Raw genomic sequence first — 72,089 nt, 5'->3', positions numbered from 1 at the left:
CTTTAGTTAGAGGATTTTGTTCTTCCTGAGGTAGAGGTATCTGGTTTCCAAATGTGAACAGTTGTATATCTCTGCTAGATTCCTTCACTGCCAACTCCCCCTGGTTTGCCTCTACATTCTGAATTACTTCTGGTAAGGCTTTGATTTCTTTGCCCTGGGTAAACCTTTGCAGTTCATCCAATGCTGTTTCTGTGAATACTTTATTTCGTATTATAAATCGGCATTGATCTGCTAGTCTCTGTTCTGTTATTTCTGATTCTGGATGTTGTTTTCCAGAACTGGTGCATTCATTTTAGATATCCTCTTCTTGTTGGACTTGATGTGTAGTAACAGATCATTATTTCTTTGTTTTCAATCACTGTGTATCTGTGACGAGTAAACACCTTTTCTTCCAGTAGTTCTGCAGCTGCTGGCCCTGGTTGCTCAGCCAACAGTCCTGAGTCCTGTAACCCATTTTTCACCAGATATCCAGGAACTCCAATATCTAGTGTGGACCTTGTTAACCCGGGCGACATCCGAGCCAGTATGACATTCTGTAATTTATGTCTCACCATATTTTTTATGAGAGAGACACTCTTTATCTGATTCCTCTGATGAGACCTGTCCAGTATGGTTGAACCTCTGGCATAGCTCTCATCTTCCTTGGAGTACACAAGCCCCACAACCTTGTCAAGGTAGTGCCTCACTGGGGGATTATTATTATTATTTTAAATTAAGTAAGAATTGGAGAGCTTGGTTTGAAAGTGCATAAATACACCTTTACATATATTGCCTCTGTCAAACTTGAACCTTGAGCCTTTCATTAGTGTGAGTTGGCTTCGACAACGTTATTCCTTGAGTGTCTTTTCTCTGAAATTAAGCTAACTGTTCAAGTGCAATACAAAACAAACTCCAACATTATTTTCACCTTGAATAATGCTTCATCTTTTTTAAAAAAAATAGGAATATAGCAAGAATAGACTTAGTTATCCACTGCTCTCCAGAGCTTGGTGTCATTTCATGCTGGTATGTATGAATGCAAGTCATACGGTGACCTGACATCCCATAACAAGCCAGAAGCATCTTTCTCTTTCTGTTCCTCTCACCATGGACTCATCTGTCCGTCACTCTCACCTACTCTCTCTGAAATACAATAGCTGCCTTTTAATTTTTTTCTTTAAAGATAGCTTTCATAAAATAAAGTTTAACTAAATGTATATAAAGGAACCACTACACAAAGCATCAAAGAAACAATAACATATAAATATAGTAATAGTATATTATTTTTACTTTGCATACAGTTATATGTAAGCATGGTAGATTTTTTTCCCTTGAAATAATGAATAAAGTGAAACAAGTCTATCAAATATATTTGAAACAAAATAGTAAAATCTTAAATCTTAAAACAAATAAGATGTGTTTCTCTCTCCCCCCCCTCTCTGAAACATGAGTTAAACATATCAAATGTAAAAGAAAGAGGAGAATTGGGTTTGAAATTGTAGACCAAAAGAATAATGTATATGGCTGAGGAAAATTCTGTTTGGATCATTCTGGTTTTAGTTCTGGACCTCAATTATGTGTACATCAGTTACAGATTAATAAAAAATATCTACGGTACATACAGGTTAAATGCACTGCCTTCAGAGATTTCTGATTCAATACTCTTCTTAAAAGAATCTAAGCAAAGATACTTACTTGTTCCTCGTCTTTTAAACCTTTATATTAATTCCATCATTGAGATTGTATCTAAAAATGAGTTTCTCCAACAAAGCTTGCCCAAAAATCCATATCCACTCTCTCAGTATTATAGTTACAATCATTTTATCTCTGATAAAGCTGGGCCTAAGACAGAACATAATAACTTTAGCAGCATTTTTGTTCAGAGGAGAAAAATTGTCCATCAAAGAATGCTTTATTTATGAAGAAGAGTGTTACTGGTACTTATCAGAATTACATACTCTCTTGATATATCTTAAATAGTCTTCTGCATTGCAAAACTGCCCTTTCCTTTATGGAGGCTCATATGAATTTTGACCATTAAAATATTAGCTAAAATCAATAGAAAGAGTTTGGACTAGTTAGATTTAACTGATAACTTTGTTCTCTTTTGTCTTGGAAGAAAGGCATATTGTAGTCTCTTATTCCATAGTACTTAGGTTTGAAAGATCCACCTTAAAAAAAAAAGCTACAGAGTTTTGACCTGGACTACAGAGAAATAGGAATAAAAGTTTTCATTATAGCAGACTCTTTGTGGTAGATCTTTCATACTAGCTCATTATCTCCTTTTCATCCCACAAAGATGAGTATTTCCACTGTCTAGACCTGTCAAACTCACAACATCACGTGATGTTTCGTGATATAAGAAAAGATAAGATAAGATAAGATAACCTTTATTGTCATTTTTTTTTTTACTGTGACTTCTTTTCCATTGCTGGCAATGGGCTGGGCACAGTTTTGGCATGACACATCTGGCTCGTGGGCCGGCAGTTTGATACTCCTGGTCTAGACTTAAAGAGTTCTGTCATTCATTGTTTGGAGAGAAAGTGTAATAGCATTCCATTCCAAGGTCACCTGTGCCAAATGGACCAGAGCAATCAAGACATGTGTTACTGCACTTCTGCATCAGACCTAGACCTGTAATAATACCTTTGTGTAGTCTTTAGATCAGCTAGGAATCACAAATGTTTTCTTCTGGTCTTCAGATGATGATACCATAATCAGTCTCCAGAAATGTCTAGAAGGAGGCATTTGCTGTGAGAGGATTCTGGGTTTAAGACTGGAAAGATTTATTAGATGTTTATCTGGATATATTATTCATTTTATTAACCTTAATTCTTTATTTTAGCTTTATGTGATGGTGTTGTATCACTTTAGTCTTTGTTCGCAAATAAACTACTACTAAATGCTTAACACATACATACATGCATACAGAGTTACATATCAAGTTGTAACTATCCTCCAACTGTGTTTAATTGTATACAAATAGAGTAAATTAGACTGTGGTTTAGGTCAACTCTCGTATGATTTCCCCCATGTTGTGTAGATATGCTGAAGATGCAGTGCAAATGTTTAATTTGATTAACAAACTAGTATTGAACAGTCAGGTTTCCCATTGTGCAAAACAGTGTAAACCACTTGATAAAACATTATTGTGCAGTCATGGCCTGGTCAATGTGGAGAGGACAAGGTGAAGGGGCAGATTAGAATATATAATCACCCTTGATTTTTATCATTTTGCAATGTGAGAAGCATCTAATACATCTCCTGCAGATGGAACCATCAGTGTGCATAACAGTATGCACATTTTTTTTTGTCTCTGTGTTAATTTGTTTTGAAATCTGTCCTTGAGTATTTATTCTATATTGGTAAAGGAACACTGCCCCATCAGTGAAATTGCTTCCATTTGTTTTAAAATGCATTATATCAGTGTCAGAATAAGCTGCAGCTGACAGTTTATTTACTCAAATGCATTGCGGAGATTGTCCTCTGCAAGCTCTTTGACCTCTAAAAACTTACAGCATATGTTTCTCCTCCTTTTGGAAAAAGGGTTAATACCTGTAGGTGAGAACTGCAGCTGTCAGGAGCTGACAAGCTAATCTAGTGACCTCCTAGGCATGTGATTGACACTCAGTGATGATCTTGTCTACACTTCTGGGACAGGGGTTAGTTTGCACATATCAGGCCAATCCATGCTACATTACTGCTGCAAGAAAACTTGCTGTTTTCTATTGTAAGTGCATAAAGTGAAAAAGCAAACCATGCATGCCCACATATATTAGAGATACGAAGTTGTGCATATTTTGGTTCCATGTGTCCATCTTTTTTTTTTAGTTTTATATTTTTCTTGAATAGCCCTTTCAAATAAGGGAGGCAGTTTACAGATTATTGGCTATTCATTCTGGATTCAAAGTTCTCCTGCAATTTATTTATTTATCACCTTTATTATTTTTATAAATAACTCAAGACAGCGAACATATCCAACACACTTTCCTCCTCCTATTTTCCCCACAACAGTGACTTTGTGAAGGAAGATGGGCTGAGAGAAAATGACTGGCCCAAGGTCACCTTGCTGGCTTTCATGTTGTGGAAGTCAGCACCCACCCACCCTTTCTAGAGAAGAAAATATTTTGGGGGATATTTAAAAAGGCAGAATATTATATTTCCCCAAAGGAATAATGGAAAAAAAATCTTAGATAGAAACCAGCCCCCAGTCTCCTTCCCCCAAGCAGGCCAGCTTTTAGAAATGCAGATTTGGGACCATCTATTCATAAACAAAATGCCTTCAGCCACAGCCCCAGAGAAGCAGGACTTGACCTTTAGGACATAATAGGATTAACCCACCAATACCATTAGAAAACCAATACTCAAGCTCAAGTCAAAGTACATGCCATAGGAACAGGAAGAACCTCAAATATAAAGCCCAAAGAAGATATAAACCCACCACTCCCAGCTCCATTTGGTCAATTTTTCCAGAACTACATGCTCTTGATTCTGTTCTTTGATAAACAGAACCTTCTTTCCTAACCAGTCTCCATTTTGTTTATTCCCAGCTTGGACTGGACCTGATGATTTTTCTTTCAACAGTGTCTAAGGCAGGACTAGAATTCATGGTCTCTTGCTTTCAACCTGGTGCCTTAATCACTAGATCCAATTGCCTATAAATAATGAGCTCATAACTTTGACAGTGAGGGAAGAATGACAAAATAAGTGAGGGAAAGGAGTGGTCTCAGACCCAAGCATTTTTGGCTCTACTGCTTTGCTGCTTGCATACAACCTAATCAATTTTGGTCCCCAGAGGGGAAAAATTTTTTTCCTACTGCCTATCCTGTTGAATAATCTCTTTTTCTCTCATCCATCTTAATCTCTCTCCCTCCCCCCTCTAATCTCTACATGTCTTTTAACCTCATTCATATGTTCCCAGCTATCACAAAACCATATGTCCCAAATAAGAAACAGACATCTAGATCAACCAAAATGGAATCATGGAGTAAGCTGCCAATATCAAGGTAGATGGAGTCTTTACCTAGTCTCAAAGAAAGGGAAAGCTGTTCAAAACAATCAGTCACACCCTTGCCCTTCTTGGAAACATTTTTTTTTAAAAAAAAAAAACTCAATTGGATAGGGACATGAATCTGCAAGTTAATATTTCTTTAGGAATGAAGCACATTCAATCGATTAAAACCCATATGAGTGACTAATATCTATAAAACAATAGACATGTCTTTAATTAGATGGCAATTAGATGTTTGGGTAACCCTGATCCTCAAAATATTTCTTTCAGTTTTTGCTTTTAGGAAAGATTTTCAGCCCCACCACCAATGGATCGCCTCTGAGTTTTGTTCATTTGTAAAAACAACTCTTGTTATAGCCCACTCCACTGAAGGATGCATTTTCGTCTGGGCTTTCAGATGGTCGCAGTAAGATAAATATATATGACAAAAGTACAGGCAAAATATTAGTCCAATCAAAAATACTCTGATACAGTCATTCAGATGAACTTTTGGGGCCTCTTTTCCTTAAATTACAGAGGCAATTTAATGTGGATACATAAAGTTTTACTTTATGGAAATCTTTTGTCAGCCTCCTTGGATTCTTAATACTAAATCTACTGCATAGGACCAGCAAGTTGAAAAATGTATTAGGATTGCACTCAAGTCACATATTAAGAAGGCACTTGGCTTTGAAAAAAATGGGGAAAAGCACTTGTCAGAAAGATAAATATGGCAGCACTTTGGACTAGAGTTTGATCTCCAACTGGTATGATGCACATGACTAAATGTAATGAATGAGCTGCTGCCTGAGAAAGCTATGCTCATCTGTAGCATATTGTCAGTAGTTCATTCACTGCCTCAGGCAGTAATAGAATCATGGCCAAATATATTTGACTGACTTGGCAGATAATGGAATGAAATAGGAGGTTGCAATGGATTCCATAGCTTAGAAGAGCATAATCTATGCAAATCCTTCAAAAGGGGTACAGAAAGGAATACATATCAAGTACTTCTTTTGAATCATTAGCACAGCCACATCTTTTTCTAGGCTCTCATTACTGTTTTAGAAACTGCTGTCAGTTGCCTGACCACACATGTGCTTGCTCATCCACTTCACATCATTTTTGTTATTTATTAAAGAGTTTATAGTCGTAGATCCTTTCCTCCCAAAGTAGAAAACAATGTTAAAATGCAGAATATCAAGGATTAAAAAAAAAGCATATTTCCAGCAGGAGCTAGGCATACTTGTACCCGAGGAGTCCTTGGTATTCTCTGAGCTTGGTTGTTCTCAAACAACCAAGATCAGAGATTACCTAGCACTCCTCAATTCTAATCCTGATCTAAAAATATTCTTTATGCTGGAATCTTGCTGGTTTCTTGTTCAGAGTCAGTGGTTTCTGACTGATATTGCTATGGCAAAGAGTTTAGCTACCTTCCTATAAACCTATGTTGTTTAATAGGAAACATATAACTTGCCTGTTGGGATTGGTCCCACTCATTTTTGATATGAAGAGAGACTAACTGTCCTCCAAGGGTGATAAATAGGGCATTTCAAGAGTACATGTGTAACTGTTTCTATTTCAGTGTCTGAAGATGTACACAAATGCTCTGTTTAGGGGATACTATTGAATTTTCTAATCAATACCATTGAATGAAAAATAGCTTAAGGTGCCATTACTGATACCATCCTATATGAAGGTAGAAATAGATAATAAAATTATTTGGAGGTAATAAAGGGTGGACATGTGTGCTTGTTGTTGTAGGAAAGGAATGAGAAGTTAATATTGTAAGCCTTCCAGAGTTACTCTGTGGTAAGATGGGCAACCAATACATTTTTAAAATTAAACAATCAAACAAACAAATATATTTGTTGCAAATCACAGTCAAAAGTGGTTTCCTTGTTCCTAGCCAGACAAGTGCATTTGTGAAAGAGTGAGGGACTCAAAGCAAAGATCCCAGAAAATTGTACTGAATTCCTCCTTACAAAAGCATATAGTTTTATATGCACAACAAAAGACTTAATTCTTTAACTTTGGAAAGTTTGTTTCCCTTACTTATCCCTAATTCCAGAAAGTAAGAAGTACAGTATGTTTATCTGAACTATTAATAAGAGAGGAAGAGCTTTTATTTATTTTAAAAGGAAATTAATGGAAATAATTTCAGCAAGTAATATCCTGCAATACAATCACATGACCATTAATCTTCTAAACCAGACATGTCAAACTCACGATGTCACGTGACATTACACAATGTATCGGGACTGTTTTGTCATTGCTGGCAATGGGATGGGCATGGCTTCTGGATAACACCCCTGTTCAAAACAGTTCCATTTACCACTAAGATTTGGGCCAGCTCACAAAAGCTATGCTGGATAAGACAAAAGACCTATCTTGTTTTAGATTCTCTTTTCATTGAGGCAAACTAAATGCCTACAGTAAACCAACAAGAAACTTGAGTGGAAGAAGCACTTTCCTGTTATTAAGATACATATTGCCTGTGGCCTAGAAATTGTTGGTAGCCATCATCATGTGTTGAAGTCATTGATATTCTTAATCTCCATGAATTTGTTTAATTCCTTTAAACCTGCTTAACTAATGGGCATCACTATATCTCATGTAACTGAATTTCATTATTTAACCATTATTCTGTGCCAAAGAGCACCTTTTCACTATCTTGACTATCACAACACTCAGTTTCTTTAGATGATTCTAGCATTGTCAGAAAAAGAGGGACATTACTTCAGTCCAATTCATCCACAAATAATTCTATATCAACCAGCAGATAAAACATTGCTAAGCAGAATTTTGCGCAGAGCCTGTAATTTCTATTTATGTGATACTTCTCTCAAGAAGATCAAAGGATCAAAAGATACACATTATCTTTAGTCTTCAGGTACTATAAAGAATAGAAATAAGGTGTGAAGCCCTCATTTCAATTATTCATTTATTTATTAAACTCATATCCCATAATTACCCCAGCAGCATTTGCTCCTACAAGTTTCCTCCATAACAATATTATTGTAGAATAAGTTGGACTGAGAGAGAGAATGATTAGGTCAAGATCACCCAGCAAGTTTGCATGACTAAGGAGAAACTGATCTGGAACTTCCCAGTCCTAATCCAGCATCTTGTCTCTCAAATAGTGAATTATCAGTTTAATCTCCCAACATCCATAGTCATCATGGAAATAAGAAATATTGGGAATTGTATCACCAATAGCCATAGATTCTTAGAATTCTCTCCTTTGATGTATAGGATTACAACATCTGGAATGTTGGTCTTGTCATAACTTCACAATATTTATTTACAGGCAGTGTGGAAAAGTATACATGTCTACATGAGTGACTTTCCAGATATAAAATTACTAATATCAGAAAAAATTTCTGATATTATTTCAAAATAACTCTGGTCTACATTCTTTTGTCTCAATGATTCCCACTTAGTAATCATTTCATGACCACATATTCCCTAAATTAAAAAGTACCTTTCCAACATTAAGCTTGAAGGTGGTATATCATTAGTTTAGCACTTTGATGTTTCTGACACAGAAAAAAAAATAGTCTAGCTCTATGAAAAAAATTGTAAAACTCAAAAAAAATGTTCATTTCTGTAGTGACCTTTTCTTCCTAGAAAAGAGGAAAAATACCTATTATCATGTGTTTTAATGCCATTTGGAGTCTTAGAATTATTTGAACCAAGAATAAGAACATTCTGCTACTCCATGAATAAAATTTGAATGATGCAAACTGTGCTCTATTAATAGTAAAATATACATTTTTTTGTTTACTGAACAGAAATGCTAGATGCAGTAAATAAGAGCTCTACTAACCATGCAGTATATATAGCCTCTCCTAACACTCCATCCAAAAATTAGAATAATGTTTCTTTGAATTTATACTGGGACAGGAGACATTTTTCTAACAGTTTCTTCTGTTGAAGCTCACCATTAGCAGTGGTAATGATTGATCATGATAATTACATGCCATCAAGTTGTTATTGACCCTTAGCAACCACACAGATAGACTTTCTCCAAGATAATCTATCCATCTTGGTCTTTGTTCTATAATCTCTCCATAACCTGATATTTCAGCACTTCCAGTTGTTGCATTCATCATAATTCTGAGTCTATTTATTTTGCTACTGGTCATTTTGCTGATGGTCATCTTCTTGTCTTTCCTTTCACCTTTCCCAGCCTTAAAACCTTCTCCATAAAAGCAGTGGTATTAAATAGTTCCTTTTTCCTTGATGTTTTCTGTTTCTGTTTTCCCTCCACTACATACAATAACAAAATGTCTACTGGGATCACAATGAGAAAAAAACTGCATCAACCATTGAATATCAGAATATTCAAAAAATATATAGGTAAATACTTCTTTATCTTGATTTTAAACAATGAACAGAATTTTTCAATGAATAGAGTCAGCAGCAGAACTGACAGCTCTGTGAAAGTGTTACATCTCACAAGGGCAGGAACATTTAATGTAATATTAAGAAAGTGATATCCAATTCTACTCAGAGATCAGTTAAAAATAATAATCACAAAACATGATGTACACCAAACCTATTAATTGAATGTCTTATTAAACTAATATGTATATAAACCTGGTTTGGGAATGTTGAATTTTTTACTATTGATTCAGTATTTTTTTCATCTACCTGATGTAGATACCATCTTTTTCTCTCTCCCTCTTTCATACAACCCCCCAAACACACTATATATTCTGTGTGTGTGTGTGTGTGTGTGAACAGTGTATATATAGTAAATGTACAGTGTACAGTGTACAGTGTAAATATAGTATTTGTATGTATAGTGTGTATATACACTACACACACACATGCATGTATATATTCATAATCCTACTTATCCTTTTGGGTGGTACGTGTCTTCCTCAATCTCAGGTCCTCTACCAGAGGCCTGGGAATTTGAGAGTTCTGCACAGAATCTTAGCTGCTTCTACACAGAAGCTCTGATATTGTTTCTGGGATTGTTGGAGATACAAGTACTTGCCCACTTGCCCCTCCTATCACCCCTGGGACTGCTTTGACCTTTACTTTCTACATACTCTAGTAGTTCCTTTTTCAGGCCCTCATACTTCTCAAGCTTCTCTTGGCACTGCTAAATATATCACTACTGTGAGGGAATAAAAATCATTTCCAAAGTTGTTGGAAAGTATAACAAGGTTTATTGAACGATTTGCAAAGGCTAGTGTACCTCTGTACAAACAGGCAAGAAGGCACATCCAGATTAGTTTATCCTAAATGTTTATACCTGTCCGATACATCTCGCCACATCCTTCCTTGCCAGACCCAGCTGATGGTCCAGTTTAGTCACATTCTTTCTGACCGCCTAGTAACAAATCCTGCATTTGTATGTTTAATAGCTCTATTGTTTTTGTCTTTTCTTGCCTCCCTCCTTTGTACTTGACATCATACTAACTCAGAATGAGCTTCTCTACCCAACGAGTCTGTTAGTCTAGCTGGATAATTTCAACAGTTGCAAATGATGCATCGCTCACCATTTTCCACACTACCATTATCTTCTAGCCCTTTTCTACTACTCTGATGCATAGTTGATTGGTTAGTACCCACCTGTCTATCTGGATCTGGAAATCCCTCAGGATCTTAGCCCTATTATTATCCATGATCTTCTGTGGCAGCTCCCATCTGGACTTATATGTGTCTCTGTATATGTCTGTATTATTTATTTTATCATAGAGTACAGTATACCTGCCCATGAGGTGAGTAGTATTTTATGTTTCTTACTAATTTACTATTTTCTCCCCATTATTTCTAGCCTTGAGCAGGTTAAAACATATTCCTAAATTTCTCATTAGAACTACTTCAAGGAACAGTAAGAAATAACTTCAAAGTGTTCTGGAAAGGCTGCAGGGTGCATTTGAGGGTTGAAGCCATTTTCTCATTGTTTTGAATGATGAAAGCAGAATGTTATGATCTGGCTGAATGCATACTCTCCTTCTTTAAAAAAAGAGACTTCAAACATTGTACTGAATATTTGAAATGACATGATATGACTAAATTGTATACTGTCACAAAATCTGACCTTTAGAAAAATATGCCCTATTCCAGTTAACAGATTTATAAATATGTATTCACAAGAATAATGAAATGGGCTGAACTAATTTCTTTTGGTAGGAGAGAAACACCACTTTGAAAAAGCAACAAATCTGAACATTTCTTTAAAAAAACATGGACACAGGAAGTGATTTTAAATTCAGAGAACACAAACCTTCTAAGCTTCTAAAAGTGGCACCTGTCATTGCTTGATCTTCTTGTTTTTTCAAGGTCAACTCTACAGAATGCATTTTCCTTGTGGTTGTTGTATTGCTATTTCTTAGCACAGTGTCAGTAAAATGGGACCACTGTCACCTGAATTTTCTTAAACAAATCACGTCTACCTGTCCATATAATCAAAATGCCTGAAGTGTGAATATTTTGAAAGTATTCACTTCTTACTAAAGAGATTATCTATACAGCTTGCTAGGAAAGGATTTCAGTTTTTCATTCCCAGCAGATCCATGGTGGCATGATTGCTAACAGGAATAAATTCATGTTTGTATATATCTTTTTCCCCAAAGAAAATTCAACTTTCTTCTGCAAATTTATGAAATAGTTCTTGTTTTCCCCCCTTTCTTTTTACTCTTAATAAAATAAAATAAACATCTGGAGGTAACTTTACCACAGCTGCTACAAGCAGGTAGAAAAATGAATTTACAAATCCTCTTAACTTGCTTATCTATATAAGCATAACCAAAATGTAAAAAAAAAAGGGGGGGGGGAATAAAATAAAGAACAATTTTGGGAATAAAAGAATTCAGAGACTCTCCCAGGATAATTTTTTATAATAAATGGATAGTCATAAAATAATTATTAGTTCTCCTACAGACATCAGAAATCCATCACTGATAATTAGCCCACTTATAAAAATCCAAAGCCACAACTTTTAAACAAAGTTTTCTTTACTCAAATTTCGTTATTAGGAAATTCACATTTTAATATTTTAGTTTTACCAAAATCAGCAGAAAAATATACTATATGCTTACTTTTGCAGCTAGACAACCTATGACCTGTTGAGTCATCATTTCAGTTATTTCTTTACTTAAACATTAACAGAAAGCAGAGGGAATGGAAGTGATTTCCAATTTCCTGTTGACTTTCCCGTTGAGTCTGGAAGGGAGTGTTGGAAATTTTTTCTTTCTTTCTTTCTTTCTTTCTTTCTTTCTTTCTTTCTTTCTTTCTTTCTTTCTTTCTTTCTTTCTTTCTTTTTCTCCCTTCCTTCCTTCCTTCCTTCCTTCCTTCCTTCCTTCCTTCCTTCCTTCCTTCCTTCCTTCCTTCTTTCCTTCTTTCTTTCCTTCCTTCCTTCCTTCCTTCCTTCCTTCCTTCCTTCCTTCCTTCCTTCCTTCCTTCCTTCCTTCCTTCCTTCCTTCCTTCCCATAACTCATTTTGATGCTTTGGATTGTTGTCAGGATATGCACATTCTGTTTCCATATTGTAATTTTTGGTGGATAGTTTGTAATACAAATTTTTGGTCCTCAAAAAAGGGATATCCTAGAAGACTGTGGTCAGTTTAGAACAGGATTTTATGACTATGGAAACTTCTACATACATAGATTTCAACCAGAATTCCCCGGTAAGCCTGGGGAATTTATTAAGAATTAAACAATGAAGAAACATTGACTCTGACTCTAGGGGTGATGCTCATCTCTGTTTCTTAGCTGAGGGAGACAGGATTATCTCAAGACATTTCCATGTTCATGTGGCCAGCGTGACTATATGCTGAGGTGCATGGATGCTGTTACTTTGAAATCAAAGTGGTACCTATTTATCTATTCACATTGGGATGCTTTTGAACTGCTAAGTGAGCAGTTGCTGGGGCAAGGATGGGAGCTCATCCTGTCATGCAGTGCGTGGGTTGTCAACTTTCCAGCTGACAATCTCAGAGTTTTTAACCGTGAAGCCATTGCGCTCCCTATTACGGTTAAGAAAGGTTAATTATATTTGAAATTTTAGTACACAGCACTGCAAAGTTTGAGTATTTCTCTTTTATTGGTGTTACTGGGTTTTTGTCTTTGCCAACTTTTTCAAACAAGGGAAGGTATGTCCTGTTTATTAATGACTTTATTTTTTTTCTTTTGAAGGGATTTCAGGTAAAGTATTGTTGTAACAGCTGGTTGTCTAATTTAGATAATATGCCTGTTCATAAAGGAAGAAGAGATGGATTATGCAACCCCCAGGCTGCAGCCTGGTAATGGGCAGCCCTTTTGGAGGGCGAGCACATGAGTACTCAGCTCTGCTTGCGTAAGCAGCAAGCAAGTTCATACAAAGCTCCATTTGTGTGAGCGGGATGTGCACCTGCCACTTGTGCAAATGTAGCTGCATACACTCACCTGCCACTTGTGCAAAACAGAGATGCTGGTCTGCAAAACTGGAAAGGTTGGGGACCATTGATTTAACTGATTTTCCTGCACATTAGAAAGGATTAGACTAGCTGGTCACTGGAGTATTTTCCAACTCTATATTCTCCAAGCTTAATTGTTTGCTTGCAGATGTTTCATTATCCAAGTAGGTAACATCATCAGTGCTAGTGAGTGTGGCGTTTGCTCACTAGCACTGATGTTATCTAGTAACAAAATATCTGCAAGGAAACAAACAAGCTCAGAGAGCATCAAGGACCCCACAATTCAACCCTGAGCTATATATATATATTCTCTTCTGGATATGTTCTTAATATGTTTGTTGTCTGTACTAAAATTTTTATTGAACTGAAAAAAAGCATTTTCTTTTAAAATTGCTCATTCTAGTGGAATTGAGGATTATTATTATTATTATTATTATTATAGCTTGTTTATCTGCATATTCCCACTATCATCAAAGCTACATTGGCAGGCAATATGAAAGCACTTTATAAGGGGAAATAATTTGTCAATACTAAGAACAAAAAGAGAAAATAGGCAAAGCACTTTAATGGCAGCAGTATTAATGAACTAACCAGCAACACTCATTATCAGTTTATTTCATGCAGTTTATGCTGCTGCGCCTGAATTTTCTTCATCTTCTTCCCCCTAGTTTCCCTTGCTTAAAGATGTTTTAAGATGTTGCTCTTCTTCTTAGGTGATTGCATAGGATATTCTCTATTCTTTGATGTCTTCCTTACACTGAATTCTATGCTCCGCAAAGGATGGTTTTAGTACTATTTGTGTATTAAAATAAGTTTTTGAGCATTGATACAATTTTCTGGTTCAGGCAAGAAAGAAAAGTGGTGGATCGGGATAATAATTTCCTGTAATAATTACATCTCAGTATATAATCCTATAAAATTTAGTACATTTGATTCCAGGGTAGAAGGTTTGGTATACAGGAGCTATTAATGTACTACATGGCTATAGCCATTTAAAGAAGCTGCATTCCACCCCCCTCCCAGGATCATACAGCAGCCAAGGAGGGTATCAAGTCTGAAACTCTGAATAGCTGTACTATTTTTATCTACCCATGATTACACATAAGTAATTCAAGAAGCTTCAATAAGATTTCTTCACAGCTAAATATGCATAATTTACTTATTTATGTTACTGCATTTGCAGTTTAGCTTTTTCTAAAAAATGGAAGGCAATCTACAATTTATCCTCTTTACAACAAACCCAAGTGGGCTGACATAGAGTAATTGGTCTACTGTTATCCAATGAGGTCTATAATTAAGTAGGGACTTGAATTGTATTTGTCTAATCCCAGTCCAACTTCTGAGCCATCACATCACACTTTATTTTAAATCACTTTCAGATTTCTTTCTATTTTTTTTAAAGGGCACAATAAAATGCTTTAAATAAACCAGGAAATGCATGTATATATAGGCTCTGTCATGCATACTGAGAATTTGTGTAAACCTACCTATGTTATAAATCTTACTTAAGCTTTCTTTAAGAAGGACTTTGTGGTAATTAAACATTGTTAAAAGAGTAATTGGGTTTTCTAATTTAAGTAATAAATTTAATTATGATTTCATTTAATTAATGTACAAAGTTATGAAGTACTTACTGCAAGCACTATTCTTTATTAGCTTGCTTATTTTTATTGGTCTAGATTATTTTAAAAATACTGAAATTCTGATGAGGCACACATGATCTAAAAGCAAATAATATTGCTATTTATTTGCATTGATACAGTTGAAGACTTTTACAAACAAATTTGAGCTTCTTCAGTAGAATATCCAAGGTATCCGTAAAAATATGACTTTATGAAGCAAGACAAATGTGTTTGCTTTAACTGCCTCTGTCTTCCATTTGTTTGCTTGTAAGTATACAGAATAAAGATGATCTAAGATTCTAGATCTGAAGGGAAACCTTTTATCCTTGTCCCTTGAAGATAACAAAAATAGATAAACAATTCCCCATGCCTCTGCAAAGGAACTTTAGAAGGTACTTATAACTGGCTTTCAAATGATAAGATTTTATATGTCTGGAAAGGTAAGTCCCTCACAGCAGTAACTGTTAATTACCCCCAAGATTTGTTTATAATCCTAATTATCCTTTTTCTAGGATGACCTCTGATTGACTAAGGCAATGTTGACCTTCATACTGTTCTTTCCTTTCTCATTTTCTGCTCTTTAATAATAATATTTACAACATGGAATTCATAAAAAGAAAAAGGAAGTCCAAGGTTAAAACCACTGTCAAAATTGATTGAATTAGATTTATATGGCTCTCCCCCTCAACATAGTGACTCTGGACAATGAACATCATTTAAAAAAAAAATTAAGACATACAATTCATCACATATAATGATCTGAGTATCTTGGTGTGATTCTCAAATTGAGTCTTTTACATAACAGAACTGAATGAAAGGAAAAGTAGAAAGCTTTCTTTCTTGCTCATATTTTTAAGGATTTCCCTTACTTAGGTTGATTTCTCACATTTAAAGTTAAACTATTTACATACCCTTAGAAATCAAAATAAAGCAACAAATATAAATAGAATGCCTATTTTAAATAGACCTGTCAACATTGTTAGAAGAATATAACTCCTTTGTGTGGGATAGCCTCTGGGGAGTGTGAAATAAATATTTATTATTCTGTAAGAAGTGTTTATTTCCTTACAGAATAGTAATGGCATAATGATGGTAAGTACAGTTATAGGCTCAGAGTTTCATATTTTATATAAGTTCACACTACTGATAATACATTTATAAATTGAAGTGATTTGGGGGAATTGTTATGCAACAGTATTTAAACAACTTTCCACTATTTTACCACCTAAACAAAATCACTATTATTTGAAACAGACTTAATAAGACCATGATTCAACAATAAACATTCAGAGTCACCATTATTTTAGCCATTGCCTATCCACTGAAGGATGAAGCCCTCTTCCTCAAGTTTCCAACATTCAGAGTAGAATTGTTCATTCATATTTATAGATTTTAATGCAGGGGATGGCAGGTAGAGAGATTTATTTTATGTGGATTAAAGTAGTGCTTTGTTAGAGTACTAAACTTCTCAAGAATATGAATCAAGCAATGGTTGTAAGGATTCCATTTCAATTTTATAAGTATTTGAAAGAAATCATGCTTTCTTTTCAAGTCTCTGTCTGAATTTAGGAAATGATATCTTAGATTTCTTCGGGAATATGTGGGACTCAAATCATGTGCGTTAATCGAACAAGGCTCCACATAAAGGTAGATTCTTTTGGCAGTGCCGTGGTAATTAACAGGATGAAATATAAAATATCAAAATATAAAATATATAAAATGAAATCTGACTTGGCAATAAATGAGTCATCACATGCGGTAATCTTACTTAGGTCTGACAAATTGACATATCATTGTGATTCTGAAAAGTAGGTTTTTTTGATCAAGTAGGATTGGCCCTCTAGTGCTAATCAATGTTTTGGACTACAATTCCATAATGTTTTATCATTATTTGTGCTGAGTATAATTTATAGTGATTACATAGGGAGATACCATGTTTCTAGCCTTTCAAGATAAGATACCCAAAACATTCTTAATCAATGCTTGCTAAGAAAAAGAAAACCCTTTAAAAAGGATGTTTTACTCTACCTTGCTGATTTGATCCAAGTCACATAAACATCCTCATATTGTTCTTGATAAAAGAGCAGAACAGATTTTTAAAGGATTGCGTAAAAAACCCATCAATAAAAATTAAGAAAAAGTTGGATAGCATCTGGAAAAAAATGGTAATCATTGTGACCAATGTAAGCCAGATCCTGTTGTGTAAGATATTAATAAATTATGTCAGGTTAAACAAATGTTTATTATACATCATTATATAAAACTAGCATGGTCCAACTAGGTACATACAGGATTGGGCAAGTGTTTCTATCATTTTAGTCTCATTCTCTGAATTGAAGTACCGGTAGTGTAAAAAAAAATCATGTTAAAATTCTAATGAAAAGGAATGTGCACTGACCACCTTTGTGTTTTTTCCCCTATTCAGTTTCCATCAGGAATCCAGGTCTTTATTAGTGATTTTGACAGGTCCAGAGCTGTTTTATTTTGTGTCCTGAGTAGCAATGCTTTTTGCTTTGAAAATCATCTCAGCTGTTTCATAGACTGCTGCCTGGTAAATTGATAGTTGAATTTAGCCAAATGGCATCTGAATGAACACTACACATTTTGAAATCTGGGCTTTGTATTGCTCTGCAAAATGAAAAGCTGGTAATGAGCAGTTGCATTATTAAAAACAACAAGGGAACTCCTGGGACTTTAAAACAAACTTCTCTAATTACCACAATTTAAATGTGGAGCATTAATACCCAACAAACCCATTATAAATAAAAACTTAAAAGCTTTTAAGCAAGAAAAGAATTAGACTCTTGAATTCCATTAGTGACATCTGATATTGGAACACATTAAGAAAGTGAAACAGCATAGTGCTTACTTAGTTAAATCCATTTATGCTAAAGTGTATCAATTCCACCAGCTGCTGTTCTAAAGCAACCAGGACTTGAGATCTAGCTTTCTGAATGCAGGAATATGAAAAGAAAAACAAAACAGCCTCTGACATATGGATTCATTCATCTAAAATCTTTGTGCTTCTCATTGCAGCAGAAGGAACTAACTAGTGAACTGACCTTTGTACAAAAGCTCCTGGAAGCAAGCTAGGGAAATACATAAAATTTAATAGATACCAAAGAAGCAGTGAATTATTCTATATATTTATTCTTCCAAGATTTCAAGGACATGGAGGATAGTGGATTGACAAATATAGACTAGAGTAACAGAATAACAGAGTTGGAAAGGACCTTGGGGATTTTCTAGCCCAACTCCCTGCTCAGGCAGGAAACACTATACCAATTCAAACAAATGGTTGTCAAATCTCCTCTTAGAAACTTCCACTGTTGGAGCATCCACAACTTCTGGTGGCTAATCATTCCACTGATTAATTGTTGTAACCATCAGGAAATTCCTCCTTAGTTCTAGGTTGCTTCTCTCTTTGATTAGTTTCCATCCGTTGCTTCTTGTCCTGCCTTCAGGCACTTTGGAGAATAGCCTGATGCCCTCTTCTCTCTGGCAACCCCTGAGATACTGGAACACTGCTATCATGTCACCCCTCATCCTTCTCTTCATTAAATTAGTCATACCCAATTCCAGCAACTGTTCTTCATCTGTTTGTTGAATTCAAAGGCAATTTGTTTACTATTTTGCATCATTCCATTCATTTTGCTGAAGTGCTGTTTTGAATTTGAATCATAACATTTAGTCTATTTTGACAAAGTACAGTACCATTGTACCTTGAGAAAATATAGGGGAATCCTCTTTAGACCTGCCAGAGTGCCTTTTAAAACCAAGGTTAGACTTCCTTCAACAAATAATAGCACTGACTGGATGTAAATGTTGATAGAACTGCTGTATGAAATGGTTAAAGTGTTGGACAGGCACTGAGGACACCATGATTTAAATGCCCTCTGAATGCATTGTTAAGTTGGGAGGGGGAATAAAGTCAAGATGATAGTTACAGCCACACAATTAAAGCCCTAGTTAAAAATAAAGGAGCAAAGTTAGATTATGTAAATTTTTAAAATATCTCTTCCTCACCTCCATGAATGCTTCTAGTTCACTGAATGCTTTTAGGCTAGATACTATTTATCAGCCCAGAGACCAGCTCAGAATAGCAGTGGGCTAGGAATGAGGACATTCAGATTCTGTACATCCCTTGGCACAAAATAAAGGTGGGTGCCTTGGGCCAGCCCGTCCCTGTTGGCCCTAATCTAGGACAAGCCTGCTGATAAACACTCACCTGTATCACACATTGATAACTTCTCTATAAGAAGGAAAATGAGTGCAATCCAACGAGAAGCAGATCCTGCAACTATGAAGGAAAAACTCTAAGAAAAACACAACAGCACAATTTCTTAACCAACCTTGCAGTTAGTACCAAAGAAAGATTATTTGTAGCCCAGGGTTGAAATGAGGAGTTCTTGGTTGTTTTCTTGTAGATGTCTGAAAATGACATTACCTAGTTTGGTAATGAAGTTCCTGCAAGAAAACTACGTACCAAGCTTGAAGAGCACTACAGGACTCCTTGCTTACAGTTAATGTTAGGATAAAATGAAGGAGAGCCTTCCCGTTTTTGCTGTTTTGTTCTTCCAGAAAAAAAGTAGGGCACTGATATAAGCATATAGAGCAACCAATGTCTTTTTTTGTTTTGTTTGTAAGCAGAGAAGTCAAAGGAGATCCCTCTCACAGTTACTACTATTGATCAAGGTACCACCTAGACTATACATGTGCATTTGGTTTTTCTTGCCTAAATGTAGAACCTTACTTTTTCCACCATTGCATCTAACAAAATGAAATTCAGTGGTGAAAAAAGTAAGGTTCTACATTTAGGCAAGAAAAACCAAAGGCACAGGTATTGTATAGGTAGTACCTTTCTCAATAGTAGCAACTGTGAGAGGGATCTCGGAGTCCTAGTGGACAATCACTTAAATATGAGCCTGCAGTGTGCTGTAGCTGCCAAAAAAGCCAACACAGTGCTAGGCTGCATTAACAGAGGCATAGAACCAAGATCATGTGAAGTGTTAATACCACTTTACAATGCCTTGGTAAGGCCACACATGGAATACTGCATCCAGCTTTGGTCACCACGATGTAAAAAAGATGTTGAGACTCTAGAAAGAGTACATAGAAGAGCAGCAAAGATGATTAGGGGACTGGAGGCTAAAACAAATAAGGAATGGTTGCTAGAATTTGGTATGTCTAGTTTAATGACGAGAAGGACGAAGGGGGGCATGATAGCTGTGTTCCAATATCTCAGGGTTGCCACAAAGAAGTAATCAAACTGATTACTGCTTGTAATCAGTTTGTGCAATCTTCTTGCAACAGCTTACCAAGTGGTCCACTGTTTCTTCAGCTTCTTTGCATAGGCGGCACTTACTGTCTGTTGCTGTCTTCTCAATTTTGACTTTGTATGCATTTGTCCTTAAGGCTTGGTCTTGTGCAGCCAGAATTAGTCCCTCGGTCTCTTTCTTCAATTTTCCTGCTCTTAGCCATTGCCAGGTTTTATTATTATCTGCTTTCCCAGCTATTTTTTTCATGTATTGGCCATGTAGTGCTTTGTCTTCCCATGCCTCTATTCTGTTCTTCATTTGGTCTTTCTTGTAGGCCAGTTTGGTCTCTCCAGTAGTTAGTAAGCCTTCCTGATATACTAATTTCAGTGCATCTTCATCATTGTTCTTCAGATATTCTTCCAAAGCCATTTTTTCTTCTTCAACCATCTGATGTACTTGTAGCATTCCACGCCCACCTATTTGCCTTGGTAGATAAAGTCTATCAATGTCACTGCGTGGATGAAGGGCATGATTCATTGTCATTATTTTTCTGGTCTGCCTATCCATTGCTTTTAGTTCTGCTTGAGTCCAGTCCACTATTCCAGCTGTGTACCTAATGACTGGGATTGCCCAGGTGTTGATTGCCTTTATGGTATTTCCTCCATTGAGTTTGGACTTTAAGATCTTCTTCACTCTCTTGATGTATTCACCTCTAATCTTTTTCTTGACTTCAGTGTGCTTGATGTTGTCAGCTTGAAGGATACCCAAGTATTTGTAGTACTCTTCCTCATCCAGACTCTTAATGTTATTTTCGTGGGGCATCTTGATTCCTTCAGTTTTCATTATTTTTCCTTGTTTGATAATAAGTGTGGCACATTTGTCCAAGCCAAACTCCATTACAATATCTTGGCTATATATATGGACAGTGTTGAGCAGCGATTCTATTTCAGATGATGTTTTTCCATATAGCTTCAGATCATCCATATAAAGGAGGTGGGGTGGGATAGTCTGGCAGATGTTTTTGATGTTTGATAGCCATGTCCTGAGTTATTCAGTATTGTTGACAGAGGAAACAGTGCAATAACAAATAGTAATGGTGATAATGAATCTCCTTGAAATATTCCTCTCTTGATATTAACCTCTCCCAGCCTCTCACCATTGATCTGCAACTGTGTCTTCCATTGTGCCATCGATCTTTGCACAAATTTTCTGATGTTTCTACTGACTCCTGTTATTTCTAGGCACTTTATTATCCAATCATGTGGCAGAGAGTCAAATGCCTTTTTGTAGTCAATCCATGCCACATTCAGGTTGGTCTTCCTTCTCTTGCAGTTTTCCAAGATCATTTTGTCTATTAGGAGTTGATCTTTTGTTCCTCTGCTATTGGGGCGGTTTCCTTTCTGCTCAGGTGGAAAGAGATTGTTTTCAACTAGATGCTGTTGTACTGCATCAGCTACCACACCAGTTAGTAATTTGAAAGTTGTTGGTAAGCAGGTAATTGGCCTGTAGTTGCCTGGTGTTGCCCCTTTTGCTGGATTTTTCATTATTAGGTAGGTTTTCCCAGTTGTTAGCCACTTTTCAATTTCTCCTCCTTGTAGTATATTGTTGAACTGTTTGGCAATGAGTGGGTGTATAACAGTTAGATGTTTCAACCAAAACCCATGCAGTTCATCTTCACCTGGTGCTGACCAATTTTTGATTTTCTTTGCTCTTTTTTCTACCATTTTTGTTGTTATTACTAGTTCTTTCATTTCAACTTCTGTTTTATTTGCATCCACCTCTTTTAACCAAGCCGCATCCTTGTTGTATTTCTTTGGGTTATCCCATATCTGCTTCCAGAACTGCACTGTTTCTTCCTTGTCAGGTACTGACTGATTCCTTGCAGTTTCTCCATTGATGGATTGGTAGAAACGTTTCTGATTGGATTGAAATTGGAGGTTCTGCCTATAGTTTGCAATTCGAGCTTCATATCTACTGATTTTCCTGGCTATAGCTGTTATTTGTTGCTTTATTATTTCCAGTGCTTCCTTGATCTTCCTTGTTTCTAAGTGGTATTTCTTGATTAGGTATTCTTTGGTCTTCTTGTTCTTCAGCTTCTTTTCTTTCATCTGTTCTAGCTTGCTTGCATGTGATCTTAACTTGCTGATCTTATTTTCTAGTCTAACCTTCCATTTTTCTGGTGCACTGTTTGTTTGTTTTTCTTTTTTGTTGATTTTGCATCCCAGGTATTCTGTTATAACTGCAGCTGTGCTGTACATTAGTTGGTTTGTTTCTTGCAGTGAATTGGTGCTTATACTTGATATTGCAGTATTTGCATCTTTTAATGCTTGTGCTAGCTGTTTCTTTGGAACAAGCTTCAATGCAGGCAGCCTTATTCTGTTGTTTTTGTGCTGTTCTAGATGCTCAGTTATTCTTTGTTTCAATTCTTTTATTTCTTTAGTTAGAGGGTTTTGTTCTTCCTGAGGAAGAGGTGCCTGGTTTCCAAATGAGAACAGTTGTATATCTCTGCTGGATTCCTTCACTGCCAACTCCCCCTGGTTTGCCTCTACATTCTGAATTACTTCTGGTAAGACTTTGATTTCTTTGCCCTGGGTAAACCTTTGCAGTTCGTCCAATTCTGTTTCTGTGAATACTTTATTTATTATTATTATTATTATTATTATTATTATTATTATTATTATTATTATTATTATTATTATTAACATTTCATCCAATGTCTCCAAGGGCTAAATCAATGCCAGAATTTAATTCTCAAATATACTGTATGAAAAAAAAAATAACTGAGAGAAAGAACCCTTGAATAAGAACAGAATGCACATTAATTTGTGTTGGTATTCTTTGTGCTAGACAAGTAAAGGAAATCTGCAGTGAGCAGAACTAGAAAAGTCTATATTCCTGGATTTTGTATTAGCTATTGTCCCAGTCTAATTATCTACTAGGTTGGTATATTGATTGTTACACACAATGATTTTGTACTGTTTGTATAGTGCCTATTTTCATACTCTGTGGGTTAAATTAGCTTCTTAGAGATTACCTTTACTTCCTTAAGACACACTTTATTTATGCTTTTTTAAATTTCTAGCTGATTAATTTTCATTTATTTTTTAGTTTCCTTTTTCAGTTGGTAATCAAATAATGATGTGATTCAATTAGCAAAACTGCTGAATACATTCACATCTAACAGTTGTTCCCCATTTATTTACTTAAGCTTACATTTCACCTTTCTTTTTATACCACACTCAAAGTGCTTTATAACAATATCCAACATAAAAGAGAAAATAATGCAGTTCAAATCAAGCCAAAATTAAAATCAATGTAATTAAAATCAGAATTAACTCAGTTAAAAATTAAAAGCTTGGTGGAAGTAGAGGGTTTTTTGGTGGGCCTAACACATATTCCTGAAGAGTTAAGTTATCTGAAACAGTTAAACTCTGTTGTGATATTTGAGCAAAAAGTAAGTCTCCCAAGTTATTTACTGAGGAGTAACATGGTAAACATATCTAGAAAATGGACAAATCTAAGGGCATGGTATGGAGGAGTCTTTAAAAAAAAAGAGAGAGAAATTCAGCAACAAAAATCTAAGAAGCATATTTTTTTTCTCTAGATATATTTTGTGTCTCCCAATGTAGCAGAACTCATGAAGACATTCAGTAGAAACAGCTGACAAAACCTCTTTTAGATCAACCCCTCTGCCAATGATAAGAGCAAGCTGGAAAGCATGGGAAATGCATAAAAGGCAATTTGATTTAGTGATTAAGGCACCAGACTAGAAACCAGGAGATTGTGAGTTCTAGTCCTGCCTTAGACATGAAAGCTGGCTAGGTGACTTTAGGACAGTCACTCTCATTAAATCCTACCCACCTCACAGCATTGTTGTTGTGGTGGTGGGGGGGGGGGAAGGAAGAGGTAGGAATATTATATATGTTTGCCATCCTGGGTTATTTATATATATATAAAAAGATGAGATAAAAATAAATAAAAATTAAAAATGTATCCCTCTTTGAATATTTGCTCAATTTTCAAAATTAATGGTAAAATATTTTTTCTTATTATCTAAATTAAGGTTATGGGTAATTTCACTTTAATGTTTTTAACATATTCTATTGCAAACCAAATGTCAAAGTAGACTGCCATTCGATGACTGAGTAAAAACATGTATTTGATCCTGCATTGCTTTCCTACAACAATGAATTTTCCCACTGATGGCAGCAACTTAAATCTCACTATGGAACATGGGCAGAGAATTTATCCAGTTCCTTCCTTTCTCTGCAAATCTCTGTGCCACTTTTAATTTAGGCTGGTATCCTTAGGGACTCACAGTCTTAAGGAGCAGAATGTAATTAAGAATATGGTATTGAAAGAAGAAGGAGCAATTGGTATGCTTTATATTTTGCATCACTTTTACAGTATATTGCAGCCAGTTGTGAATGTCTGTTTAAAGAATGTCACTCAAAAAGTATTTTTGCAGTGTTTTTCCCCTGTTTCTTTATTAATATATATCTGTGTTAATGCCTAGATCCTGCATAAAGTATGCATTCATAAGGTATGTATTCATCTTTAATTGTATGAATATATGAATAGACACATACCTTAGATGTGGGCCTCTAGCTATTCGGCAATACTGTACAGCTGAAAAATCATTATTCAGTCATTTGGTGTTTGTTCTTTAATAACTATCTTGAATCTTTCAGTTAAAATATGTGCAAAATAGTTTTTTTTTTTGCATGCTTGGTTTATGATTTGGAAACAGTAGCCCAAATTTGGATGTACATGACAGAATGACAAATCATTTTGAAAAACATTTTGTAGAGTCAGTTCCTTTCTATTGACTATGTTAAGTTTAATTAGTTTGATTATGTCACCATTTGTCTAAAATTTTCTTCCTCTTTCTCTCATTCTATATCTACAGTATGGAATACATTATGACAAGTATCCTCCTAGAATTCAACCTTCACTATTCTATTTTCTCATTTCCTTCTTTATTCCTTGTTTTCTTTCTTTTCTCTTTCATTTACTTTTTGAAAGCAGAGAGAGATTTACCAATGAAAACTATATTAGATATCTGGCAGAAGTTCCCAAAGGCAGAAACCTAGTTGCTGTCAGTCTAGGAAAGGTAATGATTTGCAGTGAAAGAATGACAGAAGAATGGGGTCCTTAACGTATCACTTTTTTTCTGCATAATACTACAGTTTCATATAAAGAAGAAGATCTCCTTTTTGAAGGGCTGTCAGAAGACAAACTCTCTCTGAAAGGCTTCCATGTCCCAGGTCAGTTTTAAAGATTACATGCAAAAGAAAGAGAAGTAAAGACTTGATGTTTTTAATGCTAGGAACCTGAATAGCAAACAGAGGAAGGCCATGGATCATTTGGTCTTAATCATCACCAAAAAGAGTAGGCTAGGAAATGAGTTGTCATGTATTGTAGAAAATGGGTCTGAGTTTGATCTTATACATCGATTAATAACACTGTAACAGCAATCTACTCCTCCTAGAAATTTCAGAGATAGCAATATATAGAACATTTTACAGTATGTGCAATTACAAGCCTAGATTATCTGTTCAGGAAAGATTGTAGCTGGGAAACCAGAAATAATTAAAAGAGGCAGTCCTAGGGCTTGTGATATGTTCAGAGTTACCAGAAATCTGGCAAAAAGAGAATATGATCTCCTCATATCCTCTATCTAGAACAGTGGTTCTCAACCTTTCTAATGCCACGACCCCATAATACAGTTCTCCATGTTGTGGTGACCCCCAACCACTTATACATCACCGGGTGCCAGGGGCGTGGCCAAAGAAAAGGAGAAAAAATGGTGGACAGCCTTGTTTGGCGACCCCCATGAAATGGTCATTTGACCCCAAATGGGGTCCCGACCCACAGGTTGAGAACCACTGATCTAGAAGCATAAATTAAAAATCAAATATTGTCTGAATTTCTGAGTGTCTTTGGGTTCTTGGGGGACTCCCGGTCCTGTCATATTAGATTCCTTCATTGTTGGAACCCACATTCCCTTCCTGCTGGACTTAATGGGACAGATAGATGCGTTTAGGGTAAGGCTGCCCCTCAAACAACCTATCCCATGCTATAGTTACCTGGATTTAACCCTAGATTCCTGGAGATCCCAACCATTTATCAGCCACTGTTTAAAAACTAATGGCATCCTTACAGTATTGGTTTAATCAGTGGTGGGATTCAGCCGGTTCGTACCCAGTTCGGCAGAACCGGTAGCTAATTTTTTGTTAACTTTGGCAAACTGGCTGAAGCCCTAGCCCTCTTTTGCAAGGCCCAGAACAGCCTACCAGAAGTGTGTGGATGCCACTTCCGGAAGTCCGTTCTGTGCCTCGGAAGCCCAGGCCCAGAACAGACTTCTGGAAGCGGTGCCCATGCAGATAACTGGTTGTTCAGATATTAGAATCCCATCCCTGGTTGTAAAATATTTTTGTGCAGGGCAGGTACTTTGTCTTCTTGCAGTTTACTTCCATTCTTTTTGTTTAATATCTTTCATTTCTTCCAGGCTTATTTTTCCCAAGAATTTTTCTTCACACTGTCAAATAATGGACCAAATGATAGTTCACATTCAGAATATTTTACTCTTCAGTAATTCTCTATTTCATTACAAACATTCAGATCAATCATGCTTTTATTCATCCTTTTTTCCAACATAAATGCATGGAAAGATATGTTTGAACTATATATTTGAGACAGACTTTTTCAATCATGTTTTCATTCTACTTCCACTGATATGGACGAAATGACTTGATTAAACTATGTATTTGAATCACAGGCCTTTTGCTAAGCAGATAGACTCATCAGTCACCATTCTCATTTATTCTTATATTTTCTAATGGTCCATCACCTTTGCAGTGCTCTGCCACTCCATTTTCATTCAGATCTATAACATCTTTCCTTTTTCTCCTATGATGTATTCAGACAGCTATTTTAACATGAATTCTTCCTAATTTCAGCAAAAAAAAAAGATAAAATTAAATAAATGTTCATATAAATTGTGCTGCACCCTTGGCAGAGCTTTACTGGACCTTAGTTGCCATTACCATTTTTAATGTACATCAATATATGGTAATAATAATAATAATGATGATGATGATGATGATGATGTTGGAAGAGACTTTGGAGGTCTTCTAGTCCAATCCCCTGATGATTGGTAAGTTCCCTGTTTTCCTTTCCTCTTCATCCAGTGCCACCTATTAGGAGAAAAAGCAACTATCAATGTCTCTACATGGGATATGTAGAGCAACTAGTCCAGTTGTATTTGTTCTTTGCAGTAAGACTGTCACTGTGTTTATAAATTAATAGCATAGTGCTATCTGAAAGAAAGCCAGAGAAATACATAGTGCCACATACACCTGAAATGCCTTGTGTAGAACAGCCAGGGATATAACATCTTTTCATATAACTATTGATCTCCCAGGTTTCTAGGAGATCTCTAGAGAATGAAAGCCAGTGTGGTTTAATAAGTTAAAGTATTGCACTTTCTCCAGGGGAATCCAAATTTGAACCCACTTTTAGTCACAGTAATTAGTGTCTGTAGGCCAGTCATTCTCTCTGAGAGAAATCTACTTCATAAACCTGTTGTAGGAAAATATATGGGGAAACACTATGTACATTGCCTTGAGCACCTGAATGAAAAGAGGACACACACACACACACACACACACATACACACACACACACACACACACAGAAAATGAATATGTGGGAAAAATACTTGAATACTTTCATCGGACCCTTTAAGGTGCAGATATCTGCATGAGGGGTCCTTGGAGCTCTCTGAGCTTATTTTCTTGCAGACGTTTCATTACCCCAATTAGGTAACATCATCATCATCAGATATCTGCATCCCCAGCAGTTATTGCTGCTAGCAGCATGTCCAAAAGGAGGAAAGGGGAAAGGATGCCCCCCCCATCTCAAGCAACCTCCCTTTACATCCTGAGCCCTCCCCCCACTTCTTCACTCCTTTGCTTTGGTGCCTATCTCAGCCACCCCAGACTGACATGCCCTGGCTTTTCTCCTGTATTGCCCTGGTTTTTCTCCTGTATTTTGGTTAAAATACAATCTTTGAACAGATCTGGTTGTAGAGCTTTTGCCATCCTTCTCTCACTCAATGCCTGATCCTTGAAATCAGCTCTGCAAGTCCCCCTTCTTGTGCTAGGTTGTCTTACCCATGTCTCTGGAAGAGGGAGGAAAACAAGGAAAGATAACCCATGTTTCTCCCAAAATAAGGCTGGGTCTTATTTTTTTCCCTCTAAAAGAGGCAATAGGTCTTATTTTCGGAGGATGTCTTACTCCACTCTGACACCGACAGCCTCTCCCAGCAGGTCCACTTCTTCTGAGGCTTAAGGAGCAACTTCATTCCACATCTGCATTCTGGCCTGCATTTTGCAGTCAGGCGCTTCCAGGAGGCCTATGCAGCCAAGTACTGAGCTATGGATTCAATCCATAGCTCAGCCCTCAGCTGCACAGGCCTTCTGGAAAGGCCTGTGACTGAGAAAGCAGGCCTGGCTGCAGAAGATGCCTCAGAAGAAGTGGGCTGGTAAGGAGAGACCTGGCTACAAAGTAAGTAGGTGGGGGCACATGGGGCAGATCCAACCCTCTACCCTAGCTTGATTTTTAAGTGTGTGCCTCGCCCCAAAACTAGGGCTTATTTTTGGAGTAGGGCTTATGTTAGGCCCACCCCCTCAGAATCAAGCTAGGGCTTATTTTCGGGGTAGGCCTTACTTTCTGGGAAACACGGTAGCAGTGAAAGAATGAAGAAGCTTTGATTGTCTGGAATGATTAACCTGACGTTTCCTCCCCTCAAAAAAAAAAAAATCTCTGGGAATACTTCAAATGCTTTAAGGTTTCCCCAGCCGGATTCAAGGCAATCATTTTCTGTTCCATCTAATGAAGCATTTTTATCACATCTCAAATGGGAAAAGAGGAAACATGACCAAAAAGGTTAGGGTTTTTTTTTTTTTGAAGTTGAACTCATTTAATTAGCAAAGATAAACCTGGGATTTATTTCTCTCCCACCTACTCCCCCTTTTATAGGTTCACCAGAAAATTCATGTTAGCTGTCTCCAGTGGATACAATTTTTTCATTACCTTCACTTTCTTGTGCACATTTTTCATCCCTCTAAACGAGACCTGTTGGCTTTCTCTGAGATTTTAGTAGTCTATACAACTAACAGGGAAGTTAATTATGTTGCAAGTGACCCACTGAGCTATATTAGCAAATCTCTCAAGGGAGCAAAGAGACATTTGGTTGGGTGAGAAAGTGTGAATGGATATGGGAAATTCTAAAATAATTTCACACTATCTCTACAAAATCAATTTGTAGGGGGAAATGTGAAAAGTTAAGCAACAAGTAAATCCAAGGAGGGAAAATACCGCTTCTTTCAACTGAAATGCCCCACCTATAGAAGCCTAGGAGGACATAGTGAGCACTAAAATGGAACTCTTTTATCTTTGCAGAATAATATCTCTTTCAAGAATGAAGTTTTCATGGGTATATTGATCCCTTTTCTGAATTGCCAATCCTCATTTATGTTATTTCAACTTGCGAAGGGTGAAGGGATGAGCCTATGGAAGTCTAGTCTTCTCACAGCTAGAATAAGATAGAATAGAGAGGGACCTTGGAGGTCTTCTAGTCCAGCCCCTGCTCAAGCAGGAGAACCTATATCATCTCAGACAAGTGACTGTCTAGTCTCTTCTTAAAAATCTCCAGTGATGAAGCACCCACAATTTCTGGAGGCAAGGCATTCAGAAATTGTCCTCACTGTCCTCACTGTTAGGAACTTTCTCCTTAATTCCAGGTTGCTTCTCTCTTTGGTCACTTTCTAACCATTATTTCTTGTCCTGCCCTCTCATGCTTTGGAGAAAAGTTTGACACCCTCTTCTTTGTGGCAAATACTGGAATACTGCTATCATGTCACTCCTGTTTCTTCTTTTTTTTAGACTAGCCAAACCCAAGTCCTGCAGCTGTTCTCATATGTTTTAGTCTCCAAGCCTTTGATCATCTAAGTTGCTCTTCTCTGAACTTTTTCCAAAGTCTCAACATTTTTTTTTTTTGTAATATGGTGACCAAAATTGGTTGCAATATTCCAGGTGTGGTCTTACCATACTAGAGTTTTATAAAGTGGTACTAATACTTCACATGATCTTGATTCTATGCCTCTGTTTATACAACCCAGGATTGTATTAGCTTTTTTGGCTGTTGCTGCTGCACACTGCTGGCTCATAGTCAAGTGATCGTCCACTAGAACAAGATAGCAATAGAATTGCAGTGTCCTAAAACTGAAAAAGGAAGGAAGAATGCTTGTAGCATTTATTTACCTGGCCAATAGGCACCAAACAAATCACTAATTCAGACCTTGGCATTCCCAGCTTCATCACTGATCATTCCTAGATTGTCTACATGGCAAGATCTGTGCAAGAGAAAAAGGAGAGGTCTATCTCTACAGAGGAACCACTAAAAAGGTTTCTATGGCACCTTTCAAAACACAGTGAGCAAGGGAGTCTCATGCTGCTTTATGAGAGGCAGGAATATATATTTTTAATTTTACAAATGCACATTTTTGTCTTATTTTTATATTTGTTATTTACATTCCAAATTGATTTTTCCACGTATCAGGGTTGTCAACAGATGGACACCATGAATATGCATATCAAGGCTTTCATCTAATGCTTTTTAGAAAAAGAACAAGGAAAATATGCTACCAACCATACTCATTTCTCTGATATATGCAACATTACCTGCTAATACAATTGACAAGGACATAATTTCTGTCAATTTTGACACATTTTGGACAGTGCCAGAAATTCAGCAAAAGGTCAATATCACACCAGGCACACATGTACACTACTCTTTGCAAATTAGGATCTGTATTCTCAAGACTATATTTCAATATTGTTGCTCCCAGCCCACCAACTCAAATAACAAAGCTAGTTAAATATTCATATACAGAGTCGGTCTACTGCAATTAGATCCCATTTAGAAATGTTGTCTATGAAGTCCTATCAATCTGAATAAATATAAACTAAATAAAGTAATAATATACTTCTGACCATTTATTCTACCTTCAGTACACTAAACTAAAATAAAAGTTATTTTTTATTCATTTTGTGAAGGCACAAAATTGAGAAAAGCTGATATAGCTCAAAAATTGAGTATTATTTCAATAAAACATTGAATAGGTAGCAAGAACAAAATTAATTAATAAGAATATATCATTTAATGAACAATTTATATGTAATAATTTAAATTGTAATGTATTTTTGTAATGCTAGGGAATGTAGAAAGGAATCAATTTGAACACACTTTTCAATTTTTAAATTAGCTCATTACTTAAATCCATTACTGATCCAGCTCCAGCCATCACACCCACCAGCAAACTTGGCAATAGAATTTCATTTGCAGACCAGGCAGCTAAACTCTCTATGACATCAAGTATGAAAAGTGCTCTACACATGCTAGACAGCTATTTTTAGCATGATCATCTCATTGCTGAAACATCACATATATTTTAGGCTCTTTTTAATACTCTTTCCCCACCATGAATAATGGATGGATAGTAAAAAGCAACAACATTTTAGAAACAATTCTGTCCTTGAGGGAATGGCGACCATGTAATATGCCCATTCCAATATTCTGGCAATATTAATTGTACCCTTCTGGAGAAATTTTCTGGACAGGAAGTTCAAATATACGCACATCTCCAGCAGCTGAATGAAGTTTTGCACCAGTACTAAGCCTCCTATATCACCAGCAAGACATGAGGTGTTTCAACATTATAAAGGTTATTGACCTTTTTGGTTTTATTTTGACTGCATAATATTCCACCTGATTTATTTCTTAAATGATGCTTACTACACCTACACCTACACACAAACACACACATTCTAAATATATTTTTGTGTTGCTACTGTAATTCAATATTATATTTGATACAGATTACTTTCTTCATCATTCTTCATTTTTATGACATTATAAGAGAACCAACAGCAATGCAAGTTCAATAGAAAATAAATACATTAGTTTAATAAAACATTACTGATACTTCCATTTTCTCTGTGAATATATTTTGTTTAATTGATTTAACTGTACAAATCATTTTAGCTACTATCATTATGCCAATACGTATAAAGTTGAGAATATTCTTTCAAGCACAAACCTTTTTAAAGAATGGTATATCACTATTGTCCATAGGTCAAGAAAATAGATATTTTAAATGAATGTCTTTGTAATTGCTAATCAACAGTAGTATGTGTTAGGCTCATTCTGGCTGTTGTTATTTTCATTATGCAAAATTACTAGAATTACTTTGACAGTATAGTGGGCAGCATATAAAGTGAATAAGTAAATAAATATTGTGAGAAAAAGTTATCATAAATAGACTGACTTTCTCTGAATGGTTCCATTCTTCTTCCATTTCTCAAACACCAATGTACAAAAAAGAATGTATAGTTAAGGTGCTCATGATGCATGAGGGTTGACAGAACCAGCCCAAGCTGCTGGTGATGTAGCTGCCATGGCTGAATTACAATGACAACATTTATACAACATGACTTATTTAAAAAAGGAAAAGAATTCTATGTGAAAACAGAGAAAGCACTCCTGGGAAATAAATTGACTTAGAAAAAATAATACACAATAATTTACTACATAGTATAAAAGGTCTGATTGTTTTTTTTTTATTGTTACACCATAGAGGATCATTCATGGTGCATTGTTGTCTTGACTTTAAAAAAAATTGTTTTGAAAGCTTTCACATAAGTTTCTCTAGGAACTGTGTTATTCACTAGATAGTCTTCCTAAAGGCAGCAGTTGGGAAACTATATTACCCCTTGTTCATGAATTTCTTTCATTGTTCAAGCAGTATTTATCAGAGCACATTCTAGTTCAGTAAAGTTCACAGTTTAGCGGTCTTTTAATTGGCAATATCATTAATATGGGCTTTAGAATGCAATACATTTCTGTGAACAATAGTGATGTCACACATCACCTATTGTTGAATGAAGGAGCTTTTGAAAGAAACTTTATCCTTTGTCAAAGAGCTGACAAAGAATGTTGAACTTGAGTCAGAAAGCACTAAAAGCAGCTGGAAGTAACCTTTTAACTAATCAAGACACAGATGAACAATTAGCCAAATTGGACTTGAAGAAGGTTGGCAGATTGCCTACCCCATGAGGGTAAAATTGCCTCAAAGTGGAATCTCAAACTTTTTGACGCATGGGGCTGAGGAGATGGAAAAATGAGGAAAACAAAAACAACAACTTAGGAACTATTTTTCTTGATATCAATGATTGGAAAGCTTTATTGGGATTTTCAACTATACATTTTCAGCATCATTAGTGTTATATCACTGGTTTCAACAACCATAGCTTCCTGGTTTTCTTATACTATTTGTGTTCCTATTACAGTTCCTTGGAATTGCAACCTAGCTGAATTTACAGCATTTGGTTCACAATTATCTCAGCCTTATCAGTTCATTTCAGCCTGATTACTATTCTGTAATTAGAAGTCTGACCTTCCTTATGGTTTGACTCTTAGTTAAACACTCTCAGAGAATCCAGCTTAGGCCAGGATAAAAGCTAAAAGAAACAGTAGAAATCTCCCTATTCAGGAATTAAATCATCTATCTATAGTCTATTATTGTAGAATTTTTTGCTCTATTTGGAAATGCCATAAGAATGTGTTTGGAGTTTTCAGCATAGAGTGGATTCTGTAACATTGACTGTGATTCAAAGGGCTGAGTTGAAATGGTGGAAAGAAGCACACTTTAATTTGGCAATACAGTGAATGGAAGACACTTGTGTCCTTTCTGAAGGCAGAAATGAAGAAAGTTCAGCAAAAATGAAAATATTTGTGGAAACAAATGCTTCATAGGGCATAGATAGTTCTTGTGGAGACAATTTGTCATGGGAGTAAAAGAAAGGAAACAGAATGTATCACTGAAACACTCTTGTTGTTAGGTAACAATGTAAAACATGTTTTTACATTTTTTAAAAAAGTGTATTAGTGATTTTTCTCATTTCCATGAATATTACCTGCTTCTCAGTTGAAAGGAATATGAAAGGAAATGGTTTGGAGCTGTTGATTGATGTTTCTTTTGATTATGCTGATTTGATTTAATTGACCTAAGTTAGGCTTTTCATCATTGTAGTGTTGACTGTATAGATACTAACAAGCAAAACTACCTACCTAATTTTTTTAGCATCAGATTTCAGATGAAACTTAAGAATGCAGAGGAATGTGGCCTAAAGCCTCATCTGCATATTATCTTCTGTCTTTCTGCTGATAATTTGTAGAAAAACAAAAGACAATATGACATGAATGTGCTACTTGTTTTACTGTTTTAAGAAGTGGTCACTTGGTGCCAGAAGCATACTATCTTGCCTGCAGGCCACACAAGAAAGTTTATTTTAGGTGCCTATGTGAATAATATAACATTTAAAAGAAATGAAGCTCTTCTATTTATAGTTTAATTTGGATTATGAACAAACACATGGACATTATGACTAGGCAATCTGTTTGGTGCAGGTGCATGGTTTGTGATTGCTTCATAAATAAGGCATTGTACAGCAAACAAAGAAGGAGACTTGCAAAGGGACAGTTATAGCTTGTTGGTTCCCAACAAAATCAATAATGAAATCTGAGAAGTAGCAATGGATGGGCAATTGGCAAGAATGACTCATCAAATTAGGATGGCAATTGAATGTCTGATGAACTGGAAAAGGAAAAGAATAAGAATTTTCCAGGTTATAGAATCTGAAAATATCAAAGCAAGGCTGTGGGAGAATAACAGTTTTTTTTAAAAGCGAACAAGATTAAAGGACACTAAGGAAATCAAAAGCTCTCTGGAAAAGAAATTACAGTGAGCATAAAGGTTATGCATGTCATCTAGCAATAAATACACACATGATATTGAAAAGGGCAAAGCAAATGGATATAGAAGTGAAAGAACAATCCAAGAATAGAAGAAATATCTAGCAGTTGTTATTTGAAGCACTTGAGCTGCACTACACTTGTTGAGCAAAATGCAAACACAGCTAGAGAAGCAAATGACATTAATATTTCATAGATGCATATTCGTGGGGAGACTAGAGCTGAATAATGAGGATTTGATTTAATGACAAAATAAACAGTACTGAAAATAAAAACCAATGCCAATTTAATGTTTGGGAAAAAATACACTTCCATCCTAGACACAGAACTGTCATATAATTCAACATCCATTTGGAAAACACATTAAAATAGACTGCATGTTTTAAGTAGCAAGATCCAATTTGGCAGTCCTGAAGGCCAGAATAAAGGGTATTGGCAATAAAACAAAGCAAAAGGAGTAGAGAATTTATATGAGGTCTGAAAACAAATTTTAGAGTAATATAGTAGTTGGTTACTTTCTCATCTGCTCTTACTAGAGCATCTAGCAGAGAATGGCATTTACTTTGTAATTCAAGCAAGTGCTTCTCACATTTTCTAAGAGAACCATGTATATTTTTTGAAAGAAACGCTTCACTACAGGAAAGAAACACTTCACTACAGGAAAGTAGACCTGTCTTTTTCCAAAATCACCACATTAGAAGTCTATATGCTAAGGCAAAGTGGCTTTCCATAGCCACACTAGCCAAGAATAAAGAATAATTGCTTTGAAGAAGTGTAAAGGAATCTTGGGTGAGCTGGGCAATGTTCATCCTGCGTAATTCTCCCCATTTAGGGGAAATTTTTGAGAAACTGTTGGACTGCAGTTTCAGAGTCTGGAAGAGGAAATGGATTACTAGATAACTTTCAGTTAGGGACCAAACCTGGTTGTAGAACTGAAATAGCATTGGTACTTTTGATAACCTCAGGAGGGATGAGAATAGCGAGATCATGTCCATCTTGACCACCTTGTATCACTTCTCTAATTACAGTGGGAAGAAAATATTGCAATGGTTTTCTTCCTTTCTCTGAAGTTGATTCTATTCAGTGTTGTGGGGAGGGGAGGTCCAGTTCTATGTGCCTAATGTGTGTGGTTCTACAAAGCTCTACTCTTTTCCTGCTCCTATTTAAGATCTAAATGACACTGGTGAATACATTTATTTGATGCTGATCAATTTGATGCTGATCACTTCTCTGAGTGATCAAATGAAGACATCAAGATATTTACCCATTATCTGGAGGTAGTAGAAGCCTGGATGTGGAGGAATAACTTCAGGCACAATCCTGAAAAGACCAAGCAGGTATGAATTTTGGAACCTCCAAATCTTGGGAGACTGAAATTGGCATCTCGGTATGAAGTTGCAGTCTTCAGATAGAGCTAGTGTACAAGGTGGAGGTTCTTCTAGAAATTTGGCATCTGGCTGAGGACCAAGTGGTAGTCATGGCTAAGATTGCCCTTGCACAGCTTCATTCTGCCTACCAATTTTGTTCATAAGTATTAAGCTCTCTTAGGTTTTTAAAATAAATGGAAGAGCCAACATTAAAGATAAATACTAAAGCTGATACAATATACAAATATGAGAATTCCTCTTTCTCCTCATCCATCAATTATCATTTTTCTCTCTAAAATGCTGCAAACAATTTGACAAAAATACGCTTACTGGTGGCACGTGAAGGTCTGTGAAAGTTAGCTCTTAAAATTAGGTTTATTCTAGATACTGTTCCATTATAACTAGAATCTTATTGAATCTAGTATAGTTGAGAGAGCTGTTTTAAGGGAAAGGAAAAGAAAAGAGCATAATCTTCTCATGTACTCATTTCCTTGAGTACGGGTTCCCCACAGGGCTATGTCTTGAGTCCGTTACTGTTCACCTTAATGACCCATGATTGCTGTGCCAAATCTGCTATGAACAATATTGTGATGTATGTGGGTACAGCAGTATGGGTATTATTCAGAATGACAATAAAGACACTTATAGGGAAGAAGTGAAGGCTCTGGTGGGCTGATACAATAAAAGTAACCTGGTTCTAAATGTGAATAAAACAAAGGAGATCACTGTAGATTTTAGAAAGAGCTGGTACAGTCATACTCCTCTCAATATCAATGATGCAGATGTAGAGGTGGTCAACTATATTAAGTATCTAGGGGTGCAGATAACTAACAATCTGAATTGGTCTCTCCGCACATTGTCCTTAGTGAAGCATGCAAATCAGCATCTGCATTTCCTGCATCAGATAAGGAGAGCACATCTTTCTCCTTCTGTACTGGCCACATTTTATAGAGGCACGATTGAGTGCATCTTAACAAACTGCATCCCTGTTTGGTTTGATGGTAGCAGAGCCTCAGATAGAAGGTCCATACATAGAGTGGTGAGGACATAGGGAGATCATAGGAAGATCATAGGAAACTCTCTTCCTGTTATTCAAGACACTGCTTATAAGCATCATGAGCTTGAAGCATTGTTAGAGATCCCACACACCCACTTCATGGTGTGTTTCTGTTGCTTCCCTCTGAGAGGAAGTTTTGAAGTATTTCCAGCAAGACTACCAGATTCTGTAATAGCTTTATTCCCTATGCCATCCATCTGGTAAATTTGCAAGATTCGTTTTTCTCACCATGCACATGTATACATCTGAAGTAGACTGTCTTCTTTCTCTGTCATAGAATATAGGTGGGTATGTGGATATATGCATTTTTTATTCTTTTTGTCATATTTATGTAGTGTATATTGGTGACCCTTTGAGACCTGTATGCAACAAAATTTCATTTTAATATATGCTGATTAGTGCACATTTAAAGTGACAATAAATTCTATTCTATTCTATTCTATTCTATTCTATTCTATTCTATTCTATTCTATTCTATTCTATTCTATTCTATTCTATTCACCAAACTCTTTAGAAACTCCTAGAGTTTATTCCTTTGAGAATCAAACAATGTTTTGTTTTTTTTCAAGGCCTTTTATGGTGCTTCATTAATTCCATCTTTAAGTGGTTTAGAGCACAACTTTATAATCAGTATGTCAGAAAACATAAACAACACCATCAATGCCATCCACATATAGTATCTCTTAAATAATGCAATGATCCATCATCTGTTCCAAAAAAGAACAAATTGTAATCAAGACTTCTCAAGTGCTAAATACTATTTGCATTTTATTTTATTATTTGCAAATTCCCTATTACTTCTGCAGCATTTTTATCATAAATTAAGCTCCACTAGAACAGAGCTTTTCAACCTTTTCACCCATTGTACCACGTTTAGGATATGGCAATATCCGAGTACCACCAGTCGCTTAGCAAGGTGTCAAAAACTTGATGACAAAAAAAAGGAAAAAAGCGATGAAGTACAGGTAGTCCTCGACTTACAACAGTTTGCTTAGTGACTGTTTGAAGTTACAATGGTACTGAAAAAAGTGCCCCCCAAGTCACAGCCGAGCAAGACACCTGCCTGCCCACCCGGCGGTGCTCTTCCTCCTATTCGAGGTTTTCATTGTTGTGAGCATTTTTGTTGAGGATTGGCAGTGGGGGGTGGGGTGGGGGTGTTTGGTTTTTAACCCCCCGGCTGCTGGGTGGTTGCAGCAAGTTTTGGTCACTTCACATGACCCTGGGACACTGTGACCATCATAAATATGAATAAGTTGCCAAGCATCTGAGTGTAAATCACAAGACCCTGGAGATGCTGCAACATTCCAGCTGATCAGCACTTCTTCTAGGCTCAGCAGGAGCGTCAGGATCAGCACCGAGCTCCAGCTGGAGTCTGGCACTGATACTGGCACTTCTGCTGAGCCCTGACAGCCCTGCAGCTCCAGCCATCTCTCGCTCAGGCTTGTGCGGTGCTGCCACCAGTTCAGCTCATTCCCCTCCCATGCTACCACTTTTCTAGGATGTTTGTGTACCACCTGCCAGGTGCCAATGTACCACAGGTGGTACCCATCCATACCACTGGTTGAAAAGCCCTGCTCTAAAAAGTCCTAAAACACTTCCAAAATCACTGAAAATAAATCACTAAAGTGGTATGAAGGAAGTGGCAATAAATTTTGATGCATGACATGAAGATGTCTGTGTTACTTATTTGTATGTGTTATAAAATGATTCAGTTTGCATAAAGAAAATGAAATGGACAATAAAATTATATTGTGTCACTATACATTAAGAACAGAAGACAATGTGCCATGTCTATAACATAATGCTTCCCTTGAACAAGATTAGCCTGGAATTTAAAGTGCCCAAGAAGCATTTACCATAATTACCACATTTAATACATTCCAGTGTAATCCATTGTATTTCTAAACTATTTGAAACACACCCCAATATTTCTTTAAAGAACCCTCATGGTTCTTTAAAGAAATATTGGGGTGTGTTTCAAATAGTTTAGAAATGTATTAAATGTGGTAATTATGGTAAATGCTTCTTGGGCACTTTAAATTTCAGGCTAATCTTGTTCAAGGGAAGCATTATGTTATAGTGTCAACAATTTAACTGTAATTACAGGATCTATTTTTGGTCCAATGCAGGAATTTATTTCATATGTATTTATATTTATAAATTTCTTGAAAGCTCTAATTAATCTGTGAAAAAAACCTCTTGCTTGATTTGCTTTAATTTACTGAAAAGTTAGCTATGTTGGGAAGAAAATATACTTTTATTATTAGAATAACCCATCAGCATTTTCATTACAAGGTTTTGTTATAGCTTAATGTTATCCCAATCATCATAGCATATCTTAATTGCTTTATAATTGTATTTAAATTATTGCCAATCAGTTAATTATTGTCTTATTCAACTGATTAATTAGTTGAAACGTTAATCACTTTATAACATGACCTATGCTTGTGAACGTGGGATAAGAAGCTGGTAGGATCTGGCAGCATCCAAATAGTACAAAATAGCAGTATGAAATAGCAAGTTAATATCAACATGACTTGAAAGCTTTTGAAGGCCTGCCAATATAATGAACAAGTCAGAATTCAGAGAAGTAATTGCGACTTTTCATTTCTGCAGCTTAACTGACTAGCAAAAAGTTAATCTATTTCTTCTGCTTGGTTGGGTGTTGTGTAGTATATACCTATGGCAATGTCATTCTTTTTTGTCCTTGTATATTAACCCAAATATGTGTTCACAGAAAAAAAGTGACAATAAAGGTTATCTTATCTCATCTCATCTCATTTCATCTTATCATCTTATCTGCATTCTAGGAGGCTTTCATCCTTGTTTTTATTCATTTCTGTAGATGTAGTATCTTTTAGCTATAATGCAACTCCACCTCCTCTTTTGTTAGATCCATTTCTTTTGAACAGTTTATATCTTTCCATCAGTAAGGGAAATAAATTAATCCTTAAAGGCAAATAGCAACAGTGTAAGGACCCACCCCACTTTGCATCTTAAGAAGACAGAACTCTTGGAATAGTTCTTCCAACAGGAATCCTTTATTAAGAGAAAATGGTTGCAGGCATGCTAGACAGGACTTGGGGTCCAAGCTCTCCCATTCAAGGTTTTAAGGGGTTCCCCAGTAGTCCCACCCAATCAACCCCCCTTCCCAGTGATAGTTTCAAGTATCACAATTCCACCCCGTTTCTTCTTTCTTCCGTCTGGATGGAGACTTCAGATAACTACATGAAAGGCAAATACTCTTCTTTGTTAATGCTAATGTTCTCTGGTGTTAACGCTTTGAGGTTACAATAGGTTACAATAAACACACATTCAGCATTCAGCTCTTTGAAGTCTACTGAAGGAAGTGAGGGCCATAAAGCCCCTTTGTTCTCCCCCTTCTCTCCCTCTTATGGCAGAATCCAAAGAAGGCAGAATTGGGAGTTTCTATATTTGATAATTAAAGATGAAATATAATTGGATTCTGACATCCGGCCCCTCTTAAAAATAAGAGAGATCCACCTGAAAGAAAACACAAGTATAAAATTTAGTCAGGCTTGTTAGGATACTCTGTGTGAAACTTCTTCAATAGCTTCGGGGCTTCTGACATGACGTTTATGGACCCACTCATTTTGTGAGGGAGGGAGGTGTTTCCAGGCAACTAGGTACTGAGTTGCTCCATGATATCTCCTAGAGTCAAGGACTTCCTTTATTTCGAAGTGTTGTTCACCCTCCACCATGATTGGAGGTGGTGGGGGGGGATTTTTGGCCGTAGAGGTGACTGATGCTCTCTTTTCAGCAAGCTGCAATGAAAAATTGGGTGTATTTGCCTGAGATTTTTGGGTAATTCTAATTCTACTGTTACTGGATTTATGATTCTTTTAATTGGAAAAGGTCCTATGTATTTTGGTCCAAGTTTTTTACAGGGCTGTAGGGACTTTAGGTATTTTGTAGATAAGTACACCATCTCTCCTATAATGAATGGTGTAGGCTCAACCCTTTTTTTATCGGCTTGTGTTTTGTAAGCCTGCCTAGCTTCATCTAGTGCTTTTCTGACTATTGGCCAGGTGTTTTGTAATTTTTCCATCCATTCTTTCAGCGAGGGGATCGTTGGTTCGTTTGGGGTTAATTCTGGCATGGGGTTGAAACTTTGACCGGTGGCTATTTGAAAAGGAGTGTAACCTGTGCTGGAGTGGACTGCATTATTGTAGGCAACTTCTGCAAAAGGGAGTAAGTCCGCCCACTCGGTCTGCTGGAAACTAAGAAAACATCTTAAATATTGCTTAAGTACGGAGTTCATTTTTTCAGCCCCCCCATTTCCTTGAGGGTGGTGGCTAGATGTCAGTCCCTGAGTGGTTCCTAAGAGGGATAAAAATTCCTTCCAAAATGCAGACGTAAATTGCACCCCCCTGTCAGAGATGATGCGTTGGGGTGCCCCATGCAATCTGTAAATGTGTTGGATGAAAAGTTTTGCTAAGGCTTTTGCAGTGGGAATCTTTTGGCAAGGGATAAAGTGCACCTGTTTGGAAAACAAGTCCGTGACCGTCCAGACCACAGTATTCCCATTGCTTTCTGGCAATTCCACTATAAAATCCATGGCTATTTCTCTCCAGGGGGCTGAGGGACTTGCCACTGTTTGCAATAGTCCTGGCACTTTCCCTTGCAACCTCTTTGCCGTGGCACATTTTGGACAACTGGCTATATAACTTTCAATGTCCTTTTTCATGGATGGCCACCAAAATTGCCGTTTAATTAAATGTAAAGTTTTTACAAATCCAAAATGCCCTGCTGATTTTGTGTCATGGCAAAGGTGCATGAAAATTACTCTTTGAGTTGTTGGTATATATAACTTTTCCCCTATCCAAGGCAACCCGTCTCTCATTGTGCACACATTTTTGTTTTTCTGGAACCAATCATCTGTTTCCAAACTTTTTCTGAATTCAATTCCAGTTTGGCTGTCCAGTTGTGGTTTTAATTTGGCTTGGGTTCTTGTGGTTACTGGTGCTGCCAGTTGTGACTCTGCCATTATTGGTCTAGAGTCTGTGGTTCGTGCGCTGTTATATTGGGGCATGCGAGATAGTGCATCTGCCAGGAAGTTCTTTCTTCCTGGTAAATGTTTGAGCTTAAATTGGAATTGGTGAAAATGCTGGGACCAGCGGGCTTGTTTGGGATTGAGTTTCCTGGAAGTTTTCAGGGCTTCCAAATTTTTGTGATCAGTCCACACCTGGAAGGGGATTTTGTTGCCTTCCAGGAACTGTCGCCATGTGAGTAATGCCCAACGTATCCCATAAGCCTCCTTCTCCCATACGGGCCAGCGCTGTTCTGTTTCCGTGAGTTTCTTGGATGTATATGCACAGGGTTGCAATACTGCATCATCATTTTCTTGTAATAGCACAGCCCCCACTGCCACATCACTTGCATCTGCCTGTATTATGAAGGGCTTGTCCATGTCTGGGTGCCTTAGTACTGGTTCGGCAGAAAAAAGTCTCTTTAGTCTCTCAAACGCTGCTTGGCACTCCATTGTCCATGTTAGTGGCTGGCTAGGTTTTACTGAGGATGTTCCCTTCGTTTTTAGTAAGTTGGTGAGGGGCAAGGCTATCTGTGCAAATGAGGGGATGAATTGGCGGTAAAAATTTGCAAAGCCCAGGAAACTTTGTAGTTGCTTTCTTGTGCGGGGTGGTGCCCATTCTAATACTGCTCTGACCTTCTCTGGGTCCATTTCAATGCCCTGTGGGGATATGCGATAGCCTAGGTAGTCTATCCTTTCCTGGTGGAATTCGCATTTTGAGAGTTTGGCATATAGGTGAGCGGCTCGCAGCTTCTTTAAAACCGCTCTGACAAGTTTGACGTGTTCTTCTTTTGTTTCGGTAAAGATAAGAATGTCGTCCAAGTAAACAAGGACCCCCTTAAACAGGTGCTCCCTTAGAACGTCATTGATTAATTGCATAAAGACTGCAGGGCCCCCTTGTAATCCAAATGGCAAGACTTTGAATTGATAGCACCCCATGGGGCAGTTAAATGCAGTCTTCCATTCGTCCCCTTCCTTGATTCTCACGCGATAGTAAGCTTCCCTTAAGTCTAGTTTAGAAAAAATTTTCCCTTTCGATAGGTGTGACAGCATGTCTTTCATGAGGGGCAGCGGGTATAGGTTGCTTTCACTGATTGTGTTCAGGGCCCTATAATCCACGCATAAACGTAAAGAGCCATCCTTCTTCTCTCTAAAAAGGACCGGGGCAGCCACTTTAGGCTTAGCTGGTTCAATGAAACCTCTCTCCAGGTTTTTTTTTATAAATCTTTCCATTTCCTCCTTCTCCTTTGGGCTCATGGAGTATAATCTGGGTTTCGGGAGTTTTGCCCCAGGCTTGAATTCAATGGTACAGTCTGTGGGTCGGTGGGGGGGAAGCTCATTCGCCCTCTCCTCACTGAAGACTTCAGCAAGGTCCCTATATTCCTCTGGTATTTCTGTTAATCTTTTTCCTCTCCTATGGATGCTTTTTCTATTCTTGATTCTGGTAGCCTCTCTTGGGGTTTTAAGTCCATAGGGTCCCCCTTCGGGAATTTGATTTCTGTCGTCCTCCAATTTACCCAGGGGTTCCATTTTTTCAACCATTCCATCCCTAGAATCATTGGGCATTCCATACCTGGGGTCACCACAAACGTTAAGTCCTCTTCATGGTTGCCCAGGGAGAGGTGTATTGGCAGAGTGGCTAGGGTAGCTGGCACCCCCCCTGCTATGGATCCATCTAGCTGGCCAAATGAGATTGGTTGTTCCAGTCTCCTGGATGGGATGCCCAGATTCCCCACTAGTGTTGGGCTAATGAGGCAGCGGGTGCAGCCAGAGTCTATTAAGGCTTTCACCTTCACAGCTTCGGGCATGGGGGGGATTAATATAGTCACTGTTTTGAAGATGGGTGTGATGCGTCCACTTACCAGGGGTTCGCCTTCCGAGCTGTCATCTGAGGCATCCACCGTCCCTGTGGTGTAGGCTGGAGTTCTTTCCCCTTGGTGAGCAGAGGTGGGGTTTTCTGCAATTTCCATCATTTTCATGGCTGTTTCTTTTGGCTTAGCTGAATACCCTCTGGGTTTGTTGATTGGGGATCTGTCTGGGTTGTGCTGGGGGGCCTTTGAGCGGCATTCTACAGCTCGATGTCCTTCTCTTCCGCACTTGAAACACCCCATCTGCTTCTTGGCTGTATCTGATGATTTCACCGGTTGGTGTGTCAGCTCAGGCGGGGGGCGGCTCCATTGTTTTCCTCGGCGATGCCTCTTCAATATGTCGATCTCTGCTTCCTCTGCCAAGACGTACCATTCCTCAAGTCGATGTGGGTCTCCTCGGGGCAGGCAAGCATCATATAGATCATAGTTTAGTCCGTCTTTGAAACGGCCAAGGAGGATGTCTTCTGGCCAATTCAGTTTGCTGGCAATGGCTCGGAATTCTTGTGTATACTCAGCCACTGGGCGTTTGCCCTGCCTCATCGTTGTTATTCTTTCACGGGCTTTGCGATCAGCCAGGGGGTCTTCAAATCGTCTTCTCAAAGAGGACATGAAACGGTTGAAGTTACTGAGTTCTGGGGCATTGGAGTCATGCAGGTTCACCACCCAATCTGCAGCTGGTCCATCCAGGGCAGATTGCACGATCCGGATGCGGGCTTTGTCGCTGGGGATGTCCTGCCCATATTCCTCCATGTAGCTGAGGACTTGGGTTAGGAAAAACCCCAAGCGTGTTGGCTCCCCTTTGAATTTCACCTCCAACGGTGGACGTCTTGGAATGGATCGGTGCCTCCATTGTGGGTGGTAGTGTCTTCCGTCCAGATTTCCATCTTGGGTCCGGTAGGGGGTGGGAGCTCCTGGATCAGTAAATGTCCCTGGGGTTGCAGGTTCCACGTCCCCCTCGGTGTCTCTCCCTTTGTGGCTCCAGGAACTGGGGCGGGCGTAGGGCTCAGGAATCTCCTCTCCTAGGGAGCTGAGAGTTCTCTTCATCAGGTCAATAGCTCTCTCTAGGATCCAGTCTGAGTACGGCATACAGCTTCCTCCCTCTTCACTTGCGTGCAGGGATTTCTCCATCTCCTGCTTCCATTCTGGTTGCTTGGTCCCCCGTCTCAGGGTCACTTTTCTTGATTCCTTTCCCCACTCGCTTTTCTTTCCAACGCCCATCGACCAGTGAGGCTTGTGGTCCTGTGTCTCCACCACTTCTTCTTCTGAGAAATCTGGCCTCTCGGATCCCAACATCTGGCAAGGTTCCAACTGGGTCAGCGGCTCTCTTTCCAGGGAGTTTTCTCCCTCTCTTGCTTCGTTGTCTGACATGGTAAATTTTTGCAAAATCCCCCGGCAAGGGTCTACCTTCCAGGTGGATTAATTTTGCAAGTCCTGTCTAATGTAAGGACCCACCCCACTTTGCATCTTAAGAAGACAGAACTCTTGGAATAGTTCTTCCAACAGGAATCCTTTATTAAGAGAAAATGGTTGCAGGCATGCTAGACAGGACTTGGGGTCCAAGCTCTCCCATTCAAGGTTTTAAGGGGTTCCCCAGTAGTCCCACCCAATCAACCCCCCTTCCCAGTGATAGTTTCAAGTATCACAATTCCACCCCGTTTCTTCTTTCTTCCGTCTGGATGGAGACTTCAGATAACTACATGAAAGGCAAATACTCTTCTTTGTTAATGCTAATGTTCTCTGGTGTTAACGCTTTGAGGTTACAATAGGTTACAATAAACACACATTCAGCATTCAGCTCTTTGAAGTCTACTGAAGGAAGTGAGGGCCATAAAGCCCCTTTGTTCTCCCCCTTCTCTCCCTCTTATGGCAGAATCCAAAGAAGGCAGAATTGGGAGTTTCTATATTTGATAATTAAAGATGAAATATGATTGGATTCTGACAAACAGAGGGTTTGTGTGCTTGTTCATGTCAGACATGTATACATTGCTGTAGAGGAGTACAAAGAAAAACCTTAAATAAGGAATGAAAGACTGGCGACAGAAATGCCATCCTTGAGAAAGAGGGGGGGGGGACTCAAGACTACCTTGTTTTTAGTCTTTATGGTATAAGAAGAGGCAGAGAAAACTCTTTCAGACTTTCAAGATTATTTTATTATGCCCAACCACAATAAAGATCCCATAGTCTTTGGGGCAGCTGTTTTGTGACCAATTCTATCTAATGGTTGATAACAGCTATGTCAGCAAGTAGCATTACTATCTGAACTTATCTGATTCAAATGGTAAGCACAAGAGTCAAGCTTACCATGTCGGAGACTTTACATTTTTTGAAAAATGTATGAACAATGTTTCAATGATATGTCTATGTCTATCTCTATGTCTATGTCTTTATATTTCATATTTCTAAACTACCCATCTTTTCAAACAGGGGTTCTGGGTAGTGTACTGTATAACCAACAAATAAAACAATGTATAAAAATTAACATTAACATAAATTTGAGTTAAATTATATATATGCATATGTCTATATGAAACAGTCATAAACCTAATTGTTATTATCTTAATGTTTTTGTATCCTGCTTTCTGTTAGGGATGAATCTCTCAAGTTAGGCTATGATACAACAAATAATAAAATGATTGTCAGATTACTGAATTGCACCCAAGAGCAACTAGAAGCCAGGGCAATTTACCCAGTAGTGGTGTTACTTGGATGAACCAAACTACATGTGTCACACCATTTTGGACTAGTTGCTGTTTTGGGATGATTATCAAGGGCAACTTCAAGAAGACATGTGGAAAAATATTATGCTATTGTTATTGTAGGATGGAGGTAGGGTTTGGTTTTGGGTTCTTATTAAGTTATTCTATATTACTGTATTTCCTTTAAGGCATTTTCCCCCTCTCCCCCCGCTTTCCATCTTTCTTTGCAGTTTGTCTAATTTAGTGCTCTTTTAAGGATATAAATTCTTACTGAGAAGCTTACATTGAAATTAATGTGTTTCATTTTTAATTATTATTTATTATTCAATAAAAGTTATATTAAAATGTATTAACTTGTTCAATATTATTCATAACAGAGTTCCCCAGATACCTGCATTGGGATTCTAAAATCATTTGGAATTAAAAAAGAAAGAAAGAATGAACAACCTTTTTCATGATGCATTTTGAATTTGTCCTTCAAAGTGATAGTTACAAGATTGCCACTTAATATTAATATCGGTTGTTTCTTTGTGTATTTGAAATCATATATGTCTAAGACTTCCCCAATAAAATTATCATGTTATTTATGAGTTACAAAAGTTAACATTGGCATTTTGTGATCAAAATTTGTAGTCAATAATTTTTCTTATATTGCTTTGGTTCCTTTTGGCACAAAAATAATAGCCACATAACACCCCAAACTTAACAATTGTCAATAAGAAAGTCAAAAAGGTCTGGATCATGGATTTTGCAGTATCTGGAGAAAAGAAACAAATGAAGAAAAATCACAAAATACAAAGATTTGCAAATATAAGTAGAATGACTGTAGCAAAAAGGCAAAGATAGTACCAATATTAATAGGCACCTTGACTGCAATTCCGAAACATCTGGAGCATCACTTGAACACCATAGGCATTAACAAAAATCACAATCAGTCAATTACAAAAGGCAGCTTTACTTGGAACAAACTGCATTCTTTGCTTATATCTTTAACATAATCAAAAGGACTCCATGGATGGATAAAAATGCCAAATCCTGTGCAACCAACCATAATAATTATAAGGCCTTGAATGCTGGCATTTACCTTTCTGCAAAGACATCCTGATAGAGAAAATCATGTGATAATTTTATGAAAAGAGGCTGCTTTTTAAATAAATTCTTGATTTATTCTGCTTCACTTGTTTTGATTAATTTGCTGACAACTGCTGATTGACATCATATAACCTAAGCATATAAAAAAGATAAAACAAACAGATTAGGTTTATTTATCCTTTACTTCAGTCATTCATGATGCTTAATCATTGTGTCATTTCATGCACTTAATTTGGCCATTTTATTTTCAGCAAAGGCTCTCAGTAAAAGTTTACTTGCAACGCCTCCCGGGTTATCGAGGTCTGCTTGCCAGAAATCCTTTGAAAGTCAAAGTCATTACATTGAACCATGGAAGGATTATCTGTGAGTCTCTTAAGTCAGAGACAAGCTTGTTCTTTCCTATAGCCCTTATCCAATATACAGCATACATTTGGCGGAATGAAAATTATATTAAAAATTTATCTGCCACTTGATATTGATCAGAAATTACAGTGAGATCTCTTATTGATGCCCTCTACATATCGGATCAATACTTTTGGTGATATGTCTGGAGTGTTATACTTTCTTGATGTTTCATTAAAGTCTCTGTTATGGATCCTGAAAATGGTGATTCTATGGGCATTCCTCTGATTGCTTGGTATATATGTCCCTCAGACTGAAAGTAGATAGGTGAGGTAGAGGTTGGTGAGGTCCATGATTCTGGGTATTTCAATCTTAGTGAATTTGCTTAGGTCAGGTGTGTTGTGTAGTATTGCTGCCATGTATTATTTTATTTTGCTAGTTCTGGATGGACATCAAACAAGATCACATTTTTATCTTCTATTTTTAGTTATTTGATTTTCTGAAGGCACTGTAGTGGGGAATTGGTACAATATTCACTTCTGTGAGATGTTCAAACTCTTTTATAAGATGTTTAAACTCCTCCGTCAAAGGAGAGTCCATCATCTCCTAAGGTAGTCTGTTCCATTGTTGAACAGTTCTTGTCACTATGAATGTTTTTCTGATCTCTAAAAGGAAAAGGAAGTGAAATCCTTTTACTTTAAGTCCAATTTCTTCTTGTCTTATTTTCTGGAAGAGCGCTGGACAATTTTGCTTCATCTCCTACATGACAGCCCTTTAGATACTTGAAGACAACTATAATATCTCTTCACAGTCTTGTCTTCTCCAGATTAAGTATACTTCATATTCCAACTATTTCTCAGAAGCTTTTTTTCTCCAGGTCTCTTATTATCTTGGTTGTTCTCCATAGCTTGTTAATATTGTCCCTAAAATGTGGTACCCTGACAATGCAATATTCCAAGTGCACTCCCAAAGGTGCATTTTGAAAAGGCAACTGGACTTCGTATTTTCTAGAAGATGTTTCGCTTCTCATCCAAGAAGCTTCTTCAGTTCGCATTAGCCAATGCAGCACACACACACACACACACACACACACACACACACACACACACACATATATATATATATATATATATATATATATATATATATATATATATATATATTTCTGAGGTTTTCATGGCTGTTTGTATGTAGGTCTTTGGTTATTCGGGTTTTCTCCCACGTAAAATTGGAAGTGTCTTGGTGACGTTTCGACGAAGTCTCATTCGTCATCTTCAGGCTGGTGCTTTCGGCTTCGTGCTTCTAGGAGCAATGTGTGATTGTAGCTGTTTCCTCCTTTTAACTGCCAGTTGGGGTATGAATTGGCTCCTAACCAATCAGAACACACCTCCATCCAATCAGAACACAGCCAAGTCTCATCCAATCAGTTCATACCCCCACTGGCAGTTAAATATATGAAATCCCATGCACTGCTTGTCCCAACACATACATCGGACAAACCAACAGAAGAATAAGTGCAGGCATTGAAGAACATAAGAACTCAGTCAAAAAAGAGGAACCAACATCTTCCCTGGTCCAACACCTTAAAGCCACAGGACATGAAATTGACTTTAAAAACACCAGAACCTTTGCCAAAAGTGAACATTTTAATAACAGAATAATCAGAGAAGCCATCGAGATAGAAAAACACCCACACAGCATGAACAAACGAGATGATACCTCCTGCCTACCAGCCATCTGGAAACCCGCCCTTATTGACAAACGAGTCCCTAACACAAAGAATGACAGCAGACCCACACTCACGAAAGCCACACAGGATGTCACCACCAGACATCCACGCAAAAAGCAAACCCAAAGCCACACCGATGATGAGGCATGACCACAAACCTAACCCAGACAACAGCTGCATCATTAGCCACTTTAAACCCCTCCAATCCATACATGAAGCAAACTGACACCCTCCATGAAGATGAGGCACAACCATGAATGCGAAGCCAAAAAATAGCAAGGCAGCCCAAAATCTTAAACCCCCCTGCAACTCAGACTAACCTGAGCACAACAAAGCCCCCACCCAAACAGAACACTCCCCTAACCAATCAGAGCACAGCCAACTCCCCATCCAATCAGAACACAGCCAAGCTCCTAACCAATCAGAACACACCTCCATCCAATCAGAACACAGCCAAGCTCTCATCCAATCAGTTCATACCCCCACTGGCACTTAAAAGTAAGAAACAGCTACGATCACACATTGCTCCTAGAAGCACGAAGCCTGAAGATGATGAATGAGACTTCGTTGAAACGTCACCAAGACACTTCCAATTTGACGCAGGAGAAAACCCGAATAACCTAAGACCTACACACAAACACCTGTGAAAACCTCAGAACATATAACATATAACATATAACGTCTGTATAAACATTACTCGTAGGAATAAGGAAGAAAGAAAAGAGGACATAGAACAGAGGGAAAACATCGACTTGCAGTCAAAAGAAACACGAAGAAATAACTGGAACCCCAGTGAGATTTACAGCAGTGGTAGAGGAGAATTAAATACCCCTGAAGTAGACAACAGGAAGGGGAATGAAGTGAGAGCTAATGCCATTAGAAGAAAGGAGGATGAAAGGGTATTAATAGATTTCGGTGTTAGTAATGGAGCAGTAGGAGGAGTGATCCAGAAGAACAATAGAAGGAAATGCAAAGAGAGTAACAAAGAAACATCTGGAACACAAATTGACCGGCCAGGGCCAGTGACGCGGTCCAAGAGCCGGGTGCAAATGTCAGCCAAACCTATTTGAGTCATCGTTGTTTACTGGCTTTTTTAGCCCTGATGATGTTGGGAGTCCCCAACGAAAGCTTGGCTGTTTTTAGTAAAGTATATTTTTATACGTAACTCTCCTGGTGATCGTATTTTATTTATATTATAAACATGCCCAGGAGTCGTATTTTTATGGATATCATTATATATATATATATATATATATTTCAGTAAAAAAGGAAGCGATCACCAGGAAATAAAACACCAAGGTTTTAATAAATAAAATCAAGCTTTCGATGGCTAACATCTGCCATCATCTTCAGGATACAAGCCAGTTAGTGAGGAAACCTGCTTATAAGCATAGCCACACCTAAACTCTACGCATGAACCTTGTAACAGGTCCAAGCCAACTAATCCTTACTTCACTTACAGCCTTCAGTGATTCTTTCTTTTAGCTCTTACTTACATCCACCTAGCTTTCAATGGCTAGCACCTGCCATCATTGTCAGAATACAAGCTAGCTAGTGAGGAAACAATTTCGTAACATCCTGAGTAGCTGATGTGCTGGCTGTGTGTCCATTAGTCTTTTGTGTTGTAACGACTTGGGTAATGGGCTATGTAATGACATCCTGAGATCTAGTTTAGTGATATTCTGAGTTCTGTGTTGCAACATCCTGAGGGGTTGGCTGTGTTGTAACATTGTAACGTTGTAACGTTGTAACATTGTAACATTGTAGCGTTGTAACCTCCTGAGTTCTGTGGTGTGATGTCCAGAGCAGAAGGCTGTGATGTGACATACCGGGCTTTGGTGTGTCTCCGAGGTTGCTGTCTAGCTCTGTGCTCATGGCGTGTTTCTGTTTGCTTTGTGTGGGGGTCAGAGGGAGGTGCAGCAGCTGGTGATGTCATCATGGTTTGGCTTCTGGATAGTGGTTGCATTTCGTCTGAGGGATGGGTTTGGGCTTGGGTTTGAGTTTGGTGAGGGTGAATGGTGGTGGTGTACTGTGTTGTTCTGGGTCCCGTGTCAGTTTTCATGGCTAGGACTTTTTTGTTGATTAGGGCTAGTTTCCAAATATCACTTCTTCAATCTTCTAGAAAATGAAACAGTAGAAAGATAACAGGGAAAAAAAATCTTCTCAATATTACTATGTTCTTCCTCCATGAAAGAGATGGTCCAAGAGCAGGTATTTTCATTCCATTTTTGGCAGGAAATAGCATACCCCCAGAATAATACACTTGTTGTTGCCTTATGACTGATCCGCATGCTCAGTTTTTTGGATATCAATAGATATATGCACTCCCTTTACATATAATGTCACTTCACTTCCCCACTCTGGTTTACTTTTGAATACTTTTTACCTTTCAGGCTTGCTTTTTAATGAGTTTCAACTCTTCATGTTTCAGTAATGCTTGATATATCGGGTTTTTTTTTTCCTTTCAGCATTACAATGCCTCCCCACTCTGTGCATACCCATCAACTATTTCATCAGGCTGCTGGAGCAGAGGAGAAAAAGAGATGTTAGATCACTTCCTGCTGAGACACCAGCTGCCTTTTGTTCTCTCCAGCCTACATGAATTGTTTCAATGCCATCTGGTCATGATAAGATCTATATCTAAAAAGTTGTGCAATGAGAGAGAAATTGGAGAAATGCTAACACAGTGAGCCTCAAAACACCAGCAAGGATAAAGTAAGGAATTAGAAGAGATTTTAAAAACTATCTGGAATGGATTTTACTACTGCTGACAGGTGAGCTGCAACTTTAGCTATATCAGTAGGACACCACAGAAGTTTATAATTAGAAATGTGTAAGTTCATAATAGGGATGTTTGGAACACCATTCTCTTTAACTTTTTATGTATTTAGCTGTATATTTCTATTTCATATGATTTTTTTTTCATTTAAATCACATGGAATTGTGACAAGGGTGAAGAGGAATGCAAACAGGTTTGTGTGTAGAATATATTTTTAAGAAATTCTAAAAGAAAACAAAATGAAGCAGTGCATTGAGCTTATTTTTATTCCCCTTTCCCCCCTCCTACTTCCTTTTCATGCTCTGTATCGCCAATTTCAAAGTAAGGCCAGGATTGCCTTGTTACTGATATTTGTAAGCCTCTCTGAGAAGCCTCTTTAAATTTATTTTTGACCATCAGAAGTGTTTATGCAGCTGAAGTGATTTTTATTAAAACAAATTCAGTCCTGAGATTTATACCATCAAATCCAGTTTCTTTCTCCATTGTCATCAGTAAGTCAAAATGAGAGCTGCAGATGTATATATTTTCCCAGATCAAAGGGCAGTTCCTACTTGCAGCTAATAACTAAACAAAAATCAGTGTTCTTAGAGATCCTCCCATTGGGATCTTAGTTTTTCAGGGTCCTTCTTGTGACTAATGTGTATTTTTAAGTCAGCAGAAAAAATATGTCAGCCTAATTTGTGCTGTCTTGATGGCTGAGTTGTAAACTCTCTCAGTAGTGGAATAATAGAACAACAGAATAACAGAGTTGAAAGGGTCCTTGGAGGTCTTCTAGTCCCACCCCTTGCTCAAGCAGGAAGCCTTATGCCAGCAAGGCTTAGAAATGGACTGAGGCTTTATTGTGGGCAATGGTTGGAAGATTCCCTTGGGTTTGTTTTACCTCCCTCCCAGGGTTTCCAGCTGGCAGAGAAGAACACCAGAAATCTCTTTTCAAAGTGTGGCAAGGCAGGCTTGCAGGAATGTATGGAAGTACTTGGAATGGTGTTTTTAGCTGGCTTTCATGTTGTCCAGGAGCAGTGTGCAATGAGCCACTTGTCACTCTTTTTTTTTTCTGAATTTGGATTACTAGTCTATGCATCCATGTATGGTCCATTTGACAGGTCATTTGGGAGTGGAGAGGATTAGCTAGGCTACTTTTGAACAGAAAGCTACCAGTCTTTCAGGGGTCTGGTTGAATCTTCCTTAAGCTTCACAAGGAAACTGGAAGAAATTTTAAACTCCACTCCAGTCTCTAAACATCAACAACTGTTCAGAGAAAGATAGTACTGGCATCAATCAATCAATTGATCGATCGATCAAAGGTAGTGCTGTCAATGAATGGCCACAATTGGCAGCACCTTGAAATATCCCACAAAGTACATAAAATAGCATTACTTCTTTCCAGTATAATAAAAATGATAGAAAGGATGATTGTGCAAAACTTCTTAGCCGCAGAAGCAACTGAAAACCTTCAAAATGCTTATCCATAGCAGAACCAACAATATATCTCTTTCCCTGTTTAAATCAACCAGCAACTGTTTTATTATTGTAACAGACAGACCTATTGGTCTACGGAAAAACCACTAAATTGGTGTCCGATAAGGGACTAGGGTTTTCCAGAAGGCTGGTTTAACTAGGTACATAAAGAGCTTGTCTAGGTCTGGAAATTTGTGACGTGTGAGTCAGGCATTACACAAGTAGATATATCTATGAAAACCAGGTGTCTAGTTTCATCTGGAGCTGAAATTAAAATAGAAGTAATAGATGGGAAGGTAATTTCCCTAGTAGTCTCAGTTGGCCATATGGAACTCAGAAGACACAATTCCCTGACAGCATCATCAGCAGATTGTAATAAATTATAAATCATTCATGTACCAAAGCTCATGCTGCTATTTTAAACATGAAAGTGTTAAGGACAAACTTAGGTTGACTCCACAGTGGGCTGAGGAAAAGACAAAGGCTGTGTCATGAGAAGTATTCCCAAAGCCAGCGAGACCTATTTGCCTGTAATTAGCAGAATGGGAGAATAATCCTTGTCTTTGAACAATTTGAAGCCTACTATCCTGAGTATTCATCAAGCCATTGGAGAAGGCTTTGCTTCTAGACCTGGAAAAAAACTATATGGCATTACTAGGTAATCCCTAGCCATATGAAAGGAATTAACAGAGAGAAAAAGAAGCAAAATCTGCAAAATAAAATCAATAGATTGTTGATTTCTTAGGTCTCCAGTTTCAACTTCAGGAGCCAAAATGTAGCTATGATACAGTAACACACCAACACGACAGAGATATTATGAATACAAAAACAAATTATAGTACCAAGAAACAGTCCTTTTCCTCTTACATAAATGGTTCAACTCTGGGAAAGTACTTCCTGATAGTTAGGAGAGATAAATGATAGGAAATAGGCTTGTTTAGGTAAAATGGCGAAGTCAACTATGACACTGCTTAGATTATTTCCAGGTTTAAATCTGTGGTTTAGCCCATTTCTGACTAATAAAAAAATCCATCATTGGCAATCACAGCAATCACAATTGGTTGCTTAAAAGGAAATCTTATGTAAGAGATCAGTTTTTCTATCTGAATTACTTACTAAAGAATGTGTTATTCATTCCCAGATTCAGTACAACGGCATCTTATGCAGAAGGTTCTAGAAGAAATATCAACTGCTGATATTTGGAAGTTAATCTCTGAAGACCTGCTGGCTTTGAATTGCCCTAAGATTATTATCCATTGTGCCAAAAAATAAAAAGTATAGTAAATCTATAAAGGACTTTTAAGGGAATCAGAGAACTGGCTTTGTTACATGCTGAAAAAAGTCACTCTGAATCAGACAAAGAAAAAAAAAGGTGCATACTGTCTACAAGAAGAAAAAGAGGAAGAGGGAATGTCTATTTCTATTACTTGATATTTTATTTTATCAACTCAGTTGTACTTGGGCTACTGTGTATTTATTTGCAGATTTAGTCAAATTCTGTGGTTGCTTCATAGTGAGCTTTGTTGAAATTCTGAATTTGTTTCTTCAAACATGAGGAAGGAGGATAGGAAATAAGTAGAGACATGTATTTGGTTATTTGTACCAACTTTTGTGCTCATTTGTGGAACTTCTGCAAAGATCTATGGAAAATTAAATCACTTTGGATACACCACTTTTTCTTCTTTATAATGCAAAGCAGAATTTGCTCTTTTTTTCTAAGATGGTCTAAGCTCAGTTAATTAAAAGTTTGCATTATTGAAACCAAATTGTGGTAATAATGATTCCCCTGAAGATAACTTTATTGTAACAGGCTCCAGTCCTTTTATAATGAAAAGAGCCCTGATGAATTGCATCAGATATCTATCTGTTCCTGAGTTTTCTTCCCATAATGACCAACTAGAAGCTATTGTGAAAATGAAATTTAGGACATCACCTCTATTAAATCATCTTGTTTGCATTCTCTGGCAATAGGAATTGTGAAATGCATTGCTTTTTAGATTGGAATTAATATATTGCCTTCATGACCAGTAGCCCTTGAGAGCTTTATCCTCCATAATATGTGTCTATTATTTGCTGACTGAAATATGAATGCCATATTTTAATTAGGTGCTATGTGGAAAAAAATCACTCCCTTCTACAGTTAATGAATTTATGACTTTTTAATCAAGTAAAATCCTTTCTATGCAAATATATATATATAACCTCTAGTGGTGTTTATAAAATTTGGGATGGATGAATAGGACTAGAACTCAAAGTATCCTGAATTCTAGCCTGGTGCCCTAACTGACTTTCTATTTGGATTAGGGAGCAGCAAAAAGTAGTATTTGGTTATCTTCAATCCTATTTGCTGATGACTAAATCTTTATGAATAAAACGAGAATCATGTCCTATAAAATAAGCCATATTTTTTCTTCTGAAATATACACTGATAGAGGATGCAAACAATATGCTAAAATAAGAGGCCTTGAAACCAAAAGAGTATTAAAATCATAGCTTCTGTCAACCTTATTAAATATTGTTAAGGCAAAAACTAAATCTCAATTTCCGCTGAAAATTCTCCTCCCTTTTGGGAGGAGATTTGTTAAGTATTATTTGGAGTAGCAGGTTAAGATGTAGGGTGAAATTCTCCAGCATTTTTCCAGCATTATTACATATATTCAGATATACCATATTTTTTTCTGTACTTCTACATTGTAGGACAGATCCATTTTAACTATTTATGTATTTAAAAGCATTCATAACTATGATGTATTAGAACATAAATATGATCTATTAGAACATGAAACAATGGATTGCAGTGATGGCTACTGAATAAATAAACTATATCTCAGCTTTGGGCATCCCCCACAAACTTTTCCCTTTATCAAAGATAAATGATAAATGATAGACTCATTTAGATAACTTCCTTAAACAGAAGTAATGGTCCTGTAATGATGATGTTGATACCTCTTAAAAGCTAGGTGGTGGGTTGGTAACAATGCACTGTCACCAAACAGGTTGGTTTGAAATATTCAGCCTTGTAAAATCATTCAATATACTTTCTCAGGAGTGATACATTTTATAGCAACTGTAAACTTACTGGATGCTTAAGGCTCCCTTTTATTTCATTTTCCACTGAAAATAAGTGAGAAATTGCACACCTTTATTTGATTATCTCTGAATTTCACCAGTGCAGTATTGGAAGGGTCAGAGAGTTGCTTCCAAACCCTTTCATAAAGTATAGGAAAATATAGTTTTAATTTCCAATAGATATCCTCCAACAAACATCTTAGGAACTATAGAACTACATGAGAAATAAACAAAGATAAACTCTCTTTTTTTGTAAGAGTTTTATTAATTTTTTACAATAATAACCTTAGTGCCTGGTATACAGCGTGTTGTCTTGGTTCATGAATTTTTTTTTACAATCAATAATAGTTAACTAACAGTCAATAATAATTAATTTTTATATTTCCATAATTAGTATATCAATTGATAATATCCTCTCTTCTCCCAATAGTATTCTTCTTCTTCAGCATTAAACAAATATAATTTTTGATATTTGATATTATCCATATATAAATGATTAAATAAAAACATTTTCTACTACATTTATACCAACAATAATAGCATCCATATATAACATTTTTTTCTTATCAACTTATTTTTGTAAAAGTCATCTTATTGATTCACCATATATTTTATTTTCATAAATCTTGTTTAAACTCAATTTCTCCATAATATTCAAACAATTCTTATCAATCATAATTTTCTCAATAATTAACATCCAAATATCGAAATTTTTCCACTTAAATATATCATCCCAGTATTTTCGCATTTCATATATTATAGAAATACTATACTACTTATCTATCATAACATCTACCTATAACATCTTTTCTAATCAATTTATATTTCACTTCTATTTGTAAAAATTAATTAAATCACTATATATCCTTTTTTCAAAGTTTTTATTAAGCCTAATTTCTCCTAATATTTCAATCATTCCTTAATCCTAAATCTTTTCAAATTTCATTTGTCTTTAAAATTCAAACTTTTCCTTCACTTTCATCATCCCAATATTTTTTACATTTTGTGTCTTATCAAAAAATACCATATTACTCATATCTCTTATCCCACTTATTCTAAAGCCCCTTTATAGCCAAAGTTATTTGTTTATTTAGCCATATTCACACAAGCCATTCTTGCTTTATGATCATAGCCTCACAGAGCCTGAAGACTGGTAATCTAAGTACATAGAGATAGCAAGAAGAAGCAGGAAAGCAATACTGTTTGTTCTATTATATTTTAGATAGGTAGGTAGATTACATATACTGAAATACAGTAGGTATAATGATAGATAGATGATAGATGATAGATAGATAGATAGATAGATGATAGATAGATAGATAGATAGATAGATAGATAGATAGATAGATAGATATGATATGATATAGCTATAGATGAGATACAGATGGATGGACATAAAGAGATGTTCTCCAGCAGGATGGCTGTAGAGTCCAATGGATGGGTTCCATGACAGCCTTCCCGCCCGACAAACTAAGTCAAAACTTTGGCCACACCCTCCCTTTGGGCGTGACTCCAGTTTTGACTTAGTCTCGAGCCCGTTAACAGCCAAAAACTTTAGCTCCTCAGACAGTCAAAATTGAGGCAAATTGAGCAAAATCCTCTCTTCCTTTTACCTTGTTGCTGGGATATCCGAGAAGACTTTCTCTGCTTAGAGTGAAGCTCCGAGCCTTCCGTTGGAATTTCGAGCCCTGAGGGCTTTTTCCGTCATTGTGGTGAGAGTATCGTATTGCGATCCCATTCTAAGTGTTTTCAGAAGCTCGAAGCCTTTGTAACAGCAGCGGAGCTCATTTCCACCCAGCTGTAAAGCGCGAGCTCCAGCGGCTCCGGAACGACCGGCAGATCCGCGGATCGCTGGTCAGCAGTAGAAAGGGGATTTTTCCATCAAGCTCCCTTGCCAGCTGACAAAAAGGAGCACAGATCGCCTAAACGGTGTTTAATAAGCTGCGGGGCTTAAGGGAAGTTTCCCTTGCGACCCCCCCACCCCTCTTGAGTTTGCTCTGCTGATTACCTCAGCCCAAAAAACTCCCCGTGAAGGTTCCAATCGCCATTTTGAGCCTCGTGTCTTTCTAGAAGCTGACAATTGGCAGTTAGGGGGCGTGGTCTCCCTCTTCAGCGCCATTTTGGGTGTCCTTACTGTTCCTTTCTACATTAGTTGGTTCAACTACTGGAGGTAGTTTAATTATATATAATTAAATAGATTTATATTGATAATAGAATAGAGAGAGGGGAAAGAGTTACACCTTACTAGACACCCTTGGGTCTGTCTTTACAGCCCAGTGACTGGGGGGCAGTACAGTTCTGCAGATAATCATTCTTACTGAACCTGATTATTGGTTGGAAGAGCGTGAGGAGTTTTTTCCTTGTATTCCATCTGCTCTCCAAGGTGACCCTTTGTCACCGGCCCTACAGGACTTTTCTTCTCAGAACAGTAGCTGTCTGTCCGGCCATTGTTTGACTTCAGAGTCAGGCTTGCAGCCTACAAACTCTGCATCTGATCTGCGTATTTCTGGTGTCCCCCCACTCTAGGTATTGCCTACTCAGGGTATCTGGACACAATGGCAGACAGTGTCTTGCATTCAGCTACACAGGGTCCCCAGCTATCCCCCCACAACAACAACAAAAGCGCAGATCCACAGAATCTGATGTGGGGGGGGAAGAAGAAGGGCAAAACAAAGCACCTTACTCAAAGGGGACCCTCTAAAACAGCTGAGCGAGAGGCCTCGAGGAGACATTTGGCTCTAGAAAGACAATTCTCCAGGGCCCAGAGAATCAGATCCAATGAGGCAAACATGGTTTCCCCTGCCCCATTGGTGGCCCCTATACCAGAACCTACTTCCCAGGAAGTCCTTAGATCTTGGTCTCCTCTGGGGGAAACCGAACAGATGGATTCCTCTCACTCTTCCTCATCAGCATCATCACCGGACCATACTCCCACTATAGCTGTGTCCAATGACAAAGCTCAGGAGGACATATGGTCCGCCCAATTTCAGGCATTCATGCAGGATGCCTATTCCCAGTTTATGGCCTCTAAAGGTCAGATAACCTTTCAACCATCCCTTAAGGGACGAAATAAGGCTCCGGCTACAGATATCTCTGAGACCTCCTCTCAAATAGGAGAGGGAGAATCAATAGATCTGGACATGAATGACATGCCCCTTTCGGAGGATGAAGGGACCGCTCCTGAGCAGGCAACAAACTCTAGCCTCTTTGATCCAGCTCTACACAAATCACTCTTAATAAAGGCAGTCTCTACGGTCAATCTAACCTCAGTTCAGGAGGAAAATCCTTCCACAAGTAAGGAGGCAAACCCCCTTTTTGCCAAAAAAGTAACACAGGATAAGTACATTCCTTGTCCAGAGGTCTTCCGCTCCTCTGTAGAGGAGCAATGGTTTTCCCTAGCAACTCCACCTACACCTAACAGCATGGAGAGGAAACTATTTAATGTGTCTCCTTCCTTTTCAGACATGCTAGAGGTTCCCACAGTAGATAATCCTTTGATTTCATTATTCTCCACTTCTGCAATTCCAGGAGACATGGCGGAGGCCTTGAAACCAGAGGACAAGAAATTTGAGCACTCCCTCCGTCGCTCCCACATGGCCGCAGCCTGGGCGGCCAAGGCGGCAACTTCCTCGTCATTCTTCGCCAGGGCCTGTATTATGTGGCTTTGCGAGCTGCAAACCACTGTACCTCCTGATCAAGTCAGAACTCACCAAACTTTGGCCAAAATACTGGCTGCCTCACAATTTATGGCTGACGCCTCACTTCATGCAACCAAGTATGCAGCAAGGTCAATCGCTGCCACAGTAGCCTCCCGCAGGCTACTGTGGCTTAAAAATAGGAAAACAGACCTAAAGGCCAAGTGGCGGCTATCAACGTCCAAGTACAGTGGATCACTCTTGTTTGAATCCATTTTGGATCCACATGTAAGTGAGAGCAGGGACAAGAGAAAGATTCTAGTCCACCCATCAAAGAAGCTGGATAGGAGAGGCACTCAAGAATTCCGGAGACAGGGTTTCCGCCCAGGAAACTCCTGGGACTGGAGACAGCCCTTTCGATCAGGGCAATCCTGGGACTGGTCTAGAGGCTCACGATCCTTCTATTCGAGACAGGATCGTTCCCAGGATCGCCCAAACATGGGAGCCAGAGGCCAATCCCAATCCAGGCGTCCCTTCAGAGGATCGGGAGCCCGACCCTTTAAACGTTCCAAGTGACGCCAGGCAAGACATTCCCATAGGGGGTCGGTTAGGGAACTTCATCGAGGTCTGGGAGCAGACCACCACCGATGCCTGGGTACTGGAAACAATCAGGCATGGCCTGATCTTAGAGTTTTACTCTCCCCCACCAAATCGATTCATCAGGTGTCCCATTTTCAGAAAGACATCCAAGGCAAGGTTGGTAACATCGGCCATTGCACACCTTTTGTCAATTCAGGCCATAGAAAGGGTACCCAAGGAAGAGGAAAGGAGAGGATTCTACTCCATCCTCTTTGTGATCCCAAAGACATCAGGAGGGTGGAGGGTGATACTGGCCCTAAAGGGTCTGAATTATTATGTAACCTACAAAAGGTTCAAAATGCAGTCCCTAAAGTCCATCTTGGCCAGTATCAGGAAGGGAGACCTCCTATCCTCAATAGATCTTACGGAAGCGTACTTGCATATTCCTATCCATCCCAAGTACCGCAAGTTCCTCAGATTTACCTATGCAAACCGGCATTACCAGTACAGGGCTCTACCCTTCGGACTCTCCTGAGCTCCAAGGGTATTTACCAAGATTCTAGCAGTCATAGTGGCCCATCTCAGGTTGATGCCGGTGCGTGTACAGTTTTATCTGGATGACATTTTGATTCAATCCAGCTCACACGAGCAAGCAAGATTAGACCTTCAGACCACAATCCGCATCCTGCAGGATCACGGATTCTCAGTCAATTTCGAAAAAATCCATCTCACTCCCACAAGGAGGCTTCAGCATCTGGGAGCGGTGATAGACTCATTCCAGTGCAAGGTATATCTTTCCCAGGAGCATCGAAGCAGCATCTCGAAGCTGGTTCATCAGCTTCAGAAAGACAAGAGAGTACCTTTGATACAGCTCTCAAAGCTCCTGGGGAAAATGATTTCTTGCATGGGCATTGTGCCATGGGCAAGACTCCACTCAAGGGAGTTGCAGTGGTTCCTCTCCCTTATCAGAGAAGGAACCTCAGTACCTCCAGCAGGAGGTTCTCGGTACCAAATCACTTACCGAGGTCCCTGAATTGGTGGATATCACCCATGATGCTCAAGGGAAACATATTCAGGGAACCAACCCAGCTCACGCTCATGACAGATGCGAGTCTATTCAGATTGGGAGCCCATCTGGGAACTCAGATAGCTCAGGGCCAGTGGAAACAATTGGACCTCACTCACAGCATCAATTGGCTGGAGTTGCGGGCCATCCACCTGGCTCTGCGTCAATTCTCCCACCTAGTAACGGGAAGACAAGTTCTCGTTCTAACCGACAACGTGGCAGCAAAAGCCCATGTCAACAAGGAGGGAGGAACACGATCCGTGGAACTGATGCAGGAAGCATCAGCTCTAGCTCGGTGGGCGGAAGCAAATTTGAGTTCCATCAGAGCGGAACACATCTCAGGGGAGGCAAATCTCCAGGCAGACTCCCTGAGCAGAGCCAAAGTGGACCAATCGGAATGGCATCTGGATCCGGCTCTGTTCGAGGAGATGTCCCGGAGGTTCGGGTGACCACACCTGGACCTGTTTGCCACTCCGAAGAACACGCAACTACCCAGGTTCTTCTCCAGATTCCCGACTCCAGGATCAGAGGGAACGGACGCTCTCAGGTGTCGATGGCCGGCGCAACTCCTGTACGCCTTTCCAACACTCCCATTAATACCGGCAACCATACACAAGTTGATTCTGGAAGGTGCAGAAGTACCCTTGATTGCTCCACACTGGCCACGGCATCCGTGGTTTGCCGACCTTGTGGACCTATCAATATCACCCCCGTGGAAGATTCCCCCGGACTGAGTAATACTCAGTCAGGGCAAACTTTTACATCCAGACCCTCAGTGGCTGCAACTAGCCGCTTGGCATTTGAGCGGCAAACCTTAGCCATACAATCCTATTCATCAGGGGTGATATCGATCATTCAAGCATCAAAACGACCTTCGACAAACAGGATCTATGACGCTACATGGAAGGGGTTCTGCAGGTGGTGCTCTCTACATCACCTAGATCCAATTTCGGTGACTATTCCCAAGATCTTAGACTACCTGTTAGAAGGATTTAATAAGGGCCTATCAGTCAACACCATTCGTAGACAGGTAGCGGCCCTCTCAACTGTCCTTTCCTGTGACAATTCAACTTCTCTGTCACGACATCCGGCGATTAGTGCCTTTTTAAAGGGAGCAGTCAATACTAAACCTCCTGTTATACACAGGTATCCTTCTTGGAACTTGCCTAAAGTTCTTCAAGCCTTGACATCAGCACCCTCTGAGCCTCTTGACTCATGCTCTCTCCATCACCTATCATTAAAGGTAGCTTTTCTAGTGGCTGTCACTTCAGTGAGAAGAATCTCGGAACTAGCAGCATTGTCAGTTAGGAAGGATCTCTGTACCTTCTTCAAGGACAAGGTGGTCCTCAGACCGGACCCTGCATTCATTCCAAAGGTAAACAGCATCTTCCACAGATCTCAGGAACTGACTCTTCTTAATTTCTGCCCAAATCCCAGACATAGGCTAGAACATAGATGGCACAAACTGGATGTGCGTAGAGCACTGTGTTACTACGTAAAGCGCACTTCGTCTTTCCGTAAGACGGAAGCTCTATTTGTTTCCTTCCAACCATCAACTATGGGGAAGAAGGTTTCATCTTCTACTATAGGTAGGTGGATCAGAGCTTGTATAGCCCAAGTCTATGTCTCTCAGACAATTCCAGTGCCACCACACATGACTGCTCATTCAACGCGCAGCACGGCCACATCAGCAGCGTGGTCCACACAAGCCTCAGTGGAAGAGATTTGTAAGGCCGCAACTTGGTCTTCTCCCTCTGTATTTGTTAAGCATTACTGCTTAGACTCCTTTGCTGCAGCGGATGCTGCCTTTGGTAGAAGAGTGCTACAGCAGGTTGTTTCTGCTCAGGAGCCAGTGGCCTAGACATTCCCTCCCAGGGGGACATGAGGGCTTTGGTATGTCCCATCCATTGGACTCTACAGCCATCCTGCTGGAGAAGGGGCATTGTCTTACCTGAACGCCTTTTCTCAGCAGGATGATGTAGAGTCCACACACCCCCAGGTATTAGGTCTAGGCAGATATCGAACGAGGAGCTACTATAGAATTCAATGAACAACTCTCATCTCAGTCAAAACTGGAGTCACGCCCAAAGGGAGGGTGTGGCCAAAGTTTTGACCTAGTCTGTCGGGCGGGAAGGCTGTCATGGAACCCATCCATTGGACTCTACATCATCCTGCTGAGAAAAGGCGTTCAGGTAAGACAACGCCCCTTCTCTTGTTGTCAAATGCGTTTGACCCTACCTTCCATTGAAAATGCAATATACACGTACAGATGCAACTTTGAATTTCATCCCATCATTTGATAAAAGACTACTATCTGGAGCAGGTACATTGTGCTTCAAGGAATATCTGAAAATATGCTATAAAAATACAATGCATTTATAATATGGTATTTTTCTATGACTTGTTTTTCAGCATTTTTTGTGAAATAGGCAATTAACATTTGGAAAATGAGGATACTGTTTTCTCCTTTTCCTGCCTCTCTCTTGTAAGAATTTCCCGTTATAATACAGCAGATTTTAGAATAACATTTGACTTTCATGGATGATGCACAAACAAGTAAATGATCTTCGATTGTTTGGATGTGGGCTGCCTAGTTACACTGGAATCCATGGACATAAAACTGAAGCTAGTTTAACAAAATAAAAAGATCAGTATCTACAAGAATCAACTATAGAGAGACATAAGTAGAGTGATGATCTAAAAAGGCTAATTGAAAAAATGAAGGTTTAAAAATGAATGGAAGAAAACTTTTAAAAAATAAAGAATATTTCTGTTAGGATGAAGTATGATTAAGATAAAATAGAGTTAGATGCATGTCCTACACTATTTCCCTTATTTTGGAAAGCACAATTATAAACTAAGAGTGCATCCAAATGTTTAGTTTATTGTAAACTAACATCTATCAATATTGGCCACAATGAAAATCCATGTCCTTGTCATACTTCCCTTTTAAAAAAATAGATTCATATTTTCTTACCTTAGGAACTCAATCAGTAGCATATATTCTCATGTAAATATACTTCAGGATATTATCAACAGTTTACATAGGTCAGAAAGGAAAGCAGGCCATCTATAGTTTTAGAGATATTCCAAATCTCATTTTTAATCCACACTAAGAATTTTCTATCTGATGTTTTTATAAAGCTAATGTATATTAGTAATTTTCCTCTTCATGTTCTCCCAAATAGTAAAAAAGCTTTTTCTTCTCTTTGAGTTCTGCAACATTATCACACTGACATTATATCAATAATCTTTTCAGCATAGGAAAGATTTCTTGACCTGAACCTCCCCTCTATACATGTATTAAGGATTGTATTGTAAACAAATACAGATAATCAAATCAATGGAGGGTTGTGGGGAATAGATGAAAGCCTGTAATTCTACATTATTTTAAAAGAAAAGAAACAAAGATTTTGTTAATTTGTAACCAGATACATAGAAGTGGGAACAAAATCAGACTTGCAAACTCACAAGACTCGCTGATATTGTCCAACTTGAGTGCAGTAAAGACTGATTGATGTTCTCTGCAATGCTACAGTCACAAAAAATATGTACTATAGATCTTACTTTAGGTCTGACAACAAATTAAGGAAAACCTGGAAGAGTTGTCTAACAACTCCTTCTACCAAAGGAAAAAGATTGGCTGTTTGTCTAAAACATTTCACAGTTAGTGTTAAGGGCAAGAATAGACTAGAATAGAGTAGAGTACAGTAGAGTAGAATAGAATAGTATGCTATAGAACATGGGTGTCAAACTTGCGACATCACGTGACGTGTCATGACGTAGCGTGATTTTTTCCCCATTGCTAGCAATGGGGTGGGCACGGTTTTGGCATGACGCATCTGGCCCGTGGGCCGACAGAATAGCTTATGAGGGAATAGACACACACAGAGTATATATGGATGAATGTGTGTGTGTTTATATATATATATATATATATATATATATATATATATATATATATATATATATATATATATAATTGAAATGAGGAAGTTTGCATAAAGATTGCTTTCCCTCTGTTACTAGCATTAGGCTAGTAACAGAGGGAAAGCCAATCTCCTTTTCAGAAGATGGCTATCACTTATAATGAAAAGTGCAGCCTGTAGAAAAGAAGATGCTGGTGTACAGGGAGTTATTGAGCCAATTATACCTGCTTTGAGAAGCATTAAAAATTAACTACTGTGCAGGCAGATTTAGAAACAGTGTGAGCTGTTTACCATGAAGTGCTGACTTGGACTCAAGCTGAACCCATTTATACAGGCTGCTGATTTTTTTAGGTTAAACAGAACTGTTAAGTCTGCTGTTTTGGTCTCAAAGCTGAGGCAGCAGCCATGTCTCAAGTCGACATAAATATCAATAGTTAAATTACTTTTAATACCTTTGTATCAAGAGTAGAGCCTTGTATCAGGAGCAGGTAATACTCCATGATAGGTAGCATTCTTAATATAGAGTGCTCTTATGCAAGGAGTGTAAATTCTTCCATTCCTTACCATCCAGTCAGAGCCAAAGAAGATTCTTGGATAAGAAGCGAAATGCCTTCAAAAAAACCCCAAGAAAGTCCAATTGTCTTGTGAAAAAGCACCTTTGGGATTCTGACGAGATGGTGGTGGTGGTGGGGGGAATGGAAGGATTATATTTCTTCGTAGTTATCTGGTCATTAGCACTATATCTGAGAACAGTTGAGGCCACGTGGGGGTTTATCTGTGCTCTTAGGGTCTCCTGAATCAGTGTGCAATTGCTTCTGGAATCTTCTTAGAACTGCTGAAACAGCTGTGTTGTAGATTGGGGACAGATGTCTTATTCCTCCCCCTCTTTTGATTGAGAGGTGTTCAATTCTAACACAGATGGATTCTTTTATCCCTCTTTCAAACCAATGGTCCTCTCTATCCAAAATAAGGATTTTGCTTTCTTCAAAAGAGTGAATTTTGTCTTTCAAATGCAGATGGACTGCTGAATTTTGTCCTGACGGGTTTAATCTCCTATGTTGTGCCTTGTAAAGAGGTTGTTTTGTTTCACCAATGTACAGTTCTGCACATGTCCCACTGTATTGTATTGCATATATCACATTGCTTAATTTGTGTCTAGATGTTTTATCCTTGGGGTGGACAAGCTTCTGTCTTAGTGTATTCTTGGATTTAAAATGTATATGTATTTTATATTGGTTGAAAATCCTCCTGAACTTTTCAGATATTCCTGCAAAGTATGGCATGACAATGTTGCTACATTTGTTGTTCTTTTCTTTGTCTGTAATGGAAGAGTTCTTGCTGGGTCTTTTTTTGGATAGATGCAGGCCCGGTTAGGATAATCTCAAGTTCTGAGGGTTTCCTTGACCTGTTTTAATTCTTTTTCTTTTCTTTCTTTACTGGTAGACAAACTTTCAACCTAGTGATGTAGGGTTTTGATCACTCCCATTTTATGCTCCAGTGAGAGAATTAACATGTAAATACTGATCTCTGTGTGTAGGTTTTCTATAAACTTCATTGTTAGAGTTTCTGTCTTTCTTAATGTGCACTGCACAATTCAGGAAAGCCAGACTGTTTTCCTTAACATCTTTGCATACAAACGTTATGTACTTGTCCACAGAGTTGATGTATTCCACTTCCTGGAAGCCTTCACCAAACACATCAAAACCAGCTCTCCAAGTATGGGTGCTGAAAATAGCTCTTTTGAACCAAAAACAATTGGTGTTCTGTTATACACCAATCCTATCTAAAGCTATATTATTAGCTTTAGATAGTATGGAATCTTTTGCTGTCAGTTAAAAATCCCTCTGTTGAATTGTGATATACACAGCAAAGGGGGAAGGAAGAGAAATGTTGAAACTCATTTATTAGGCCAATTCAAAGTTACAGAATAATGGACACGTTTTTGAGTTAGTTAAAATTCTTCAGTAGTGTTTGTACTATAGGGGATTCAATTACTATGAAAGTTATTTTATGGCAGAAATGTTCCATTTTGGCATCAACAAAGCATAACCCATTTACATTCTATTGATGTAAATAAGAAAGTTAAAATATATTTAGCTGTATTCTACAGAAAGTAATGAAACTGGAAACTGCACTGAACTTGATCAGATTCCACATTGTTTTGCTACTTCAGTACTTTGAAAGCTGTTAATAGAGCGCTGTAAAAATAAAATCTACAATAAGAATATTGTGTTAAAGTTACATTTTGATACAATCATGGATAACACCAGAGATGAATAAATTACACCCTGTTATTAGAAAAATTTTTCTTCTTGCCTCTTCCAAAAGTGAAGAATATCTTATGAATTACATCTAATTATCCCATTGTTGTGATGAGTGCTGAACTACAGCAGAACAAGTTCTTAATATTATCCCAGTCCTTATACTTCCCAAATCTGCTTTGGAAAACCAAGCAACAAAATTATGAAAGAAGTCATAAAAGAGTAATCATTTGTGTAACAATAAATACATCTTTGCTATGGAGAGTTCAGAAATAAATAGGATAAATGAAGTGAGAAATTTCTGATATATTAGTCTAATTCAGTCTTCCTCAATCTAATCATCTTCCAAATAAATGGATTTTAAAACACACAGTTCTTTAACTAGTATAATTATTGTTGAGGAATCTGGTAATTGAAGACTTCATATCCAAAGGACACTCAGAACATAATACAGTAATCTGATTTTCTGATAAATCCCATTTGAAAAATATACACTAGAATTTCTCCCATGAAATAGTTTGTTGAAACATGCTAAGAACACAATATTCTTATGATAAATTTTATTTTTAACAGCATTCTAAAGCAGGGCTTTTCAACCTTTTCACCCATTGTACCATTTTTAGGATATGGCAATATCTGAGTACCACCAGTTGCCTAGCAAGGTGTCAAAAATTTGATGACCAAAAAAAAAAAGTGATAAAGTACAGGTAGTCCTCGACTTACAACAGTTCTCTTAGTGACTGTTCAAAGGTACAATGGCACTGAAAAAGTGCTCCCCAAGGCATAGCCAAGCAACACACCTACCTGCCCCGCCACCGGTGGCGATCTTTCTTCTGTCTGAGGTTTTCATTGTTGTGAGCATTTCTTTTGAGGGTTGGCAGTGGGGTGGGGTAGGGGGTATTTGGTTTTTATTCCCCCCATCTGCTGGGTGGTTGCAGCAGGTTTTGGTCATTTCACTTGACCCTGGGACACTGTGACCATCATAAATATGAATCAGTTGCCAAGCATCTGAATGTAAATCACAAGACTCTGGAGATGCTGCAACATTCCAGCTGATTGGCGCTTCTTCTGGGCTCAGCAGAAGTGCCAGGATCAGCACCGAGTTCCAGCTGGAGCCTGGCGCTGATCCTGGCACTTCTACTGAACCCTGACAGTCCCGAAGAAGCACTAATCCTGGCACTTCTGCTGAGCCCTGACAGCCCTGCAGCTCCAGCCATCTCTCGCTCAGGCTTGTGCGGTACGGCCACTGGTTCAGCTCATTCCCCTCTCCCGCTATCACTTTTCTAGGATGGTCGCATACCACCTGCCAGGTGCCAATGTACCACAAGTGGTACCCGTACCACTGGTTGAAAAGCCCTGTTCTACAGTATTAACAGCTTTCAAAGTACAACATTGCCATGGTGGCACAGTGGTTAGAATGCAGTATTTCAGGCTAATTCTGCTGACTGCTAGCTGCCTGTAGTTTGGCAGTTTGATTCTCACCAGCTCAAAGCTGACTCAGCCTTCCATCCTTCTGAGGTCTGTAAAATGAGGATTCAGATTGTTGGGGACAATATGTTGACTCTGTAAACTACCTAGAAAAGACTGAAAAGCATTGTGAAATAATATATATGTTTAACTGCTATTGCTATCATGAGACATTGTGAGTTCTCAGAGCTGACCAGACCAACCTTTATAGAAAAGTTATTCTGACTTTTCCCCCCTTTACTTTTAACATAATGAGAATAGGGTGTAATTTAATCAATCACTCTGATTGTTTTTTCTCTCTTCTGATAATTAGGAAAGCAGAATTCATCTAATACATAAAACAGAACTATAGTTTTCCTTTATCTCCTGAATCTTCAAATGAGTTTAAAAGGTAGTCAATGATTTATGAACAGCTTGATCTACAATTTAGACATCTCTGTAAATCTAAAATATAAATATCTCTCTGCTTGCAGCAATACTTTCTGTCCTAAAGTGTAGTTGCTGCTAAATTCTCCAACATTTTAATCAAGGAGTTCGATTAAACTCAGCTGGTAATTTCTTCCCATTAGTAGAACTTGAATCTTCTTTCTGGTATATAGTGTCCCTTTTCCCCCTCCCTATATATCTGTGCAAGATAGATTTATCCCATGAAACATCATCTTCTTTGCATACCAATTCCACAATGACTCCTATTTGGAAGTTTTGCAAACTGTATCTTTTCAGCAACCCAAGACTGCCCCATTCTGTCTTTGCTTGCTTGTCATTTATTCCTTCTTTCTCTTCCTCTATAACTTTAGTTCAGTTTCCCCTTCATCCCACCTTCTTAACCCATTTCTCATCTATTATGTTAAACAAAAGGAAAATCCTTATGGCTATTATTGCTATAATAATTTCTAACCAAATGTGGGATGTGTTGTCAACTGATGTTACTACCATGCAGCTGTTGAAGTGGGATCTGGTATAAGGATAGGCATAGATGGGTAGTATAAAAATGTGATGAAAAAATAATTAATCTTTCTTGGTGGAAGTACATGATTTTCTTTGGCATTTTTCATTTGGCATCTGTAGTTAATCTGTAGTGAAGTGGGCACAGCAGCACCATCATTTTCTGCATCGAATGAGAAGAACACAGGTTTTTTCCTCTGTCCTTAACACTTTCTATAGAGGGATGATCGAAAGAATCCTGTCAAATTGCTTTACTGTTTGGTTTGGAAGCATTAGTGCTTCAGACAGAAAGTCAGTGCAGAGAATGGTGAGGACAGCAGAAAAGATTATTGGATGTTCACTTCCTTCTATCCAGGACATGACATATAAGCGCTGCTTGATCAGGGTCCACAGTATTGTCTGGGATGCTACACATTCTCTCCATGACCAGTTTTCCTTGTTACCTTCTGGGAGGAGGCTTCATAGTATCCAAAGCAGAACATCTAGATTCAGTCACATTAGATTCAGTTTCATATAATAACAACCTTGTGAACTCTCAAGTTTCCTCTTTCCATATG

The 72,089-nt window shown here is 38.1% G+C and overlaps 1 long non-coding RNA gene across 1 annotated transcript; it reads left to right on the top strand.

The window, feature by feature from the left end:
- Positions 1–28,750: 28,750 nt before the first annotated feature.
- On the top strand, positions 28,751–56,555 carry LOC120308899. The gene is made up of 3 exons (XR_005556951.1): positions 28,751–28,836; positions 52,816–53,121; positions 55,723–56,555. It is a non-coding gene; the product is annotated as an uncharacterized LOC120308899 (long non-coding RNA).
- Positions 56,556–72,089: the final 15,534 nt, after the last annotated feature.

The sequence above is a fragment of the Crotalus tigris genome, unplaced genomic scaffold (assembly GCF_016545835.1).
Source record: "Crotalus tigris isolate CLP2741 ecotype Arizona unplaced genomic scaffold, ASM1654583v1 scf7180000017961.1242950, whole genome shotgun sequence".
NCBI lineage: Eukaryota > Metazoa > Chordata > Lepidosauria > Squamata > Viperidae > Crotalus > Crotalus tigris.
The sequence above is the reverse complement of the archived record's forward strand: the minus strand, read 5'-3'. Positions and strand labels throughout refer to the sequence as shown.